Source organism: Labeo rohita, chromosome 3 (assembly GCF_022985175.1).
Source record: "Labeo rohita strain BAU-BD-2019 chromosome 3, IGBB_LRoh.1.0, whole genome shotgun sequence".
Taxonomy (NCBI): Eukaryota; Metazoa; Chordata; class Actinopteri; order Cypriniformes; family Cyprinidae; genus Labeo; species Labeo rohita.
The window spans coordinates 37080047-37144254 of record NC_066871.1 but is presented as its reverse complement, the minus strand read 5'-3'; the positions used below and the strand labels follow the sequence as shown (position 1 = coordinate 37144254).

The window sequence follows — 64208 nt, the reverse complement described above, 5'->3', positions numbered from 1 at the left end:
CTGGTATATTTAAAGTCTGCTAAATTAGAACAACTAATTTTGTACGCAATTTAATTGTGCAGAAGTAGTGTCAAATGTACCTAAATATATTTTATTGTGCCAAAGTGGAACTATTGCAATTATACTTTAGGTACACTTTAAATATTTTGCATTTAAAGACCGAAATTATTCCAAGATCATACAATCTTCAACAATAATGACATTAAAACATATTTATGGCTTAATACTAAGAAATGTGCAATGTGCACAAGCAATACTTCACATAAAGTTCATTTTTTTCACTTTTTTATAGTTTTTATATCAGTAAGTCTTAAGCGATATATTAGTAAATATGTTAATAAACTTGAACTATACTTAGTATAAAATAAATGCAATTTAAATCTATTACTTTTTTACTTGGGTGACCTAGATTACATTACTAAAAGTTTTCATCGTGTAATCTGTAATCAGTAACAAACTACAATTTGTAAGTAATCTACCTAGCTCTGTATACACTACCATTCAAACGTTGGTAAGATTTTGATCCAATTATGACCTTAAATGAATTTATAACCCAGTCTTCCCTAGTAAAAAAGTAACAGATTTCAAATGCATTTATTTTATACTAAGTATAGTTCAATGTGCACGGTGTACATTTCTTAATATTAAGCCTAAAATGTGTTTTAATGTCATTATTGATGAACATTGAATGATCTTTAAATAATATCAGTCTTTAAATGCAAAATATTTAAAGTGTACCTAAAGTATAATTGCAATAGTTTCACTTTAGCACAATCGAATATAAAAAACTGTATCTTTAGTTGGACTTCAGCACTACTTCCGCACAATTAAAGTGCATTAACTAGCTGTTCAAATTTAGCAGACTTTAAGTATAGCAGTTTAGTATACTAAAAGTACAATTGTGTTACCAACTCTTTTATCTCTAAAGATCAATGATGTAATTCCCTATAAAATGAGAATTCAATGATAACAAAAATGACTTGAGTTGGCTAATAAATTCAGTTTGAAATGTATATGAAATTCAATATACGTGGTTGAATGGCAAAGCTCTTGTTGCCACTTCAGAACCTCAATGTATGGGGAACGTGATGAAAGGCGGCTGATGTCTTTCAAAGCTGACTGCATCTCAAAGGGCTTAACGCCTCAGCAGTGACCAATCAGAGAAGGTTATCTGCTCCTCACCCTGAGCTGAGCATGTTATTCTTTCTCAGGGGTCACGGGTCGCACTTTCTGTTTGCACCTTCACGATGCTCATATCCTCTCGCTGTCTCTGTCTCTCATTCTCTCGATCTTCTCTTTCCATGCACAGCTGCACAAACAGGAAGGGACTGAGTCAAACAATCAGCTCAGGGATTAAAAGTGCGCTTATTAACCTTTGACCTTTCGTGTGGCTATTTCTAATCTAAGCATGCAGATGTTCAATGTTTACGTGAAATGGAAAATGCAACCACTGTAGTGGGAGACCAAATTGTTTTTTAACACAGTGGTTCTCAACTGGTAGCTACATAGGACATCATTGGACACACTGTTTATCATGAAAAAGTAAACAAAAATGTCCTTACAAATGAATACTGAAACATTTTCTTACTAATATTAACGCTATCATTAAAATTATTGAAATTAAACTCAACATTTACTGCACAAAACACACTGTGACACAAACCATGATTATTCTCACGCCATTTTTTGTATAGAAATATTAATATAAATATAGCTGCAAGCAGCGATTACCGGGGTTCAAGTGATTTAAGGCATTTAAGCACATATGAAAAAAGAAAAAAGATTATTTAGCAAGCTTGTAACCACCTAAATCAATTATTTAAAAAACTTTTAACATTTATGACTGTTATAGCATCAGCTGCGGTCCAATCCCCTTAAAACTTTGCATGCTTGTTTAGAATCACCTGTCACATGTGTATAGCATGTTTCTTGAAGTTTTGAGTTTTCTTTTAGGCTTTAAAGGATTTTAGATCAATTTGGACAGGCCCCTTTTCTAAATGATGTCATTATAGCTTCCCAAAGGGTGAATTTCAATATTTGTTTGATAATTATTGGCCTAGAAAGTCCAGGGAATTATATTGCAGTGTTTTACAAGTTAGCAAAAGTATTTTTTTTTTTTTTTATATATATAATTTAACAAATGATTTGATTGACAGCTGTGGTTCTAAAGGCAAAGTTGTCTGGAATGAGGAGTTCTATTGTATCATACGAATATCGTGCGTATGTCAGAAAAACCAACCTACAATCGTTTACACCCTTGAAAAATCTGATATTGCCTCCCAGTGGCCGATTTCTTTTAAATTTCTCTCAGACCTTTGGGGCCGCAAGTCGAACAGGCCCACCGATTTTTGTTCCAGTCTGCCTCTGTTAACCTTGTCTGACAGGTGCTCAAATTTCGTCGACCACTGGTGGCCAAGTTTTTTGAGATACGCAAATGATACACTTGTGGCACTTCTGACCAAGAAGACAGATTTTCATGTTGATAAGACAAAACCTTGTGCAGTTATAGCCATTTTATGTTTTCCCTCTTATAGTGCCACCAAGTGGCCAAGCGCCACGATTTTTCCCCGGTGATCTCAGATTGAGCTCTTACATAAGTGACATTAATTTGGCGGAGATATCTCATTCCATTCAGGAGTTATAGGCATTTTACTAAAAGTGGTCCTGCCTCTTTCAATTGCTTTGCCCCTTTGAGATGGTGAGTTGAAAGTTAAACTTTTTTTTTTTTTTTTTGATAATTACTGATATTCACTCTACAGAGAACCTTTCTGCACTGGTTGATAAAAGTAGTTTTTTCAAAAAACGTAAAATACCCCAAAATTTTGCAGGCCCACAATCAAATCCGAGGATTCCAATGACATAAGACACTTGAGTGACTGACCATTTTGGAGTTATGAGCAGTTTCGTACTATTGATCGCTGTAGTGCCCCCCATCAGGCCGATTAGGTTGAGGCTTGGTCACGTTGTAGGCGGTGTGAGTACTATCATCCCTCCAAGTTTCAAGTCTCTGCGACTTACGGTTTGGTCTGCATGATCAGTTTTACGTGGAGATCTCTGAATAGTGCCCATTCTAATAATTACAACAGGATTTCAGTGCTGTGTGCTTGAATTACTCTACCAAGAAAAATAAGCTTTATATTTCAGCTTGTAGCTTGTACCCTTGGCCTCCACTCTAAGTGCAATACTTTAAACATTATTTTTTATTTTCACAAACTGAAGGACAAGTCAACATTATTTTCTGTGGTGACTGGAATCACGTCACAGATGCTTTTGTGACAGATGATGGAATTTGACTTCTATTGAACCTGGAACGTTTCTTTAACTCAAAACTAGGAGTCGGTGGATTTTGTCCCCTGACTGAGCCCCTACTTGAATGCAATCAAAGACAGCTGGAATCATCTGTTAAATGGCTTTTATTGGAAAGATGATGGATCCCTAGAGCACATAAATTAGAATTACACTGGCTCTGGGAGAATGAAGCATATTCTGGTCGAGGCACATGCCAAACCATTGTGCCCAGCTGCCAGAAGGAAAGCTTGCCAAACACGTTTGTAAACCTCCAAGAGACAGACAGCCATAAAGCGAGACATGAGAGCAGAATCAGCCATGGCGGTTTCCAGAACAAATGTACACTATATTGACAAAAAGCACTTTCCTAACTTTCCTCTCCATCTCCAACTGAATGGAGTCCCAAATGAAAAAGCACTGTATATTTAAAAAGAATAGTTCACTATTGCATTAAAAGCCGGGGAGTGAAAACTTTTGGAATTTGACGATGAGGGTAAATTTAACTTATTTTGTCTTCTGGGAACCTTGTCCTGCAAACCTGGGATCTTCTGTAGCCTCTAAAAGGCAGTACTAAATGAAAAAATATGATATTTAGGCAAAATTAGAAAAATGTATACATCTCCATTCTGTTCAAAAGTTTTCACCCCCGACTCTTAATGCATGGTTTTTCCTTCTGGAGCGTCAGTGAGCGTTTGAACCATCTGTAATAGTTACATATGAGTCCCTCAGTTGTCCGTAGTATGAAAAAATGGATCTCAGAATCATACATTCATTGTTAGAAAGGGTTCAAATACACAAAAATCTGGAAAACCAAAGAACCAAAGAACGTTGTCCAATTGAAGTTCTTATCAATGCATATACTAATCAAAAATTAAGTTTTGATATATTTACAGCAGGAAATTTACAAAATATCTTCTTGGAATATGATCTTTACTTAATATCCTAATGATTTTTTTGGCATAAAAGAAAAATCTATAATTTTGACCCATAAAATGTATTTTTGGCTATTGCTACAAATATACCCATGCTACTTAAGAGTAGTTGTTTTGTGGTCCAGAAAGCCTAAACATCTCTGTGTTTCAAGTACAAATTGTCATGAGGGTAAATGATAACAAAATGTTTACTTTTGAGTGAACTATCCCTTTAAGAGTCTATAAAGAGATGTAGGCCTAACAGTAGCAATCATAGTACAGAACAAACACAATAAAGAATCCTTCTTTCCTGGATGTTTACTGGTGTGTGACACCTTTTTAACATTTATCCTTCCTTATTCACTTCACTTGCACACATTAATTTTACTTGATGGCACTCGTTCAGGAACACTGGCCATGCGTTTGTCAGCAATTTCCTTCGGGTGCCCATCGTAGCTCTGATCCTGGTCTCCATCTCCATGGTGGATAAAATTGCCCACAGTGTGACTTGCCTGCCGTATTTATCATCAAGTGTGTAAATCAATCGTTTTTTACCGCCTCTGTGTGTGGGAACGCAGTAAAAGTCGTCACAGAGAGAAACACATCCGGTGCGGCCGGGTGGAATTTATAGTGCCTCGTTGGATTGTGGGAAGGATCCTGGACACCCGACTCCTGCAGAGACCTTGAGAAGGGGGTCAGGATGAAAGTATCTTTTCTCTCTGTCTGCCTCCCACCTCTCTGTATCCCTTTCTACTTTTTCTCTATAATGAAACTCATTAACAATTTTTTTGTTTGATTATTTATACAGATGAAATTTCATTGTTTTAAAACTGAAATTTACACTGAAATATTACTATATTTTGTAAAACTATTATACAATCAAATAAAGAAGTGAAATAAACAATTTCAATAGTTATTGTGTAAAATCATTAATACATTTTTACATTAATTACAAGCATAATGGTTTCAGTCAAAGCAATGGTTTCAGTAAAGAGCATGGCTAAGATTAAAAATGAGACAGTTGATACATGAAACTAAAGAAAAACACTGAAATGAAATGTCACTAGTGTGAACAGAATATTTTTTATTTTCTGCCGCTTTCAATTAAGATTTAATTTTGTCAAATTATGCAAGTATGAAAATTAGTGTAGTCAAATCGATTAATCGCAGTTGTGTCCAAAATAAAGGTTTGTTTACAGAAATATATGTGTGTACTTATTTATTTATGGTTTATATGTGTGAGTGTATATAGAATCACAGTCAGAATCAGAAAGAGCTTTATTGCCAAGTATGCTTGCGCATACAAGAGATTTGTTGTAGTGTCATTAGCTTCCAGTACACAAAGACAGCAACAACATAGAGACAATAAATCTTTAAATTATATTTATATTTATATTTATAACTTATAATTATATCTTATCTTATATATTTCTTAAGTGTAAACATGTATGTGTGTATGTTTATATATACATATAAATAAAGTATGCACATATATTTCTGTATAGTCTAATCAATTAATCATATTTAATCACATCCAAAAAAAAGTTTGTGTTTACAGAAATATATGCCTACTTTATTTATTTATTTATGATTTATATGACACATAAATATATATGATGTATATTTCTTAAATATAAATATATATGTGTGTATATTTATATATACATATAAATATATAAATATACAAAGTACACACATATTTCAACTGTAATGCAGTGCCCGCTGTTGGACATAGTTAGTAGACAAATGAAACCACTGAGAGTGTGAAAAGATTTTTTTAAAAGAGTCTAAAGGCACCATGGACAAAAGCTAATAGTTGGACAAACACCAAACAGGAAAGGGGAAATTGGAACGGGCTGTGTATGTGACATTATAGTTGTGGTGAGCTTTGAACAGGTGACATTTATAGTGGCTTGTTCTAATGACTGCTGTGACTTTGTTTGCCAGAAGCACCTATTAGAACACGTGAAGCGTGACACAGTACAACCAGACTACAGCAGTGTGTGTGTGTGTACTTGTTTTTTCTACATTGTGGGGACCATATGTCCCCACAAGGATAGTAAAACCTGAAATTAAAAAATTATTAAAAATAGTAAATGGTGTTTATCTGAAAGTGTAACGATACGAACATGTTTTCTGTGAGGGCTAGGTTTAGGGTTGGGTTAGGGGATAGACAATATCATTTGGTCAGTATAAATACAATAGAAGTCTATGGAAAGTCCCCACAATTCACAAAAACAAACATGTGTGTGTGTGTGTGTGTGTGTGTGTAGAGTCACAGCACACTTATACTGGATGTGGATTTCTGCAGATTTATGATGAAGTAAGTGTTGATGGCCCACTATGCATGCTGGGTAATATAAGCGCTCTAAGTGAGGCAGGAGGCACAGCTTCACAACTGGATCTACCTTCTATTTCACACATATTATTTAGGGCAGGGGTCTCCAACCGTGCTTCTGGAGAGCTCCAGTCAAACACACTTAAACCGGCAAGTCAAGGTGTTCAGGACTAATTAATAATTACAGGTATATTGGAGCAGGGTTAGTACTGAAATCTGCAGGACAGTAGCTCTCCAGGAGCAGGGCTGGAGATCCCTGAATTAGGGTGTAGGCATTATTTGAAAAGCTGTGGTGTTGTTAGACCCTATGAGCTGTTATATGTGGACAACTGGCTTGTTAATGTAATCACTGAAGTATCCACCTTATTTTTCCCGTAAGAGCAATGTGCAGCCATTTGTAAATTTTATGGGTCTGGCTTCTGGAATCATCTGCATCCAGCTATTTTAAGCAGGACAAAACAGCTTGTTTTGCTGCAGGATATGGCAAATTGGTGTCTTACCATATTATTTTAATGTATTACCTTAATTACGAACACTGGTTTGTAGTGCAAACAGTTTTACAACTTACTGCACCGAGCACCAGCGGTGCAAGAACCCTATTGGAATTTCTCAGTTTCTTCTTTTTCTTCTTCTCTTCTTCTTCAAAATGAATAGCATTTTTGAGGGCCTAAACATGCTCGGAAAATTTTGCAAACGCACCAGAAGTGGTGAAAATTTGCATCTAATATGGTTTCAGAAGTGGGTGTGGCAAAATGGCTCGATAGCTCCACCTATAATATTTTAATGAAGTACCTCTCAAGCTATGTTTCACATACATGTACAAAAATTTAGTAGACACATGAAACACACCAGTACTCACAAAAAAAGTCCCAAGGTACTCAATAAAAGTTTTTTTTTTTTTTTTTTTCCTCTGCAAGTTTTGCGCTGTTTTTGCCAAGTTCAAACTCCTCTTAGAGACTTAAACAGATCAACACCAAATTTGGTAAATGTTTTCTATAAAAAGCAACATCTCTGAGACGTCTATTTGACATCTGCATTTACATCTGCAAGATGTAGTTTGCTCATCTGCAATATGTCTATTGGACGTTTCCTATCAGATGTCAAATAGACATCTATTAGATGTCTTTAAGATGTTCATGTATGTAAAACTGACATCTTACGGACGTCTGCCAGATGTTTGTACACAGCAGATGCTTTCCAGATCAAGAGATCTTTAACAGACATCTTGCAGACGTAAGTGTGCTATCTGGGAAGCCTCTCCTCCATTGACATCCATTAAAAAACCTTCAAGACAAAAAAACTTGCAAGAAATCACAAGGATTACTGATGTAATGTTGTAAAATAAAACATTAATACATGATCCTGGACCACAAAACCAGTCTTAAGTAGCACGAGTATATTCGTAGCAATAGCCAAAAATACATTCTATGGGTCATGATTTTTCTTTTAAGACAAAAATCCTTAAGATATTAAGTAACAATCATGTTCCATGAATATATTTTCTAAATTTCCCACCGTAAATATATCAAAACTTAATTTTTGATTAGTAATATGCATTGCTAAGAACTTCATTTGGACAACTTTTAAAACGATTTTCATAATATTCTGAATTTCAAAAAATTTACCCTTTATGATAGGTTTTGTGATCCAGGGTCACATATATTGAGAAAATGTAAATGAAAATGTAAATGTAAAAAAAAAAACCTGTTGACTTCAGGACAATGGAACCAGAAGTGCTAAAATGCAACTCGTGTTGTATTTTGGCCTACAAAAACACGTTATCCCTTCAGCACTCTATTACAATAAAACTCTGGTAACAATATCACAACTGTGAAATTAAATAAGTACAACAAAATCCTTCTTACACTATTTAAATGAGGTTCTGTATATTTACTTATGATTTTACTGTAATAACAATAACTGAAGCACACATCTTCTTTGCTCTTAACTCATCTGCCACCAGATCCACCCCAAAAAGATATGTATAAATTTAAATCTATCATTATTTACATTGCCTGAAGTCACAGCAGCATCATTTTTAAAAATGTTCTGTACAACATTTACCATGACCACATCTATCAAGCTCCAAAAAAAGAATCAGAAATAATAAATGTAGTCCACACATGCTATATTCCACTTTTGAAGAAATTTCCACCGGCCTTAACATTTCATAATGTATAATAAACATATACATTAATGTGTTTGAGTCTGATCTATAGCAGAGGTGTACACTGGCCCTTTAAATGAGGCTTGCTGTGAGTTTGGCAGCCTAATGGATGCAAGTCCGTGGTGCTAATGGATGGCAACCTGAAAAATGGCCTTATCTGAAAGGTCCACGACAGCTATAAATGAAACAGCTGTGTTATGCACATTTATCTGTGTCCTGGTCAAAGCAAGAACCTTAAAGAACCTATTCACTCACTAGAGTTCTCTTTCACACAACAGTGTCTGTTTGTGTTTATGTGTCTCGCTGTGAGCCTTGAATATATGTAGGCCTATTCCGAATCCTTTGTTATGTGATTAATCTTACTGTATATCAATATAATAGCAAACAGATATAAAAAGGATCCCTCACATGATTGTGACTTTTAACGCCTGAGTAAACAAATAAAAGTGTCATTTAATAAAATTTCATCTGCCAGTGACATTTATTAGCATTGCTACAGAAAGGGCTTGTAACACGGCAGTAACTCAAAGCATGTGTCCCGACGCAGGAGGCTGTTTTTCCCGTCAGCAGTTTGTCTGGATGTCTTGATTAAGAGTCATTCATAAAGAGAAGAAGAGGTCATAATGGAATCAGAGTGGAAGTCCTGTTTCCTTGATGCAATCAAAGATTTAACAAAATAATGATTGTTTTGGGTGGACGGTCTTATTCACGTATGCACTCAGCTATACCATGTGATTCTTGTCAAATGCTTTACACCATAGTTGAAATTCATTTTAGGGCTTCCTGTGCTAAATATCTCACTATCAACATTAAATCCAGCTATATGTTATCTTTATAAAACTATTTCTTTTACATTATTAGTATTTTTATCTTATTAGTTTTCAGTTATCCAATGCATATTGCTAAATAAAATCCCAAGTGTGACAAAGTCTGCTGTTGAAGGTTTTGCAGGCTGCACTGCCCCCATCTGGTCATTAAAATACCAAAATACTCAAACGTACCATAACACTGCCATCTACTGGCCATTTACAGTTTAGATACTGTCCAGTGAAGTCAAAATGAAGAACATCTGTAAAACTACTGTCAGATCAAAACACAACAGAACCCTCAGTCTGTGTTGATGAACCTTATACAGTACAGTTACATTTTTTCATACTGTCATCTTTTACTAAAACAAACAAGCAAGTAAACAACCTACTTGCATTGCTGAAACAGTGCAGCCTCTAAAGAAATCAGTAATGTGTCATTTTAAGCCACATGACATTTAACCTTCTCTCTAAGACTTCAAACTTCATTTGGTTTTTTCAGGGGTGACCATTTTATAGGGTATACATGCTGAAGTGCTTCTCATATTGCACTATTGAATACATTTCTGTTTATTTCTTAGATTTTGCTCTTCTCTGATCAAATTTATCTAAAAGTTTTACAAAAAAAAAAAAAAAAGTTACGATGGAATTGCTGTAATGCATTTTCTCATTGGATAGTATGATGTCAGTTACTATTAAAACATTTATTGATAAGTGTTAATAGTAATATACACTGACCAAAATTATAAACGCAACACTTTTGTTTTTGCCCCATTTTTCATGAGCTGAACTTTTTTTATGTACACAATAGGCCTATTTCTCTCAAATATTCTCCTTTGCCGAGATAATCCATCAACCTCACAGGTGTGGCATATCAAGATTAGTCAGCATGATTATTGCACAGATGTACTTTAGGCTGGCCACAATAAAAGACCACTCAAAAATGTGCAGTTTTACTGTATTGAAGGGGTCCAAAAGCCAGTCAGTATCTGGTGAGACCACCATTTGCCTCACGCAGTGCAACACGTCTCCATAGAGTTGATCAGGTTGTTGATTGTGGCCTGTGGGATGTTGGTCCACTCCTCTTCAATGGATGTGCGAAGTTGCTGGATATTGGCAGGAACTGGAACACGCTGTCGTATACGCTGATCCAGAGCATCCCAAACATGCTCAGTGGGTGGTATGTCCGGTGAGTATGTTGGCCATGCAAGAAATGGGGTGTTTTCAGCTTCCAGGAATTGTGTACAGATCCTTTCAACATGGGGCCATTCATTATCATGCATTATCATGCTGCAACATGAGGTGATGGTCGTGGATGAATGGCACAACAATGGGCCTCAGGATCTCGTCAAATAAATAAGGTATCAATAAAATGCACCTGTTCATTGTCCATAACATACGCCTACTCATACCATAACCCCACCGCCACCATGGGCCACTCGATCCACAACGTTGACATCAGCAAACCGCTAACCCGCACGCCACCATACACGCAGTCTGCCATCTGCCCTGTACTGTGAAAAACAGGGCACGGGATTCATCCATGAAGAGAACACCTCTTTAAAGTGCCAGACGCCCTCGAATGTGAACATTTGCCCACTCAAGACAATTACAATGATGAACTGCAGTCAGGTCAAGACCCCGATGAGGATGACGAGCATGCAGATGAGCTTCCCTGAGACGGTTTCTGACAGTGTGTGCAGAAATTCTTTGGTTATGCAAACCGACAGCTGTCCGGGTGGCTGGTCTCAGACAATCTTGGAGGTGAAGATGTTGGATGTGGAGGTCCTGGGCTGGTGTGGTTACACGTGATCTGCGGTTGTGAGGCCGGTTGGATGTACTGCCAAATTCTCTGAATTCCTTTGGAGACGGTTTATGGTAGAGAAATGAACATTCAATTCACGGGCAACAGCTCTAGTGGACATTCCTGCAGTCAGCATGCCAATTGCACGCTCCCTCAAAACTTACGACATGTGTGGCATTGTGCTGTGTGATAAAACTACACATTTTAGAGTGGCCTTTTATTGTGGCCAACCTAAGGCACACCTGTGCAATAATCATGCTGTCTAATCGGCATCTTGATATGCCACACCTGTGAGGTGGATGGATTATCTCAGCAAAGGGGAACTGCTCACAAACGCAGATTTAGACGGATCTGTGAACAATATTTGAGAGAAACAGGCCTTTTGTGTACATAGAAAAAGTCTTTGAGTTCAGCTAATGAAAATGGGAGCAAAAACAAAAGTGTTGCATTTATAATTTTGGTCAGTGTAAGTAACATTATGCATTGGTATTTATGTTTCATGTGCTCTGAAGAAGTGTGTAGTGAGAGCGAGCTTGACTTTTTGACTTTTAAGAACAATATTCTAGGATAAATTATACAGATTTACTCAATTTGAGGACTTCTAACCTATTATGCTCAAATGTACACTAACCTGTTTAAACTCCTCAATCTAAGGCAGTTAAAACTTGCTAGATAGATTTTTGGTGGTGGAATGAACAATAAACAAGCAGTAATTAATGAATATATGACTTCTACTTCAACTTGTTCCTCTTTTTTCTTTCTTTTTTTATAATTCACTTTACACAAATTTCTGTAAACAAATATGCATGTGTACACACCCCTTTCAGAACAGTCTCATGGACAGGACAACTTGAGGTGAAAAGTTGAAAACATTCTTTATTCCAAAGAATGAAGGTACATTTGGATTACAAAACTGATGAAGGTGACATGCAAATACAAAAAGCACAAGACACTTAAGGAAGAAAGTAAGGAGGTGTGTTCAGGTTGACTCAAAATCAAGTTTTGACACCTGATGCAAGAGTAGGTTTCAAAACGAAGACAGGCATGTGTCCTGCTAGTTCTCAGTGTGGAGCTGTGAGAAGGTCCATTTTTACAAGCATTTACAGTCAACAACAGAAGGTCCAGACTCATCATATTCAAGCTTGCAGATTCACATGTGCTAAAAGGTGGACAACGAGGCCAGAATATATTTGCTAATTCACATGGATTATTTCCCCTTGAGCAGAACAGAGGAAAATGTTAAACTCCTTAAAATCCTTAAACAATGTGGTACAATGTGACCCTTACAAAAGGATCTGAAGTTCATAGACCGGGGTGTTCAGTCCTGCTGCTGGAAGGCTGCATCTTTACAGACAACATATGGAGGTAGAAAGGCAACAATGAATGTCTGAATCTTTTGATTGTATCACATCCTGTCTACTGAGGTAAGGCAGAATACATGTAGATGCAACCTTTGCTTCCTATGATATCCCACAATTCTGCTCAATTGTGTGACGAAAAAAGCACTAAAAAAAATTAAGATGGTGTTGGTGATAAAGTTGCAGTTGGTGATCAGTTTGTGTGTAAATGTAAATTTTTGACCAACCTTTTTTACTAATTCGATTTTTTTAGCTAGACATTAGGATTGTAGAAATTGTGTTTCATATTCGCTTAATTGTCACTAAAGCTCTCTCTATCTTGTAGATCATGAAACCTTTATGCTGCCTCAGAAGTCAATCAGAAATCAGTTTGGAGAAATGCCTTCTTGTGCAAATGCTACAGTAATTTCCACAGTGAGGTGCAAATCAGCTGCCTGATGGTTGATAAAACAAAAAACGACAGATTTTTTTCCCTTTGCATTTTTCTTTCGTTGCAAATAGAGATGATCTGTCCATCAGGAAGTTCAGAGCTCAGAGCACAGTGAGGAGCACAGCACCTCAATATCTCGCACTAATGATCACTATGATTTTTACTAAATCATATGTATTTCATGAATTCCCCATTTTGTAAGAATTCATATGAACGACCTATACCCATCACTGGGGTCTAGACAAATCGTACAAAATCGTATGAGTGAGGTCGAACAAATGAAAAATATGCACAAATTGGTTGTAAGATAGCAATGGACTCATCAGAAGCATCAAACAATATATATATTTACTTTTATTAAGCTACTCACAGCTTAACCACCACACTGGTAACCCACAAAAACAAAAAAATATATTTTTTTTTAAACACAAATACTTTTAAATGTCAAACAAAACTGAACAATAAACAGAAAACAATAAAAAAAGACACACAAAACCGCACTTAATTTCATTCCATGCTGGGAATGAAATATCCACTGTCCAGTTTCAGCCAATGCAACAAAAATGATTCAAGTAGTCCCAACACAAATGGAGTAAGTTAACATATTACAAATTGAATTTCATAAAAAAAAAAAATCTGTTAAAAAATCAAGTGCAAATTGACAACCGAGTTAAAAATTGAAGATTTGTTTCACTTTAGCTCAGGTAATTCACACATTCACAATATTTCTCCTTTTTTTTATCCAAGTTTGACCATCTGAGGTGGACAAACTACATTTTCTAATGGTGAAACACATCCTTCCCTGTCTGTTTTGGACTCCATTCATGGTCATTTGCAGTCATTTGTTTTCCATAATCTAATCCTTGGGATTACAAAGAAATAATTTGAATACCCAATTGAAGAGTTTTAGGCATAATGCCACAGGCGCTTTTCTGTATTTTCATATAACTCATCTAATAATCTCTCAGTACTGAGCTTTGATTTGCCTTCCCCACACGAGTCCAAAGTGAATTGAGGCCACAGACTGTCTTGAATTCGTCAACAGAATTTGATAGATGTGGCTACTATTAACCACTATTGTATAGAGTATAGTGATGCTTGAAGATTCTTCTTCCGTAAAGAAAAAAGCACGGAATGATGACATGATGATGAGTAAATAATGACAGAATTTTAGGGTGAACTCCTCCTCCAATATTAGTCTGAGGTGGGTAAATTCAGAGAGAGAACAGAAACAACAAATTTTCAAGCCAGTTCTGGATTTCCATGAAGTTTTGACCAGAATGCTCTGTCATGCAAGGCATGCAAATGTGGAATTTGTACAATCATAACAGCTTGGCAGAAGTGCATGAAAATAGCCTTTTGCACTTTGTACATGCGCGCTTTTGGAAGTTGCGCATTTTAGCAAAAGTGGAAAAGTAATTTTGTAATATTGTTTGTATCTTTTTTTTTTCTTTTTGCACATCATATTTTACACACATTCAGTATGTTTACATAGACAACAATATTCAGATTTTAACATGATTAAGACAATACTCTGATTAACAATCTAGCATGTAAACAGAGATTTTTGATTGCCTTAATCCACCTAAAGTCATATTCAAAGCAAACACAAATTATATTAAGATGTGTGAACTAAAATCATTAACCTTAATCACACTATTTCCATCGTGTAGGACTTTTCGCCACATTTTGCGATAGGATACACCATTTGACGGAAAACAAAACAGAATGGCTTCAACAACCTGGTAGTCTGTTTGCACATATGGTATGACACATATTTAACTGCACTTTTGAAGCTTTCATAAAATTAAAAATAAAACACCCAAAACTGTATATGGCACCATAACGAAGATTAACTATATTTTGATATGTGAAATTCTGGAGGGAACGTCAGATGGAGCTGCGTGGGGACATAATGACATGCCATTAATCGATCTATGTACTATAACATGTAAAACAGGAACATTAAAGGAATATTCTAAAAGCAACTCATGTAAACATCTTAATTATACCATTTTCTTATTTAGAATAAGGTAAATAGATAGATTACTGATGTGGCAGATGTGTTCAAGCAGGGTTGGGACTGAAGTCTGCAGAACGGTAGCTTTCCAGGAGCATGGATTGAAGATCCCTTAGCTAGAAGCTAAATTACTTCCATCTACATGTTTGAAAGTGCTTATCTAGATATGTCATGGGATATCATTTTGAATTTTCTTTATGATCTTTTTGAGCTTCTCCTAGCCAGTTTGTCTTTTATAGAGAATGTGAAGCTACGTCACGCCACGTTGCATGCCGGGACGCCACCACCATTTTGGGAGGATCGCCCTCTGACGTCTTCCAAATGTAAATGTAGATGTCAAATAGACGTCTCCAGGATGTACGAGTGCTTTTAGGGTTGAAGTTAAATATTCACATTATGCCTCATTTGCGGGGAAAAAAGGGAAATTTGATCTCTTTGTATGATCATATGATTAGAATTTAGTTTACAATGTTGATCTGATTAGCGTGAAAACAGTGTCGCCTGCTGGACGCTCATTCCTGCTTTAGCCATCATATGGTAGAATATCAAAAAAAAAGTGTGTGTTCAACAAGCTGACAGACATCCATACATTTCTTTGTTGGAAATATTTAAATAAAGAAGTATAATTGTTGTCATTGTAAATATATTAATTTTTCCATTTTCACGGAGGAGAAAAAGAGATTGTGCGTCACAATCAATGGACAGACACGAACACACTGTATTTTTTTTATATTTACAGTGGCTAAAATAGCTATTGAACACTTCACCATTTTTCTCAGTAAATATATATTTCTAAAGGTGCTGTTGACTAGAATATTTTCACCAGATGTCAGTAACAAGCCAAGTAATCCATACATACAAAACAAACAAATTCAGAAATTAAGTTATGTGTAATAAATTAGAATGACTTGGGGAAAAAGTATTGAACACATGAAGAAAGGGAGGTGCAAAAAGGCATGAAAGCAATCCTGCCCCTCGTCAGTGGAAGTTATTAGTATCTGGTTCAGTCCCAACACCTACAGTACCAGGATGATGAAGATGAAACAAGGGTGGGCATTTCAGCAAGAAGATGATGCCAAACACAGCCAAGAAAAGTCTCAATTGGTATTAGAAAAAGAAAATAAAGCTGCTAGAGCAGCCCAGCCAATCACCTGACTTGAATCCAATACAAAATAAGAATTAAAGATCAGAGTTCACAGAAGAGGCTCACAGAACCTTCAAGATTTGAAGACTCTGTGGAAAATGGGCCAAAGTCACACCTGAGCAATGCATGCCACTAGTTTCTCCATACAGGAGGTGTCTTGAAGCTGTTATTACCAACAACGGCTTTTGTACAAGGTGTTAAATACATTTCAGTAGTTCAATATTTTTCCCCTGTGTCATTCCATTTACTTACACATAACTTAATCTCTGAAATTATTTGTTTTGTTTTATTTGTATGCATGGATTGCTTGGGTTTTTGTCTACATCTGGTACATTCATGTCAACAGCACCTTCAGAAATATATTTACCATGAATAATGGTGATGTGTTCAATACTTACTTTAACCCACTGTATTTCAATAAATGACAACCCAAATCTAATTCCTGGGAGCTTGTGAACAGTTTTACAATACTGGACATTTTAAAATGCTGGCTTAATGTACTAAGATGGTGATATTAAAAGACATGCAGATGAGCCCAGAATATTATACCTTCAGAATACCATAATAAAGAAAATGTTTAATGTGGCTTATGCATTAGAGCAGTTATATTTAATATTCATATTTCGTTTTTCTGCACATAGTATGCTTGATTAGTAAGGTGTGTCCAGAATGTGGTCTTTAAATAGCACTGTCTCAGTGCATTAAGTATTTTCCTCATTTAACATGTAAATAAACGTGCTGCATTCAAATTTTGGGCTCATATGCGGATCTACACATAGTATGCTTTATAATTTGGTCTTTATCACTGTCTAGGTCCATTAAGCCACATTTGGTGTTATTCGCGGGAGCATTTAGAAAGTCCCTGTTCAACAAAATTAGAACTTTCAAAAAACACACAGCAATGTGATTGTGATAGATAGTGGGTTTAATCAGTGGCATTATTAATAGATTTACAATCCGCAACCTCCTTCCCTTGGTGTTTTTACATGTAGAAAAGGAAAAATGACTATTGCAATTCTCGATGCAGCATGAATGACATACAATGGTGACATTTTTTGCAATCGCAACAGAAAGTGAAAATTCTGCCCTAAACTCAATAGCGGAAAGACAGCAGTTTCCCAGAACTCAATGTGATGTGACATCAGCTACAAGAGGCCTTTATTGACTGCCCCGGAGCCGTGTAAGGCACTTTTTATTATGGATGGATGCACTTTATTGACTTGTTTTGGACTGATGAAGAGAAACACCTGTCTATGCCATTCTAAAGCTTGGGAGTGCCAGGATAATTTGTAATATAACTCCGATTACATTCGTCTGAAAGAAGTAATATACATCTAGGATGCATGGAGGGTGAGTAAATAATACGCTACAGAAGTGTTGGGTCCTATCCTTAGCCTCCGAGATCGCCAATACATGATATTATCGTGCTAATTTATTTAATTATTTTACATACTTAAAATAATTAAGCCCCCCTTCCCTACCAGATATCTAGATATAGCCTTGTTTTTAGTAAATTTCTAACTGCATCTGGCAGTGGCAGATCCTGACATGTGTAATATAGGCAGCTGCCTAGACCTAGACCACCTTTTTTCTCTTCTTTAAACTTAATTTTAGGTGGTTTCTATAGTGTAATCTTAACGACAAATGTTGAGAGCGCAGTAATGTAACACGATAGTGCATCCATAGAATCCACAAACACGAATCCACTCGCAAGTGGATTTCCTTTCTTCCTCACACAAAACTGGATGTGTGCTTTTAAATATACATTGTTCTTTTATGAATTGGCTCTGCTCTACATTTCTACATTTTAAATGCATAATTGCCAAGAAAGCTCGCAAAGAGCGCTCCCATTAAAATCACTAACAAGCTGTCACTATTTGTTCATTGCAACCTCACAAAGTGCTGTTATGACAAATGATTCTCTCTACACTGCGCGATCTACTATTTACATACACTCTTTATGTTATAATGAAAGGATATAACTCAGCACAGAACAAAAACTGGTGTAGGTTGCAGCTGGTAGGTACAAAACCAGCATGTACATTCATGAGGATGATGAAAGTGTTTTCATTTGAGTAAAGCCTCAGTGTGTACACTTTCTCATGTGGTAACATATAATTTATTTGATTATATTCAACCCAAAAAATATTAACTTAATTAACCTATACATTGGGTTACAGTGATAAAATGAAACTTAAGGGCTAAAACAGGTAGAAATAACTCACTAAGAACCCCCCTTCCCCCACTCCACTGCTCATTTTGTAGCCACCCTCTTTGGAGGCTGTGCCCCAGCCTGGCTCCCCCATTTAAAATGCTCTAGACATGCCCCTGCAAAGATACACACCACACATCGACTAAAATTCAAAAAGTGAAAAAGCATAATAGGACCCATATAATGTAATATACAATCCCTGGTATACACGAAAATAAAAATGGGCTTCAATGTCAAAGTAAGTTTCTTATGTATTAAATTTCTCTGAAAACAAGTCATGTGTCATTTTATGTTTCAAGTATACATATATTTTGTTTTAAGGATATCTCAATTTTGCTGTCATTCTTTATTGCAGTGCTTCCCAAACCTGTCCTGGGGACCCCCAGCCATTGCACATTTTATGTGTCTCCTTTATAGACTCCACCCAGATCAAGCCATGAAGTCTGATGACCTGATGAGTTAAATCAGGTGTGTTATATGAGGTACACATGCAAAATATGCATTAGTTGGGGGTCCCTAGCACAGGTTTGAAAAACACTGCTTCAGGGGAGCTGGTGATGAAAAGGAAAAAGTGGTTAAAGTGCCAGCAAGGTGAGAATGTTTATGCAAATGAAATGCAAACAATCTGGACAGCCGGCAATTGGTTTGAGGTGCAGGCAGTATGGTTTGTCATGAGTATTTTAAAAATTTTGGTGGATATAGTGCTTAAATCACAGCTACATATTATTATATTTAAACTAATTTTCAAATGCAATTCGCACATTTTTATTTTGGTTGGGTTAACAAACGTGTATATGAAACGTTTATTATATGAAGTTTATTAATGATAACAACAAAAGGTAATCCAAACAGCAAGCCAAGCTTCGAAACAATACTGGACAACTGGTAAGTGAACACAGAGGAACTTAACTACAGTAATACAAAGTAACAAATGAAAGGTGTGGTGATTGATAAGTGTCCATTGTGATTGATGGCTAGTGGGAAAACTAGAACAAAGGAAGCAAGAAAGTGATAAATACAAACTAGGAAAAGTCTAGAAAAGGAAAATTAGTCTATAAGAACATGACGTGACATGAAGTTATTTATAAATAAAGTTTTCACAGTTCTCAAATGAATGATTATAATATTAGATGACTGAGTCGAATCGAACCAGATTTTCTATACAATTGTTCAATAGAACACCACAACATTATTAATTAATTTATTTATTTTTTAACCTCTAAACGGTAAGCCTCTTATTCCCAAATAAACGGCTCATATTGGTCAGACAGTCTATTCCTGTATAAGTGGGCAGTTTTTGTCCAGAATATGCAGCAATGTGAACTGGACCTTTTTGTTGTTGTTGTTCAGCTCACGAGAAACTAGTTTGCTACCTAATGTTGGTTTGTAGTTACGCAAATTATTTGCTTGTTCCCTTTTCTTTCAATAATACTAGGTGTCACAACACCCAGTAGAAAGTTACATTCTTTTGTAAGGTATTTGGCAGTGAAATTATGAAATCATGTAATAAAACAGGTCTGGCAAAAATAATAGGACACCAATTTATAGCATATTTGAAACTTTGTAGTTTAAGGTCAGTAATACCCTTATAAGGACACAGATCAGCAGGTGCTGTGCGAGAGGTCATACGTCATGATCATTTGTACCTGAACTACAGGCTAAAGAATACATATTTGACTGGGAAATAAGGAAGGTCAAATAAGCAGTGTTTAAAAAAAAAAGAGAATGTAACACTTCCATATAAAGGAAGAAGTACAGAACAAGTGTCCAAAAACATCAAACTATATATTGTATTAGTTGTCACTGGAACAGAAATATATTTCATGCAGAAGGGCTACTCCAAGAGAACTATCCAGTTAAGAAATAGAAAGGGAGAGTGAGATAAAACCGGGGAAAGGTGGTAGTTGGTAGCTGGGTTGGGACTGAGAGAGAGAGAGAGAGAGAGAGATTTGCCAAAGGACAAAAGGGAGGAGTCAGGGACGTGGTGTGTATGATGTCAGCAGCTTGTTGGATTGAGGTGCTGCGTCCTGCTGAGTTTAATCCAGGCTGATTAGGAAGCAGCAAGCAGTCACCTGTGTGAATGCAAAGAAGTAGCTTAAGGTAACCTAGTATAGCCTGGGACTGCTGCTGTAACAATAAAGAATCCAACACAAGGAAACTCAAAGGGACAACCGCCTTGAGTCTGAGCTGACACAGGAAGAAACGGGCAACAAACTCAAAGAGCTTGAAATTACCTTCTAATAGCATCTGAGGAGAGTCAAGGGCATATTGTCATTTTGTCCAGCATTTTTAATCTGCAATACAAAACTTTTAAAACGCTCCTTTGAGAACCGGCTGGTCAGAATGTCAACGAATGGAATTAGTATGGCTCTGAAGCTCCAGTTCGGACTTATTAATTATGAAAATCGTTACCTCACGGCAGAGGCATTTGGGTTCAAGGTGAATGCATCTGGAACCAGCCTGAAGAAGAAACAGATTTGGACCCTGGAGCAAGACCAGGACAGTCAGGTGGTTTTCTTGCGCAGTCACCTCGGACGTTATCTGGCCACAGATAAAGATGGCAAGGTGAGTTGTGAGGAGGAAGTGCCAAACACATCCTGCCGTTTTTTGCTTGTGACGCAGTCAGATGGACGCTGGGCACTGCAGTCTGAACCATATTCACGTTATTTTGGAGGCTCTGCAGAATATCTGTCCTGTTTTGCCCAGACCATTGGAGAATCTGAACAGTGGGCCATGCATCTTGCCCTTCACCCACAGGCCAACCTGCTAAGTGTATCCCGCAAGCGCTACGCACGCTTGTCCACCGCAGATGGCGAGGTCTGCATGGACAGCGACATCCCCTGGGGTGTGGACTCCCTGATCACTTTGGTCTATCTGGATGGGAAGTACAGTCTGAAGACCTGTGACAACCGCTTTCTCAGCAATGATGGTAAGCTGGTAAAGGAGCATGGGCCTAACACTAGTTTCACCCTGGAACTCAAGTCTGGCAAGCTGGCCTTTAAGGACTGTGAGGGCAAGTTTCTCTCACCAACGGGCCCCACGGGCACCCTGAAGTCTGGCCGCTGTTCAAGGCCAGGGAAAGATGAGCTGTTTGATCTGGAAGAGAGCCACCCACAAGTTGTTTTCCAGGCAGCCAACAAAAGATATGTGTCTATTCGTCAAGGTAACCAATGTTTGTGCATTTGTTTGCATGTGGTGACATGTCATGATCATTATTATTGGTCTAAATGGAGGTCCCCCAACACTGCACATTGTCTCCTTTGTCTGGCAGACCCATTTCAGGTCTCTGAGTCTCTACAAACAAGCTAATGACCTAAATCAGGTGTGTTCGATTAAGACGACATTCAAAATATGCAATGCTGGGGGGTCTCCAGGAACGCGGCCAGGGACCACTGTTTTAGACCAGTGGTTCACAACCATGTTATACCATGATATGATGATATACCTACCTGCAGAGTTCAGTTTCAACCCTGCTCCAACACTATCAAGTTTTATCAGGTATTACCAAGCGCTTTCGAAGATCTTACTTAGCTGATTGAGTTGTGTTTGACTAGGGTTATGGGTTGTAGGAGTTTGTAGGAAAATAGATCTCCAGGAACAGGATTGGACACCCCTGGTCTAAAATAATGTATAGGTATTCAGGAACTCAGAGAATTGTGAAGATTTGCATACATATATTGGTCTGCCTATAGCATGGTCATCCATCAACACCATTATTTGTAATTTACTGATATTGTTCACCTCCAGTGGGATGTTAATCAACTGGATCACGTAAGAGCTGATCTACAGAAATAGATAAGTGAAATGTGTGACCAAATCATTCAGGGGTGCATTCCCCAAAAGCAACTACGGTCACAAGCTCTGTTGTTATCAATAGAGTTCTTTGGAATTTACAACCATAGTAAGCTAAGGATGCTTTTGGAAAATGCACCCCAGACCGGTTTCATCAAATGGATCAACTGATTGATTGAGAAGATCAGAATCAAATGAATGTTCAGTTCACAGATTGGAAAGTGAGAACTAGAAGACATCCATATTCTTGGAATATACTGTGGCACAGGGGTTTCCAATCCTTTGTCTGGAAATGTGCATTCCTGCAAAGTTTAGCTCCAACCTTGATCAAACACAATCTTAACCAGGTAATTAGGATCTTCTGGAGCAGGGGTTCTCAACTCTGGCCCTCGAGGTATATATTTCTGCAGAATTTAGGTCCAACCTTGATCAAACTCACCCGCCAGCAACTTTCTGGTAATCCTGAAGACCTTGATTAGCTTGTTCAGGTGTGTTTGATTATGGTTGGAGTTAAACTCTGCAGGAAAGTGGACCTCGAGGGCACATTTGTGATAGACCTACTTCTCTGGTGTTGTTATGGTTCTTTAATCATTGTAACTGCATGGAAAAAAGCAACAAGTACTATTCTTCAAAGCTGTATACCAGGAGTGTCCAGTCCTGCTTCTGGAGGACTGTAGGCTCTCTGCAGAGAGCTCAGTTAAATACACTTGAACAAACTGATGAAGATCTTTAGGATGACTAGAAACCTCTAGGCAAGTGTGTGGCAGCAAGATGGAGCTGAATGCTGCAGCACGTTGGCTCTCCAGGATCAGGATCGAACACCCCTTTCATAGAAGAAGGTCAAACAGCTTCACAACACAATATAATAATAACTGAAAATGTTTGAGTGAACTATCCTACTCCTATCAATGAATGAAACTTTGTTTGCCAAACTTTGGGTTCTGCAGAATTCTAGGTAGTATGACAAAACAACCTTTAGCTAATATAGTGTTGTTTGGATTCCTAGAATAGGATAAAACAGATCTATTGAGTCCATTACCACTTTTCAGATGGTTTCAGAATCAAGAGCAAGAGCATCTGTCTCTAAGAGGCTTTGTGGACAAATAGTGGGCTGACATTTGATACAGAACTTACTTATCATCAACTATGAGCCATTATGATCAATGCTTTTCAATCTAGCCAAATATTTGCAAGCTCTTAGCTGCTTTATCATATAGTAGAATACATCATTAAATTGCTAACAGTAGTGAATAGATAACAATGCAAATGGATTTCCACTGCTTGACTATAGAACCTTTACATAGTGCATTAGCTATGTAAACATCACAGGTTACCACTGCAGTTCTTAAAGGCTGAGTCTGTTTGGCTGAGGCTGAATGTTTCTTGCACCACTTGCTTATTAGGCCCCTTTATGCATTTGCCTTTTACCACTGTAGGAATTATAGCATCAGGCTGCTGGGATGAGTGTTAGGGATTACTCCAGTAAAAGGCTTAAGAGACAGTCAAGGGATATTTCTGAAGCATCCAATTTGAATCTCAACCCACACAATCTGGCCACTTCGACTAGTTGGAACAGATGTAAGTTTACTGGTAATGTTATTTAAACTATAGGTACAGTGAGAGAGTGACGAGATAAACTGGGTGATTACTGGTTTAGTGAGACTCAGACAGGCACATTGTAAAACACAGCCCTACAGCACTGCGATGAAATTTACAGTGAAAGCTGCTGTTATATTGGCAAAAACCCTTTACTCAGTTTTCCGGCTGACAGGCATTCAAAAGTATTTGTGTCTTCTGATGAAATAACGTTGAGGTAGTAAATAAGATGCAGATTTGTAATTTGAATATGACAAGTAATTCAGCCGCTCATTTGTATGTAAGGAAAACAAACTAACAATGAATTGAACATTCATGCCACCTATAAAAATTTTAGTTTAGTATATATATATATATATATATATATATATATATATATAGTTATATATTGTTATATATTATAGTTTGAAGTGGATTTTTTAGAAGAGGTTTGAGCTAAAGACAACCCAATCTTATGGCAATTCGTACATATTTTACGAGGTGGCTGATTCGTACAAATTCTTACGATCTCATTCATACGAATTTTGCTAAGTCATACATATTCCCCAATTTGTATGAATTCGTACCAATGGCCTACCCCTAGCCCCACCCCTTTTCAGTTCATCTGAATGGATGCACAGCGTATCTGTATTTGATGAACCGTAAACTCTAGTGTGAAGCCGTCTGTTTGTCTCACACACACACAAAGAAAGATACAGAGCAAGAGAGTCTTATATACCATGCAGACATTTAAACAATTATAACAATCTTATATGACATGCTACATGTAAACAATATTCTTTGCTGCATTTTCCTGTCAAAATAAAAGTTCCTTTTTAATTCTTAAGCTTTTAAGAACTGGTTTCTCTGGTAGTAGGCGGAACAATCTCATTGGCTATTATCGTCCCTGTTTTGATTTCAGCAAATCAGTTAGAGCGAACACAGACCACGTAATTAATATTTATGAACCCCGTAGTTTATTAATCCTTGGTGTGTTTTATATTGTTATTAGTTGTAGAATTCATAGGTTTTTTTATAGAAGCACTAAATTACAAATAATATCTTAAGCACCACCAGTCCTAAGTTCAATCAGCATGACAAATACGCATTCATACATGGTTATTCTAATTACTAAAGTTCTAATTACTAAAGTATATTGTTAAATTATCATAATACAATATGCTGGTTTTTTTTTCAACAGCAACACCATTCAACAACCCAACACATTGTGTTTGCACAAATACTGCTTGCATAGTAATTTTGTAAAGGAAAGAGGCATCAGCCACTGAGAAGTCATGAAAATGTGTTTGTTTCCAGGTGTTAGTGTCTCAGCTAATCAGGATGATGAGACAGACATGGAGACGTTTCAGATGGAGATTGATAAAGACGCTAAGAAGTGCATGTTCAGAACCAATGGTGGAAATTACTGGACACTCGTTACTCACGGAGGGATTCTCTCCACGGCCACAGAAGTGTATGTGTTTCTATTATTGTCACAAATTACAGTCATATTGATGCATTTCATAAATGAATGTTAATGAAAACAGGGAACACTTTATTGTGTTTTATTGTGTGTTTGTGTAACTGACAGAGAAGAAAGCACCATGTTTGACATTGAATGGCTGGGCAGGCGAGTTGCTTTGAAAGCAAACAACGGAAAATATGTCTGCACAAAGAAAAATGGACAGCTCGCAGCTGTGAGTGATTCTTTGGGTGAGTGCAAACTAGTTATTTTTTGGACTCTTAACATGTTATTACTGACCTGTCACTACTGAATACTCACTTAACATGAGTCACATACTGTAAATCCTTGCATGTGTTCGGCAGGGGAGGATGAGCAGTTTGTGCTAAAGCTGATTAATCGTCCAATCCTGGTCTTGCGTGGAGAGAACGGCTTTGTGTGTCACCACAAATCCTCCAATACACTGGACTGCAGCCGCTCTGTTTATGACATCTTCTCGCTGCTTTTTAGCGATGGTGCATACCACATAAAAAGTGAGTTGTATTGCTATTATGTAAGCTGTAAATGACCAGGGTTTCATCGAGCAGCACACACTCTTACAAACACCTGATGAATGTACAGTACCTATGTAAATGTTTTTTTGTTCTACCACAGGTGGAAATGAAAAGTTCTGGTATGTCTCCAGCAGTGGTCTGGTGTGCACAGATGGAGACAAACCTGAGGATTTCTTCTTTGAGTTTGCAGAGTATGGACGGGTTGGCATCAAGGGTCAAAATGACAAGTACCTGCGTGGAGACCAGGGAGGCACGCTAATGGGTGATGGGCTCAGTGTGGATGCCTCGTCCCTGTGGGAGCACTGAATGCTTTACCAGAAACCACAGAGGCACAAATACAGACCTCTGACAACTGTTCAACTAATGACTTTTCAGCAATATGTTCTTCATTGACTTTCCTTTTTTAATCTTTGTTGTTTTTGTGAGTATGTGAAATATCTGTGGTTTTATTTGTTTCTAATACTGTAGATATTATTATCATCCTTTGCTTTATAGGATACAATACAACCTTACTTTACTTAGACAGTTTTTAAAACAGTTATAAGAACAGTTGGTTATTGAGGCTGTTATACTGTTCTATTGAAAGGTGCACTACTTGATGTAAAGATCTTAGCATCTTATGAAATGAATGGTACTTTTGATAAATATGCCTACAGCAGCAAGCGTCCCTGGACTCAACAAGTTGGAAACATTGGTTTAACGGTCCTGCCCTATCATCAAACACCTTCTTTTGTCAAATAGCAATAACTTTTGGTCATGTCAGGCACTGACACTTTTAAATCCCTAAACTTATGACAGGCCTAGGTTCTCAAATATTTAGCAAAATGTCTACTATGGTGAATGTTTTGAGGTGTGTTTCTCTGAGTTTACTTTTGCATCTGTCCAAAAGTTATTAAACTGATGATTACACAAATCCTTTGTCTTAATGTAGTGCCTAATTATTTATTTTAACAATAACAATTACATAAATGGTCCCACTTTATATTAAGTGGCCTTAACTCTTATATCAAAAAATAAGTATAATGTACTTATTGTGCTTATATTGTGTTGCAAAACACTTTTGCTGCTATTGAGGTGAGGTTAGGAACAGGTTTTGTGGTATGGGTACATTAAAGGGTGGGTTAAGGTGTAAGGGATGGAAAAGTAATTACAGAAATTAATTATAGATGTAATTGTATTTTTTCTTTAAACATAACTATAATAAATATAATGTAAAAACATGTACACAATAAGTGCATTGAATCAAATGATTATTTTATATATAAGTATATATTAGTATTCAGCCATTTAATATATAAGTATATATAAGTGGGACCACATAAATAAATCAGATTTCCCAGTTAATTACTTCCTGTAATCATTAAAAAAAATGTCAGATGGTCAAGGTATTACTAAGAGGTTGGCCTTTAAAAGGTCTGCACACTAAAGAGCAGTAGAGTGTGTTTTCAGACCAGTGCTGCATTGTCATTTCATGGTTTTCCAGGAGGTGATTGTTGTGCAGTGGAAGCACTGTTAATTCACAATCAGACATCCATTCATCCATCCATCCATCCATCCATCCATCCATTAATTCATTCATTCTCCAAACCACTTTGTATGGGGATGCTGGAGCCTTTCTCAGCATCTCAGCATTTCTCGGTCGCAGGGCAGGAAATCACTCGGGACACAATCACTGTAAAAGTTTGTCCTGTAAGTGAATAATAAATGAGCCTGTTGGCAGTAGTTTACTGGTAATTTACAGTTGTCCTATTTCTACTATAATCTATTTAACAGTATTGTACTGTAAAAAGACGCACATTAACTCTATAATGAAGTTGCGATTTGTTCATATTCAGTAAAATTTGGCCATGTCCAGGAAAAGTATACAATGATATTAAATCCCTTAACCCATGATATAAGATTTTGCCCATATCACCCACTTCTAAGGTGTTCATTAATTAAATTGCACTATTCAAAGGCAGACTATCAAAGAATATCTATACCGGAAGTTCTTTTTCACAGTAGCACCCCCTGGAAACTGGTGGATAGTTTTGTTTTTTTTTTCTCTCCAAGGCCTGCATGCAAGGCATGCTCAGTTTAAGCCAAGAAAGAAGTTTGAACAGAGGTGTAAAATAAACAAACAAAATTGCATTCAATGAAACATTTTATTATTCAATATATGTGGGAGGAGGGCCCTGCTAAAAAAAAAACAAACAAACAAAAAAAAAAACAGCCTAGGCTGGTTGGCTGGTCTTAGCTGGTTTGTTCCAGCTGGTCTCCCAGCCTGACCAGCTACGGAAGTGGCCAAAACCTCTCTAAAACCAGCCTGCTGACCAGCTAGGACCAGGCTGGGTGACTAGCTTAGGCTGGTTCTGGCTGCTTTTTTTCAGCAGGGGTAGTTTTTTTTTTCTTAAATGGACAGTCTTCACAAAACACAATCAACCTCCTACAAGGGAGAGCAAGATGTCCAAAAGAAGGCCAGGAAAAGAAAGTCACATTCTTGGTGGTAAGTCTGTTGTAATATTACTAAGCTTCCCAATAGATTTTTAAGGCAGGGTTTGGTTTCAAAACATTTTTTGTTATGCTGGTTGAAAACCCCTTCATCCCGATAGCAATTACTAAAAGTTGTTTATATTGTATTTATATCATCTGTGGAAGGCGTAGGACTATAAAATGTTTGTCCAATCACATCCCTCGTTCCGAGGGCTACGATAGGCTGTCCTACCTGCCTGTCAGGGTATGTTACATGTTGCATCCTGTTCACGCAGACATCATACGTCATTAATGCGTTCCCGCTGTGCAGATTGAGTGAGAATGGAAGACAAACAGGCGCTCGCCAAAAAAATAAAAGAAGAACAGCGGTGTCCTAACGATCCTTCTGAACCTACAAGAAATGGCACAATCAAACACACGAGAAGAAAGACAGTCTTTGAAAAAGCTATGACGAAAAAACGTCTGGAACAGCAAAGAGCTAAAACCCGAGTTAACATCGGTGCTGCTTTTCCACGCTGGAGGCAACTGCGTGAATCAAAGTGTCTGAAAACCGATGCCATGGTTGCAGTTTTTCTTCTGGACAGGTAATCACACGGTTTATTTGCTTTTGATGTGTTTTGCTAGTAATTTATTATTTAGCTTATGCCGTTTGTGTGTCTTTACGAATTAACAGCACCTAGGATCTAAAAGGCAACTATTTTTATGCTTTCAAAGTTACGAAAAGAGTATAACATCCGCACCTTTGGTGCATGGATTCATAAAGCCGCCACCACCAGAAGGTTCGACCGTTTTTTCCTACGATCAGTGAGTGCAGTGTCATCTTTCTTCACTTAATGAAAATACTCTTAGCATTGTGTGTTACGTTCTTAGAAATGTATGTGTATATACTGTATATAACGCATAACTGTAACAAAAACTGTAACATAAATGGCTAAAAAGTTACAATTTTCAGTAATCTTTAACTTTTTTATTAAAAAAAAAACACTTAAACCATTTAATATTTAATTTCATATCCAGTGACTGTTTAGTTACTCAGTTTAACTCGGAAAATAAAGTAGCCTACATGACAGGATAATTGCATAAGACACTTAAAATATCCACAATAATTGTAACGAGCCTGATGTGTTTTAAAATGTGGGATACAGTACCTACATTCCCTTTATTCAGATTAGAGCAATAATTTCTAAACCTGCTTCTGGAGAGCTACTTTCCTGCTTCAACAGACCTTTAAGTATCTCTGAAGACCTTGATTAGAGTGTGTATTAGGTCATAAGAGCTTGGTTTCAGGTGTGTTTGATGAGGGTTGGAGCTGAAATCTGCAGGACAGTAGCTCTCCAGGAGCAGGATTGGAGACCCCTGATTTGGAGTAACTGGAGAACTATTTATGTTGAGTTAAAGTGGAATAAATAATAAAATGGAAATTAAAATAAACGTGTCTTTTTTTTTTTTTTTTTAAACTAATTAACATAGGTTTTTTTTTTTGTGTGTACTGTGTGTGTTCTCTTTTGCAACATACAGGCCTGAAATCAAGTTTTCCATTGAGGAAGAGGAGGAGAAACCTGCCTGTGAAATGAGTTTGGATGAGGAGAGCGAGGAGGAGAAACCTGTCTGTAAAATTGAGTGTTTATGATGAGAGACAGTAGGATGATTCTGTTGACACGTAGAGAGCATCATCTCTAGGAATCAGCTGTTGGTTCTGTGAAGAGCAACAGATCCATGAATGAAATTCCCCCTGATGTCAGTGATGGACCTGCTGTGACTTCAGACTCTGTGAGTATCATGTAGTTCAGGGCCCAGACAAATAATTAAAAAAATAAATAATTTATTTGACCAGTACATTAATAAAAAACAAATAAATACATTTGACCAACAATAAAATTTACTCAAATAAGGATGCGCACACACACACACACACATTCACTGTAAAACCTGATGGGATCAGGATACTCAACTTTTGTGAAAACAGATTACCTCAAAACCAGTTACCTTAATGGTTTACATTTGATTTGATGTGCACTTAAACGACATACCATTCATAATATTTTTCACTTCTCAATTATTTTATTTCAGTAGTACTTTATTGAATACAAATACTAACTCAAAAAATGTGCATAACTCATAGGCTAGTCATGCTGAAGCAAAACAAAGTATAACTGCAGCTGTACAATTAAAGATTTTTTTTATTCAGTCTTATTTTAAAAACACTGTGACTGCATAAACAAGTGTTTCTGAGCATGTCAAATACTCTTGAAAGATCATTTTCCACCACAGCTGTTTTGCTTGCGAGATTTGTATTGCTTTTATTGTCCACAAGTAGCTCATCCGACGACTCCGCCTAGAATAAACACAGAGGGTCCAACTGTAAGTTTAACTCATTAGACTAAAATGACAAAGTTGCATTTACTGATACTAGGAGTTCTGTTAATGCACTGAATACTTACACACGAAGACAATAAACAAGCAAGATATCTGATTCAGAAATGAGAAAGATGAGTCTGTGTCTTGATGTCTGAGGAGACATCACACAACTTGCATTTCAACTCAATAGACCTTTATCACAGCCCGTGTGTCGTCACACCCGGCTTTGATTAGTAGCGTAAAAGAATTTCTGTTTGTATTATTGTCAATGGACGTTGCCAGTTTTAACTCAAACTTGACAATAACATAAACTTGTATTTCACACTTTTTTTTTTTTTTGGCTCTACATGATGATAAGCCTTACCCTACCAAGTATACAATCGTCCATTTTAATGTGAAACGTTATATGAACGAAACGATTGTCAGAGCTCAAATAATGTTTCATTGCACTCAAACCAGGAGGATGTGACTCATTTAAAATGACCAAACCAGTTACTCTCAAATAATTGACTCTGAACAGGAAATATTCCTTTATTTGAACCATTTCAATATAATCTGCTTGATTAATCTATCAGAAAGTAAGAAGATGCATTAAAAATCAATGCTAACGTTTAATTTATAGTCTTTACTTGTCTTTACTGTTTTATGAGATGTACAGCCTTTTCTAATTATGTGGTTCTTTAATATGTTGTTTGTATTCTATTCTTACATTTCTTTAATAAAAAAGATTGTGAGACTCTGAAGTGCTGCACATACACTTAGAGTTTTCTTCTGCATGCCCTGTTAAATCATGAAATATGGATCAGAATAGCATGGCACCATATTTCTTTGTTTTATTATACCCGATTATTGATTGTATCTGTAATGAACTGCACATCAGTAAATCACAACAATCCCATGCTGTGGCCACTGCCATTGATCAGCTACAGCGCAAGTTATTTTACACTACTATTCAAAGCTTCCGTTTCTCGAACACAGAAGTGTGATAAAGGTCTAATAGTATTTATCTTAATTTTTCTTCTTTTATTTTTTTCAGCGCATGTCCAGTTCTGCCTGGAAATAAACTTTGTAGAGATTTACTACAAGCTTGCAGGTTTCATTAGTTAACTTAATAACTGCACATAGATTCTCTGCCAGTAGGCGACACTGAAATATTATTTCCTTTTTCAAAGCAGCTGTGCTCATAAACACTACTTGATCAGGCATTATAGGTAAGATGAAATGAAAATGCTATCGAAACGTTTCTGAAGACAGTTTCATTTAGAGATACATTGATATAAAATGTAATTGTTGTATTTCCATTTTATTACATTTTAAAAGATTTCAACAGTTGTTCAAGTTTTATAAATTCCTTTCAGTAGCGACAATTTTTGATGATAAATGTGTATTAAATCAATTATTTAAATCATTGAATGGAAAACTGAATTTAGGGAAAAAATAAAATGCATTTCATGGGGTCCTAAATTAAAAGGTATCTTACTCTGTGGAGCTTAATTGTGACCAAACAAGTTATAGTTACATTCAGGACAGGTTTGGGAAGTAGTTTTAAAAGTTTAGTTCATCCAGAAATTAAAGTGAAGTCATCAGTCGCTCACTCTGGTGTTGTTTTAATGCATTATGACCAACTTTCTTTTTTGGATCATAAAGGAGAAATTAAGAGAAAAATATGTCCTACTCATGCTTGTCCATGTAATGGCAGTGGATAATAACCAACATTAAGCTGTTTACAAAAACATTAAGGGATAAATTATTTATTTATTTATTTTCGCTAAAACAGCATAATATGAATGCAGATTAAACAATTTGTTATAATTCAACACTATTTGTTATCTTTGACTATTATTGTTCTAATGAATTTACAACATTTACAGAGTATATCGATAGATGCAGATACTTCCTATAATTCTTAGGACTCAATACATTTAGTCTTTAGTCCAGAAAATTGAGTCATTTTTATGTCAAGTCATGCATAGACTTTCATATCTTAATAAAGTTCACCCAAAAATGAAACTTCAGTTACTCATCTTCATGTCACTAAACCCACAAAACTTTCATTCATTTTCAGCATACAAATGAAGATGTTTTTAGTATTTTCTTATCATCCATCCATTGGAATATTCCACCTCAAAAAATGTATGAGGATGTTGTAAAGGTAATCCATATGATTTACTGGAGCTTTTATTTATGAATTGAAATACCCTTTAAAAGATGTTGCAAATGGCCTAATGAACTATATTTCTTTTATGTAAAGGTTCATGGTGTGGATCAGTTCAGACAACAGCAAGTGCTCCTCAAAGGTCCAGATCAGCAAAAGAAGTTGGAAGATGGGGAAAGGAAGAACTGTGCCCTGAACTCTTGTGTTGCCTCCTTTATTAAAGAGTTTGTGGATTTCAAATGTCAAAATTACTAATCTGTCAAATAAATTCTGCTCAGGAGAGTTTTTCAGTCTGTACGTTTTAATACTGTGCTTATGGTTGTTCATGTATTCCATCAATTCTTTTTTTTTTTTTTTTTTTTTTGCTACAGTATGAAATTTTTATGTGCAAATGTTACTGCAGGTTGTGGGGTAAGTTTCTCCTTACATAGTGATAGTGGATAGTTTTACAACAATAGTCCAGTTGTGTGTAACAAAAAGGGCGTGGGCTGTTTTTGATGCTTTTGTGTTCATGAAGAGAGTATGTTGTGCTTACAATGTTTTCTAAATGTAATAGTTAAATGTAACAGTTTATTCATGAGTCTTCTGTCCGCATACACAATGGGAGAACACATAAATCATTCAAATGCTATCTTATTTTAAGACATATAACACAAGGATGCACGACAAGTAAATATCAATAAATGCAAGAAACTGCTAAATTTAAGCCAAGAAAGAAGTTGCAAAATAAGACAGTCAACTACATTCATCAAAACATTTTAAGATATAATATATCCTCACCAAGATGCGTTCTTCCGTTTGAGAAGAAGCACTCAGTGACAGCAAAAAACATTGCCAGTAACAGTAAAAACGCCTCAATGTAAAAGACCTGCATTTTGAACAGCAAAAGTTCAAAATACACGTTAGTTTGAAGGGCTCCGTAGACTGTATCCAACGTCATCATGTCCAATCCAATTTGGGGAGGAGCTGGTAGTTTTTAGCAAACGTTTCATAGATGTAATATTATTATTAAGTTGTATTTGCGATTGAACAGATTTTAGGTCGAACTCAAATCGCATCACAGTTAATCAATTCTTTTGATATACGGAAACTAACACATAATATGTGATAACATATTATGGCTGAAAATGGTCAAACTCTCCAGCCATTTTTTACCATTTTGAAAGTATTGTCTGGTTTACATCGATCCAGACTGAGTTAAACCATTCAATATTTTTATTCAATACCATTCAGTAGTTTAATTGTGCAGTTTGATTTTGAAAATAAAGTACACTTTGTCACAGGATAAACATGTAAAATGTCCACAATATACGAGCCTAATGTGTTTTCAAATTTGGGCGACGTTTCGTATGTAGTACTTACATCCCCATTAGAGCAGGGATCTCCATTCCTGCTTCTGGAGAACTACCTTCCTGCTTCAACAGACCTTCAAGTAACTTTGAAGACCTAGATTAGCTGGTTCAGGATTGTTATATTAGAGTTGATGCCGACCTTTGCAGGACAGTAGATATCTAGAAAAAAGACTGGAGGAGACCCCTGAGTTAGAGTGACTATTTATGTTGAGTTAAAGTGGAATAAATAAAAATAGCAAAACAGGAAGGAAAACGCAACAATTTCTTTTTTATCTAACTCAAATAGTCAAAGTTGTGTACTAAGTGTTCTCTTCTTCTACATACAGGCCTGAAATCAAGTTTCTCATCAAGGGGGAAGAGAATGAGAAACCTACATGTGAAATGAGTGTGTATGAGGATAGAGAGGATGAGGCTTCTGTTGACACCCAGACAGCAGCATCTCCAGGATTCAGCTGTGTGTCTATGAAGAGTAACAGATCCATTCATATTCCCCCTGGACTCAATGATGCACCTGCTTTGAACTCTGACTCTGTGTGAGTATCATGTGTAGTTCAGTGCCCAAACTCTGTTGGTGCCCTAGACATAATATTATATAGGTGTACTACCCCTAAAAACGGAATCACACAGCTTTTTTTTTTTTTTTTGCATTGTACAAAAACTTTTTAATCAATCAATATAACAATCAATCATACAACATTAATCAATCATACACACACACACACACAGACACACACACACACAGATGCTGCCTAACTCTCACAGAAACCTTTTTTGTTTTTTTTTCCAACAAAACATTGTTTAGTATATTTATTTATCCTCATAATGTAGGTGAGGCCAGGTGCTCCTTACCATGTAATCGGTATATTTCAGAGATAGAATGTAAGTGTTTAACAGCAGAAAGTTTGCTCTGAGAGCTGTTTCGAACCACTAAAACAAACTTTATTTTGACAACATTTTGTTTGAAATATTGTCAAACCTGGCTTTGATTGCTCTTGAAGTATATCAGGCCATTAATGTACTGCACTAAACTCATATATTAATTGATAAAACAGCTGTCTTTTAAAGGGGTCATCAGTTGCAAAGTTCACTTTTTAATGTTGTTTGAACATTAATGTGTGTTAGCAGTGTATGTACAAATCTACCCTATAATGATAAAAATCCATGCAGTGGTTTTTAATTAATCTGTAAAAATATTATCCGCTTTTTCAAATCGAGCCATTCTCAAGATGCCAGATCACACCGACAGAGGCCGATCCCACAATAGTTGATTGATGTGAGCGTCTTACCTCTGACAGCTGTCACAGTCCAACATCTATTGTTTTAATGCCAGAGCAGGGATGTAAGTTAGACAAGAATATCTCAGATTGAGTGATTTGAGGTGTTGTGTTGCTGGATGTAATAATGAACATAGTGGTCGTCATTTACTACCGACATCTGAGCCACTGAAGATGCAGTGGATTACGTTTGTTTGTGATGGGAATGTGACTCCCGATCTACATATATCCGTATATGTTCGTGCGAATCATTCATGATCCAGCTTCACCTACAGCAGAAGTGAGTATAAGGGTTTTTTAATCTTTGCAATCACCTTTCCTAATTATGTGCTAGTTAGCAAGTTTAGCGGCTAAATGTGGCTAAAGTAATCAGGCTCGTCACTCCATAGAGAGTATTTCATTTGCATTTAAAGGAACAATCCCTCAGAATGGGATGATTATTGCAGAGCTCATTTTGACAAGGTAAAAAGAGTGTTGTTTTACACAACCATTGATAATTTTTAACCAAAGTATATTATAGACTTTTCATTAAGACGCTAAAGAATCATATCAACTTGTGGAAAATGAGCATCCGGTGACCCCTTAAAGTTTGAGCTTGATTGCACAAACAAGCGCTGTGCACTAGGTTTTTAGCACATTCTAGATGCAGCACTCAAAATGGCCACTAGGTGACATCCAAACTCCAAAACTGTGTCATTTACTTCCCTCAGGTTATTTCAAACCCATATGACTGTCTTCCTTCTAAGGGCACAAAAGAAAAAAATTTGAAGAATGTTCAAAAGAATAATACTAAAATAATAATAATAATAATATGGAATACAAAGGAAGTCAGGGGGAACCGAAAGTGTCTGGTTACCAACATAAAATATATTCTTTTGTGTTCAGCAGAAAAAAAAGAGAAAGTCATTATTATAATTATGCACACCACAATAATATTTAAGAATTTGGAGCAATATAGTATATTTTAAATTTCTCCTGTCTGGTTTGATGTGTTTGAGTTGCTGTGTCTGGTTATATTGTTGATGAGATACTGAAAGCTGAGTTCTGAATTCATGTGTTTATGGGTCTGTAGAGGAATGACAGTTAAAACCCATTGAGAGAGGAATATACTCAGTGAAGACCAAGAGTCAAATCTGAAGTTCAGTCAGTTGACAGAGAGTTTACTGAAGCCAGGGTTCTCCACACTTCCAAAGGCCACAGTAAATAAGTTAGAGGAGCCAGCCTCAAACTAACTTAGACTATAGAAATGCTGTGACTACTTATAGTCATATGGATGTCTGTTGATGTTATTTGTATAAGTTCTGATACAGATAATTCTAGCAACATCCAAACATCTTTTCTTGAAGACAGTATCTAGGAGACACTAAGGTCAATTCATAAGCCACTATTGTACAACTATCTTTGTAGGTGAGTCATAAATCTGTTAAGGGCACTTCTCATCTGGGCAGCTGCTGATTCTCCTGGCGACTGTTCCTTTGACATAGTCACATGTCTATGATATTCTTAAACAACCCCTGCAACTATGCCATTAGATAAAACATAGGCAATATCTTTTTTTCCTTTAAAGTTAAGCTGCAGCACATCGGTGGAACAGAACGTCTCCGGTTACGTATGTAACCTCGGTTCCCTGAAAGGAGGGAACGAGACACTGCGTTAGCATACGCTTGGGGTTATCCCCCTCCTCCCAAATACTGAAGCCTGATTGCATCGCGCCGGTAAACTTTACCGGCTAATGACGCTCGAGCTCTCGACCTAGGGGTGGAGCCACCCACTATATATATGTCGGGCTGAGCGTCATTAACTCAGAATCTTTCGACTGTTCGAACAGGTACAAGACTCTGATAATTACAATACAGCAGCGCGCGCAGTGTCTCGTTCCCTCCTTTCAGGGAACCGAGGTTACATACGTAACCGGAGACGTTCCCTATCAAGTTCGGTCTCTCGACACTGCGTTAGCATACGCTTGGGGAACGCGTACAATCCCGCTGTGTTGTAATCCCATACATAGTGAGAAGAGTCTAATGAGCCAGACCCCATAGAGCCGGGCACGTTAACTGCTTCATAAAACACTCAGAGAAGAACGACGCCCTCCAGCTCTAGCCGAGCGGGATTAAGCACAGTAATACAGCATAATATAACACATGGACTGGCCGCAGTGCTGCTGGAGCCACGTACATATACAGTTTATACCACTCAATGCGGAAGAAAAAACAGCTCGAACACATGTATAGAGCGCCGACCACAATTTTCAATTATAGGCACGCCCTGGACCTACCGGACCTAGTCGAAACCACCCTATAGTCTGGGGGGGCGTTGCCAGGTGCGGGCAACGGCCAATTACCAAGCTGCAGATACATCACTGCACAGATAGAACGAGCGGTGCAAATGACGGAATCTCCAGGTTGTAAAATCTGGCAAATGTGTCTTGTGAAGACCATCCTGCTGCCAGACAAATATCCTGAACCGACATACCTTTTGCCCAGGCCCACGACGAAGCCATTTTTCTCGTTGAGTGGGCGTGCACTCCCCACGGACAGGCCTCATTTCTAGAAGCATACGCCAACGCGATCGCTTCCACAATCCAATGAGACAGCCGTTGTTTAGACACTGGCAGTCCTTTGGTACGGCCACCGAAACATATAAACAGCTGTTCCGCCTGTCTGAAGTGACTAGTCCTCTCCAGATAAACCCGCAGGGCACGGACTGGGCATAGTGGGTGCGCCGCTGGCTCCGAATCCTGAGGAGCAAACGCCTGAAGCGTAATGACCTGCGCTTTAAACGATGTAGAAAGCACTTTAGGCACATATCCCCGCTTAGGCTGCAGTCTAACCATACAGTCATCCTTACCGAACTCCATACACGCAGTGTTCGTAGACAGTGCATGTAAGTCACCCACCCTCTTGCCACATGCCAAAGCAAGCAAGAGCGCCGTCTTGAATGAGAGCACCTTCAATTCTGCCGAAAGCAGCGGCTCAAAGGGTGGCTCGGCAAGTGCACTAAGCACTAAGGACAGATCCCAAACTGGTACCATACTGGGGCGAAATGGACGCAACCTCCGCGCTCCCCTTAAAAAGCTTGTCACCAGATGATGCCTACCGACCGAACGATCACCGATAGGCACATGGAAAGCTGAAATAGCAGCCACATACACTTTTAGAGCAGATGGCGTGCGCCCAGCATCCAAGCAGTCCTGCAAAAATGATAGAATGACGGACACATCACAGCTGGCTGGGTCCTCATCTTTCGTAACACACCATGAAGAGAAAACTTTCCATTTCAGACTGTACAGACGTCTGATAGATGGAGCTCTCGCTTCTGCAATTGTATCCAAAACTCGTTGAGATATGTTTAGCGTCTGCCCTCTGCACTCACCTGCCAAACATGCAGGTTCCATAACTCCGGCCTGGGGTGCCACACCGAGCCTTTTGCCTGAGATAAGAGATCTCTCCGTAACGGGATCGGCCACGGGGGAGCCGTTAGGAGCTCTATCAACTCCGGAAACCACGGCTGGTTGGGCCAACTCGGCGCTACCAGAAGCACAGTCCCCTTCTCTTCTCTGATTTTCTGCAGCACTAGCGGCATAATCTTCACTGGGGGAAACGCATATTTGCGCTTCTTGGGCCAGCGACTCGAGGGAGCATCCCCTGCAGAGGCGCGTTCGTCAGTGAGAAGAACAGCTGACAATGCGCGTTTTCCTCTGAGGCAAACAAGTTGATCTCCGCCTCTCCGAACAGGCTCCAAATCATCTGAATGGTCTGCGGGTGCAGCCTCCACTCTCCATGAACCGGACCCCCTCTGGACAGCATGTCCGCGCCGCAGTTCTGACTGCCGGGAACATGAACTGCTTGAATTGACAGAAGGTTTCTGTCCGCCCAAAGGAGGAAGCGCTCCGCCAGCCTTTGAAGCGAGCGTGACCGAATACCTTCCTGATGGTTGATGTAGGATACCACCGTCGTGTTGTCTGTCCGAACCAGGACGTGTCGATCCTTTATCAGTGGAAGAAAGCCCTGCAAAGCTAAAAATACTGCCTTCAGCTCTAGGCAGTTTATATGCCACTTCGCTTGCGCCCTCGTCCACGTGCCATAAGCCGGTCTGCCTTCGCAAAGGGCTCCCCAGCCCGTCAAGGAGGCATCCGTAGTAACGGTTTTCCTGCTGACCACCCTGCCCATCGAGACTCCCTGCTCGAACATCCTCGTGTTGAACCAGGGGGCCAGGGTCTGCATGCATTCGCGAGTCACTAAGACACGCAAATGACCGTTCTTCCACGCGTTGCTAGGCACCCGGGATTTTAGCCATAGCTGAAGCGGTCTCATATGCAGAAGCCCGAGCTGACACACCACAGCCGCTGCTGCCATACGCCCTAACAGTCTCTGAAAGCATTTCAGAACCACCACTCTCCCCGGTTTGAACGAGGTGAGAGAGCTGATCAAAGACTGCATTCGCTCTTGAGAGAGACGCGCTCTCATCGATCGCGAATCCAGATCCATTCCTAAGAATGCGATATTCTGCATGGGGCGAAGCTTGCTCTTCTGCACATTGATCGTCAGCCCTAGACGCTTCAGGTGCTCTAGGAGCTGGCATTTGTGGTGTTCCAGTGTATCCCGCGACTGGGCTATAACAAGCCAGTCGTCCAGATAATTCAGGATGCGAATTCCACTCTGTTTGAGAGGGGAAAGTGCTGCATTGATACACTTCGTAAAAGTTCGTGGAGCCAAAGCCAAGCCAAACGGGAGAACTTTGAACTGATAAGCTCTGCCCTCGAACGCAAATCTCAGAAAGCGCCTGTGACGAGGGGCTATTTGGATGTGAAAATATGCGTCCTTTAGGTCCACCGAGATAAACCAGTCCCCGGGCTGAATGTGCGCGAGGATCTGCTTTACTGTTATCATTTTGAACTCGCGCTTCGCCAGCGCGCGGTTCAGCGGTCTCAAATCCAGAATAGGGCGCAAACCCCCGTCCTTTTTGGGGACTGGGAAGTAGCGACTGTAAAGGCCACACTCCATATTCTCCGGGGGAACAACTTCGATCGCCTGTTTTGCAAGGAGAGAACGGATTTCTGCCCGCAAAACCGGTGCATCTCTTTCTTGCACATCTGACACCATCACGCCGCTGAAGCGGGGTGGTCTGCGTGCAAACTGAAGCGTATACCCGCTCGAGACCGTGTTCAGCACCCATTCTGACACACCTGGAAGCGCGTGCCATGCGTCCAAATAGTGCGAGAGGGGTTGAAGCACCCCGTGATTCGTCCGAGACGGCTCGTCGTCTGATGACGGGGAACCGCTCACTACCTGAGGGGCATCGTTGAAGCCTTCTGCACCGACTGGGCCACCGGCATGAGCCGGGGAGACACTCGTGCTTAGACTGAGAGAACGCGCGGGGCTTGCGCCCTGCAGAGCGCCGTCCGAGGATGGGACTCTGCTTATAACGCGCGACTGAGAACCATCGTGAGGGGGAAAAGAGCTCTTTGGCTGAACAGTGTTTGTTTTGTGTTTTAGCGCAAACTTTATTGGAAACAAACATTTCCCGCTGTTGCCCGCAACATGCGAGGGAACAGGCAGGTGAAACGCAGCAAGACGAACTCTCTTGCGAAGCGGCTCGTCGTCCGTCTCTCCGGGCGGCCGCTTCCCCCTCAGACCACCGCAGTCAGGAACGCTGCTGTGGATCTTGTACCACACTGGAAGGGCGTGGTCCCATCTTCTTTGGGTAGCGGAACTGCCTTGCTTTTGGCCTCACGGCTGGCTCCGGGTCCACCCTCGCTCCCGCGGAAGGAGTAGGCGGCGGTCTTTCGCGCCTTTTTGAACGCTGGGAAGAAGAGGATCTGGAACGCGGTGGGGGTGCAGCGGACCGATCTCTCTTCGGAAGGAAATGGCTCATCGCCTTTGACTGTTTCTGGGCCTCCAGAAACTTCTCCGAGAACGAGCCCACAGCATCCCCGAACAGGCCGAGCGGGGAAATGGGCGTGTCCAACAGCTGAGCCTTCTCCGACTCCCTCATGTCAGTCAACGTCAGCCACAGATGCCTCTGCAACGTGATGAGACTGCCCATACAGCGGCAGATTCCCTGGGCCGTCTTCTCCGGCCCCTCCTCGTCCAGCGTCTGCAGCATTTTGGCTTGGAAAGCCTGCAGAACGGCCATAGTGTGGATCGCGGATGCTGCTTGGCCGGCTGCCATGTAAGCCTTATCCGCGATGTGGTGCAGATTTCCACCCACGTGCGGACGGACAAAGGTGTGCTGCAACCGCTTCTTCGACGGGCGGTGGCTTAGTATAACCCCAGCGGTCGGCTCCGTCGACAGATGAGAGCATACGTGATCCCGCGGCTTGGGCTCGGGCCGAATAGGGGGAGCGCCAAGACCGCGAGATCTCCTCATGCACCTCAGGAAAAAGGGAGCGGGTCTCTGGGGGGCGGCAACTTGGCGGCCCGACTGCAGATACCGCATGTCCAACCTGTTCTTGGTTGGCTGCTCAGGGGGCGACCAATCAAGACCCAAATCCTGTACAGCCTCAGACAGGATCTTCACCAGCTCCTCGTCAATCGGGGCCGGGGGGCTCGCGCAGCTCACTGTGGGAAGCCTCCGACTCCAGGCAGGCGGACCAGTCACCTGAACCAGAGGCTGCAGTCGACATGGCGTCGTCGTCATCATCCAGGTCGTCCTCTGCAGCACCAAAGGAGACCAGATCCCGCGCATCATCCGACGGGCGGAGGCTGGTCTTCGTGAATGAAACAGGTGGCTCTTTCGAGTGATGAGCATGCAGGAACTGAGTCGACATGCATTCATCAGAAGGGCCTTCTGCACGTGGCTGCCTTCCCTCCCGCGGCTCGACGGCGACGGGGGGGCGGAGGCAATGGATTGGCCGGTGTGCAGTTTAGGATCACAGAAACCCTGGCCCGGAGGGTTTTGACTGTCATTTCTTCACAGAAAGGACACTCAGGCCCATCCAGCGCGGCCTCTGCGTGGGCTCGGCCCAGACAGAAGACACACGCGTCGTGTGCATCAGGGAGCTCAACAGGGCCCCCGCATGCACAGCACTCCTTAATCGGCATCTCGTCTTCCTCTTGCCGGATCACCAAAGGGGAACTTGAGGCAAACGGCGTCCTCTTAGGGCGTTGTCAACGGCGAGAAGAGTTAACGATGGTGAGTAGAAGTCTTCAATGCTTGCTTCGTGAAGGAGAAAGATTCTGAGTTAATGACGCTCAGCCCGACATATATATAGTGGGTGGCTCCGCCCCTAGGTCGAGAGCTCGAGCGTCATTAGCCGGTAAAGTTTACCGACGCGATGCAATCAGGCTTCAGTATTTGGGAGGAGGGGGATAACCCCAAGCGTATGCTAACGCAGTGTCGAGAGACCGAACTTGATAGGGAACAATGCATTCACACAGAGTATAGAGCATGCGTAATTCAGTGTCAGATTTATACAGCAATTAATGGTGCAATAAACCCAAAAAAGGCTAGAGGATGCAGCGTCTCGTTCCATTTTGGGGAACTATGGTTACTTAACCCGAGATATTAATGCATGTACTGTATGCGTGACTTGACTATGTATCGTATTACAGTAATACTGTTAATAAAATGTCTTTTCTTTTGAACTATACAGTATGCAACACAAATACTACTTTGTAAACCAGTATTTACCAATTTAATGGAGCAGACAGATAAAAAACTGAAATATTTTTGTGTTTTTCTCAGTATCATCAGCAGAAAAAGAAAAAGGTCAGCATCTCCAGTATCCAACTGTGTGTCCATGAAGAGCAACACGTCCAAGATTAGTTCACCTGTGTTCAGTCCTGGAGCAGTGTGCTTTGACCCTGTGTGAGTATATCATGATGTACCAGACATTTAACAGAGGAAGACAGAATGTACAAGACTGTAAATGTTCTTTAGCCAGAAAATATAATCAAATGACATCATAATCTCCTTTTTTATAAGTACACCACTGAAATAAAAATGATGTAAAGCAAGAAATCCTTAAAGAAAGAGGCCTTTGCTAAATGAAGTGATACATAAAAGATAAATCAACAGAAATCAGAAAATTCTGGTTTGGAATAAATAAACTTTTTTAAATTAGTGGTTTGCACCCTGGTTAGTGTGACGACTGGCTGGGACAATGTGGATGAAGAAAAACGTCTAGTTCTAGCACTGTAATTATTTATACTGTAATATTTGATCATTTTAATCCACAATCCTATTACTTAGTTAAGACGACATCACAGTTGTCTACTTTTCAGTCAAAAAAAATTATTTACATAAAGGAAAGGAAAGGACGTGAAAGGATGTGACATGTGGCCAAGAATTTGGAATTTACTCTGCATTTAACCCATCCAAGTGCACACACACAGTAGTGAGAAGTGATCAAACACGCGTACACACACACCTGGAGCAGTGGGCAGCCATATTGCTACGGTGCCCGGGGAGCAGTTGGGGGATCGGTGCCTTGCTCAAGGGACTCACCTCAGTCGTGGTATTGAGGGTGGAGAGAGCTGGTTATTCACTCCCCCCACCCTCAATCCCTGCTGTTACAAGCCCGACTCCCTAACCATTAGGCCACGGCTGCCCCCGTTATCACTCTCAACAAACAGAGATGTATTGTTGGTGTGGTTGTGTCTCTTGTAATGCTTTAAATTCATTCACTGAAATGATGAATATGAAAATTTAGGTTTGAAATAAACTTGATCCTAAATCAGCAGTTCCCCATGTTTTTTTGCATTGATGACTGGCTATTGATACTGCAGAATATCTAATATTTTAGTATTTTAACAACTTATAAGATTGATTGAATAAGCAGGTCTGATCAGCAATTCATGTTTATTGATGTCCATTTCTAAATGACAGATAGCAGGTTCTTTAGCTCTAGTAGGTTCTCTGAGTCTATTTTCTTCACATTTTTTTTTTGTAATATGTTTCATTAAATAGCTTCTGTATAAGCAATAGTAATAAATAAATAAATAAATACATACATTTACTACTGCTCTAAAAAAACAAAGACCACAATAATCTCACCTCTGGTGATGGGGATTTTAATGTTCAACTAAAGCCCTATTCGGACGGGACTAGTTTTACAGGGGGTCGTTAGAGAAGTGTGTATTTCACAGTTACTTTGTGATTTTAATCCCGTCCAAATCTGCCACCTCTGTGTTTTTCTCACTCAACATCTGTAATAATTCCAGAGCAAAATACCTGCTGTTTTTTGGCAAAATTAAAACGAAAACTACTGATGATATTTTTTTCCACAACGCGTTTCCTTGTGTGTATTGGCCAATGTGAACTACCGTAGATGCTCTTACCGTGCACATTTTTTATATGTTTGCCTCACATCAAAGAAATAAAAAATAACAATAGTATAATAAAGAGTCAGATCACGTAAACTGTTAGGACTGGCTACTGTAATATCAGCGTAAGGTAAGATTACTCACGTTCATTTCTGCACTCAGTTACATAATGTTTTAGTAGCCATATTGCTTCAACATGGTATTTGTAGTAAAACTGTTGTTTTACTATGGTAATCAATCTGAATTACTATACACAACGCACGTATACAGAGGGCGTGATCTCTGCAATGTCCAGATGTCCAGAACAGACCCTCCCACCTCTGTCATAAACACGGAGATGTTAGTCTAGTCCTAACTGGCACATGAAAATCACAGACGTCAAGTGATAAGAATCAAAACTCAGATGTAGTTTAGAAAACTAATCCTGTCCGAATAGGGCTTAAGAAATGCAAAAACTAATTGAATCTGTGATTGCTTCTATAGTACTGTATGTCATCTGTCATCTGTTACTGTTTAAATTAAAAACAATTTCACACAAACACTGCTCTTTGTCTATGTCAGTGTTTCTTTATTGGATTCTAAAATAATCTGACAATGTCTTTTCTTGTTTGTTTGTATCTCTGTTCTTTTATAATGATTTTTCAGTGATAAAAAAGCTGTGTCCTCACTGATCTGCACATCCCCCTACAGTCAGAACCACATCAGTCAACATGATACAGAAGCAGACCTGCAGCTCAATTCAGACCAACCAGTGCATGATGATCTGCAGAGAGTTAAAGTCCAGCACAGAACCATCATGAAGAATAAGTATGAAAGCGTATTTGAGGGAGTCAAACTACAAGAGAATCAAACCCTCCTGAACAGGATTTACACACAGCTGTACATCATAGAGGGAGAGAGTGAAGGAGTGAATGAAGAACATGAGGTGCTACAGATGGAGAAAAGTTACAGGACACTCCAAGACACTCCGATCAACTGCAATGACATCTTTAATCCTTTACCTGAACCAGGATTTGAAGAGATGAAAAGAGAGAAGAAAGACAAAATAAAGACTGTTCTTACTAAAGGCATCGCTGGAATTGGAAAAACCGTCTCTGTGCAGAAGTTCATTCTGGACTGGTCCGAGGATAAAGCCAATCAGGATGTAGATTTCATGTTTGTGCTTCCTTATCGAGAGCTTTCATCCTGAACTTCAAGGTCTGGATTCAAAAATGTATGATGGATCTAAAATTGTGTTCATATTTGATGGTCTGGATGAAAGCAGAATTTCACTGATGTTTTCTGACAGTCAGAAAGTTTCTGATGTGACTGAGGTTTCATCAGTGGGTGTGTTGATGTCAAACCTCATGAAAGGAGATCTGCTTCCCTCTGCTCTCATCTGGATCACCACCAGACCAGCAGCAGCCAATCAGATCCCCTCTAACTACATCAACCGTGTGACAGAAATTCAGGGATTCAATGACCCTCAGAAGGAGGAATATTTCAGCAAGAGAATCAGTGATGAGCATCAAGCCAGCAGAATCATCTCACATATTAGGAAAGCAAAAAGCCTTCACATCATGTGCCACATACCCGTCTTCTGCTGGATCTCAGCCACTGTGCTTCAAAACATCTTGAAACAAGATCTCAGTGCAGAAATCCCTCAAACTCTGACTGAAATGTACATCTACTTTCTGCTCATTCAAACAAATATGAGGAACCAAAAGTATGAAGAGAGACATCCAGAGAAACTCCTGCAGTCCAACAGAGAAGTGATTGTGAAACTTGCTGAACTGGCTTTCAATCAGCTGATGAAGGGCAATGTGATGTTCTATGAGGAGGACCTGAGGGAGAGCGGCATAGACGTCACTGATGCCTCAGTGTATTCTGGGATTTGCACTGAGATCTTTAGGGAGGAATCTGTGATTTATCACAGGAAGGTTTACAGCTTTGTACATCTGAGCTTTCAAGAGTTTTTTGCAGCACTGTATGTGTTTTTCTGCTATTTACACAAGAACAGTGAGGTTTTGAGAGTATTCCTGACAGGAAAGTCCAGAACTCAATGTGAAAATGTTACTCTGGATGTGTTTCTAAAGGAAGCAGTGAGTAAAGCCTTGAAGAGTGAAAATGGACACCTGGATCTTTTCCTTCGATTTCTTCATGGCATCTCGCTGGAGTCCAATCAGAGCCTCTTACAGGATGTACTGATACACACAGAGAACAAACCAGAGATCATCAAGAAAATAATCCAAAACCTTAAACGAGGTCAAAAAACCAATGTCAGTCCTGAAAGATGGATGAATCTGTCACATTGCTTGATTGAGATGAAGGATAACTCTGTCGTTGAAGAAGTCCAGACGTTATTAAAATCTAAAGCAAAAAGTAAAAGTCTTTCTCTTGCACAGTGCTCAACTTTGGCAAACATGATCCTGATGTCAGAGGAGGTGCTGGAAGAGTTAGACCTTAAAAAGTACAATATCAAATCAAAAGAGGGTCGACTGAGACTGGTACCTGCTGTGAGAAACTGCAGAAAAGCTCTGTGAGTATGCAAAAATGAACACGTTTTCATTTGTGATTTCTGTGATTATTTTTAATTAATTTATTTTTTTAAGTTTCTTATTATCTAAAGAAATGATCCAAAGTAGTTTCATACAAAGACTCTATGAATAAATGCAGAAAATATTAATACATTAACATATTCAGTAAACCACATCACAAAAATGCATGGTTAAACAATGCAGTTTTTCAGCATTTGCATTTTTTTTTGTATGAACAAAAGAAATTGTTCCAGCCTAGTTTACATTAACATTTAAATTTTAGACTTTAGCAGACAAATTTAGAAGACGATTTTGTCCAAAGTGACTTACAATTGAGGGGCTTACAATTACAATTATTTACTAACATAACATAACATTACTAACATTAGGTTCGATGCACCTGTCCCTTAAAATATGTTTAATTCAAAATGTAAAGGTTTATTAATAATAGTCCACAGGTTAATTATAACTGCCCACATAATTTATTCCCTTCCCATTAACAATTATATGCTTGGGAATGTGAACTACTTAAAGTCAGTTTTCATATACACAATTTTTTTAAAACATTCAATTCAAGAAGGAATTAGCACTATCGTCATTCTCCCTTGATGACACAATTGTCAGCACACTTAAATGCATGCCTTTTCTCAGGATAATTACGAAGTGTCAGATTCATTGAAAATAACCATCGCTTCCTCAGACATAGTCCAGTCAGTACTATCTAAACCAGGGCTATGCAGTCCTGTTCCTGGAGTTTCAGTGTCCTGCTGAGTTTAGCTCCAACTTGTCACAACACAACTGCCTGGACTTTTCTAGTAATTCAATATTCAATAATAATAATAATAATAATAATAATAATAATAATAATAACCTCAATATTTAGTTAACAAGACATGTACAACAAGAAACAAATATGTTCATAAAATATATGTTAATGTTCATAAAATATGATGTTTTTTATTTTAAATGGTCAATCAGCATGATCTTTTCTGGTGAAGGATGTTAGTGAAACCAGCACACCAGAATGTCTTATATCCAAAGCCCTCACTTTTTTCAGATTTTTATGCTGTAATCTCACTGATCAACACTGTGAAATTGTGGCTTCAGCTCTACAATCTTTGAACTCCCCTCTAAGGGAGCTGGATCTGATCTGCGAGATTCAAGAGTGAAGCTGCTCTGTGTTGGATTGGAGAGTCCAAACTGTCAACTCAAAATACTGACGTTTGACTTTCACATTGACTACTTCAGTATGTTAATTATAAATATATGTACTATAAATATATAAATGATCATTTTAATATATTTCATAGCTATTTTTAGCTGATTGATCGATGTGTTTCAACGGATTTAGAATGTATTTGCTGCATTTTTCATTTGTATGTTTATTTTTTACTGGATAGAAACAGTAGATATTTAGTTCAAATGAACAGGTTTAGTGAGTGGTCTTTTGGCATCTCCCTGTTGTCCTGTTTGGCAGGTTCACTTTTTTAAGAAAATGTACTCTGAAGTTGTAAAGAATGTCTGAATTAAAGAATTCAGGTGCTTTAAATCTGTATATGTAAATATATTATTATAAAAAGTTAGAATTGAGCAGATGGTTTTCTTTTACGTTACAAAGTATAGCTTTAATTTAAAGTTTGTTTGAATTTTGAGGGGTTTTCTATAACATGCAGCAGAAAAATAAAAAGACAAAACAGGTATTTTGGTTAATAAAAATGGTTTAAAAATAAACCCCTTTCTCTTTGCTGCAGAAGTACAGTATAAGAGGAAATGTCAGGCATAGGGGGGCTTTGCAAAATTGACCAGAGAAGGAGGGGGCCCCGGAGTAAAACAGGTTGGGAACCCCTGGTGTAGAAGACTTGTCTGATTCTTGTGGTCTTGTGCCGATGGCCATCTAGATGACATAGTCTTCTCAGGGGATCTGGGATCATGGTTTTCATCATGGCATTTTAAAATATAATAACTGTTGTTTTTTTTTAAAAAAATCGCCATGGTTAATGATGTGGATGAGCGAGGAGATGCAGAAACTGTAGTTATTTATTATGATCCACAAGGAACAGAAACGGACAGGAAACAGCAGGGAACCAACGCAAACACAACGCAAACTAACCGAATGATTTACAAGAACTGACGATCAGACGTGGAACACAACCAAACTTAAATACACAGACTAATCAGGGGGAGACAGGTGTAGACAATCAACCAGTGACATAATTAGAAACGGAACGGGAAAGACCAAATAAGGGCATACACGGGGAAAAACACACAAAACAGTCCACAGGGGTGTGACAGCTGTGGACTCGGCCATGACTTCCTGAACCCCCTGACCCGCCATGGCCACGTGGACGGTGTGCTCAGCCATGGCTCCCCGAGCTCCCTGACCCGCCATGGCCACGTGGACTGTGTGCTCGGCCATGGCTCCCTGAACTCCCTTACCCGCCATGGCCGCCTGGATTATGTACTTGGCCATGGCTCCCTGAGCTCCCTGATCCTCCATGGCCCTATGGACTGTATGCTCCACCGTGGCTCCCCGAGCTCCCTGACCCACCATGGTCACGTGGACTGTGTGCTCAGCCATGGCTCCCCGAACTCCCTGACCTGCCATGGCTACGTGGACTGTGTGCCCGACCATGGCTCCCCGAGCTCCCTGACCCGCCATGGTCACGCGGACTGTGTGCTCGGCCATGGCTCCCCCGAACTCCTTGAACTCCCTGACCCGCCATGGCTCCATGAGCTCCCTGATCCTCCCTAGAGGCGTAACCCCTCTACCTCTGGTGTCTGCCCTGCACGAGCCTCCAGGGCGTTTATTCCGCAGTACAGTGAGTTACAGTAGTCTAAACATCCTGAAAGTCTTGAAAAGAGAGTAAAGGCTTGATTTTAGAGAAAAGGTAGAGATGAATGAAACAATATTTAACCACTGAGTTCACTCGGTACTGAATACCAAAACCATTTTGGATGCTGACATATACGCTGCATGTTAGAGAGCTGGAGCTGTCTCAGATACATCTTTACCACAAATATGTACTTTTATATTACATGTACTGTGCCTTATTTTGGAAAATAATATTAATAAGTAATTAACAAATACTCTAATTGGTTGATGCATGATGACGCCCATCCCAAGCCAGTGCTAATCAACATCCCACCTCTCCTGTGACCCATGGTTTGTCTGTATGCTCAACCTTAAAAAAAAAAAAAAAAATATATATATATATATATATATATATATATAATTCTCTAATATAGGGATGCACTGAAATAAAAATTCTGCGCCAAAAACAATGCACTTGGTCAAAAACTGAAACCGAAAATGCTTTGGAAGAATTATTTACCATTTTAAAAACACAAACCAATAACCACACTTTTACTGAAAATAACACAATAAAATTATAGAATATATATATAGAAGAAAATATAATAAGATTCACGGAGCAGATCAGGGTAGTGTTGTTATAATAATATCTATCTATCTATCTATCTATCTATCTGTATGTAAAACGTTTCAAGGTTTTAAAATAATTTAAGTCTAAATATGTTTTCATTAACAGTGAAGCATTAAATCATATTGGGGTGTTTTTCAGACACCCAATTCAGGCCTTGAAGTCTCTACTAATTAAATGAACAGTTAAGGTTCAAAAACCTCTGATTTAGTGAACTAGCTGCTTATGGCACATTAAAGAGAGATGAAGAGAGGTGTGACCTGGGCCCTTATGTGCTTGTTGAAGAACAGTTGTGCTGCTGTATTCTGAATCATTTGTAAAGGTTTGAGTGCACATAATGGAAGTCTAGCCAGAAGAGCATTGCAGTAGTCCAGCCTAGAAATGACAAAGGCCTCAACAGGAAGTTATGCTGTAGAGTCAAAGTGGCAGAGAAGAGTCTTTGCCAGTCCAGACGTTATAACCAGAGTCCTCTTTTTTTCAGATTGGCAGGCTGTAATCTCACTGATCAGCACTGTGAAATTATGTGTTCAGCTCTGCAATCATCAAACTACCTGAGAGAGCTGGATCTGAGTAACAATGACCTACAAGATTCAGGAGTGAAGCTGCTCTGGACTGAAGAGTCCAAACTGTCAACTCAACATACTGAGGTACTTATGGGTCTGTTTAAAATAACAGCATACAAGTACATAGTTGCTATGAATAGTTCCACCATCACTAATGTAAGGCTGTTATTTGCATGTTTGTTTATGCCCTACTTTATTTAAAGGCCTAAATGCAAAATATACTATAAAATATAAATACTAAGCGTGGTGCCTAAGGAGGAACAGCATTTGAAGGACACAATTTAACCAAAATTTGATTATCATTAATATGGGTGCATGTGTGCCATTCAAGACAAAAACACTAGCATGATATTGTGCTTGTTGATCAATCAGCTACACTGCTGAGAGTTCGCTCCGAATGAGCAGTCACGTTAACACATATAAACATCAATCGCAGTATAACGTGAAAACTGCACATTCTATTTATGCATTAGCCTCCAGTAGGCACATGGTGGTATCAATCACATTTTCTTGTTGCAAAAATTGCTGATATATCACAATATTACCATAAGCTGCAAAAAAAAAGTGTTGTTATACTTTAAAAGGTATAACTGTTTTTTTCTTATAACAAAAAAAGTTATGTTAACGTTAGTAAAAAAATACAACTTAACTGTTACAACTTTAGATTTTAATTAGTTATTAAACATTAACTTAGAAATTAATTGAGATTAATAAATATTTTTAGTTGTCAGGTTATGTTAAATAATTAGTAAACTAATAATAACCAGGGGGAGGTTTCTTCATTAGGGCGATGCACCACCAGAGTGTGAAAGTGAGGCATTTTACATTCAACTACCTTTTTAAAGCAGCTGTAAGTAGACTGTTCATTCTGCTTCTGGTACCACTCCACATTAATACATTAATAGACACATATGAGTCCAGTATTATTAGTGTGCAAATAAACAAACCATGTATGTGCGCTCTCTGATAGCTTTTGCATGAGCACATTTCAGTGTGGTTGCATGTCTGGCAAGTGTTTTAAAATGGACACTCACTGAAGAAGCCTGTTTTTATTGGAGTTATTTGGTCATATTCAGGATGTTTTTATTTGTGAATTCTTTTCTGATTTGTGTTTTGCTCTAATATTTCTTAATAGATTCATATATATTTATATATAGTCAGGTTAAAGGGGTCATCGGATGCCCATTTTCCACAAGCTGATATGATTCTTTAGGGTCTTAATGAGAAGTCTATAACATAGCTTGGTTAAACTTTCTCAGTGGTAGTGTAAAAGCACCCTTTTTACTATGTCAACATCTGCCCTGTTCAGAGACATTCTATTGTATATTCCTTTATATGGACACCACCACGCCCCTCTCTTCTGTGGGGATTATTGTGACGAGCCGGTCTGTTTACTTTAGCTGCATTTAGCCGTGTTTAGCCTCGAAACTTGCTAACTAGCACATCAAATCAAACCAAATTACCTTTATTTATATACCACCTTTAACAATACAGAATTGTGACAAGGCGGCTGTACATTATCAAATAGGAAATAGTACATCAACAATGCAAAGGGCAACAGTAAACACTCAATTTTCAGGTAAAGGTAGTTAATCAAATACAACAAAATAAAATACAATATTGTGTGAAGATAAAGTGAAGAAAAAGTGTCCCCAACTAAGCAAGCCAGAGGAGACAGCGGCAAGGAACCAAAACTCCATCGGTGACAAATGGAGAAAAAACCTTGGGAGAAACCAGGCTCAGTCGGGGGGGCCAGTTCTCCTCTGGCCAGACACAGAGGACTCACCAGGTCCCGTGGTCCTGTGCCGACAGCCGTCTAGGTGATGAGGTGTTCACTGGGGATCCGTCTCTGGGGCTCATCTAGTCGATGTGGTCTCCGCTGACATTCAGTGCTGTAGAGGTCGTCTCTAGGTGCTGATCCACCGTCTGGGCTGGGTACAGACTGGATCCGGAGGACTGCAATGACCATCTGATCTGGATACAGACTGGATCTGGTGGTTAAGGAGACCTCGGAATAAAAATTGATTTTGATATTCTAGGTATTATCAAATTGACAGAGTTTTGAGAACGCAGTGGACGTGAGGGACTATAATGCGATAAGAGCTCGCTCACATTATTAAGAAAGGCGATTTGCAAAGATGCATAAAAACCCTTATACTCACTTCTGCTGTAGGTGAAGCTGCATCACGAATGATTTGCACAAACATAGATGCATTTATGTGGGGGGGTTGTAATAATGGTAATTTTAGATGTCCTTTCGGCTGTATTTAGTTATAAAACCCTTAATAACGACAGAAATTAACCTTCCAATTATAAAGCGATGTTTTTCTAACTTGTTTTTCAAATGTATGCCATCTTTTGTGACAATAAAAATTAGATTTAAACAATAAATTAAATTTAAATAATATTATACAATCAGGAAGAACAAGTTACCAGTCAAATGAAATCAGCAACAACAATTCACCTTTGCATGGCACAGAAGAGCACAAATGTGGCATTAAGGAATATTTACAGATTTTTTTAGACAAGATTCAGAGGTGGCATTAATGCGACTGAATCGTTCATTCAGTTGATTCAAAAACGTAGATTCATTCATAAATGAAACAGCTGTGGCTGTGTTTGGAACTATTTTTGCTGACGAAATATAGCACAATCAGACAACAGTGTTCTAAAAGGTAAGTCACTTAATATTAACTTTTGTATAAAAATCAAAAATGCATAAAACTGTTGTATAAATTCAATTTCACTTTTGCAAATTCCCTTTAGGCTATAATCATTAAAAACTGCCCCCCCAACAGAGGGGGAAGAGGGGAGAGAGTCAACTTCAGGTTCAGACAGTTTCATTTCGCTCCCACTGAGTTAATAACACAACTCACAAATGCACAGCCATTTACACTCTGCAGCGAAAACATATATATGAATGCGCTGTTGCACCTCTATTAACTTTTTAAGGCTTATTTTGCGGCGTTTATAATCCTTCTCATGCGTTGCATCAAGGAGTTGTAAAAAAAACGCTATTACACTATATGAATGAATCGTGTGCCGAACTCAAAGCAAACAAAAACAAACGCTCTCCTTCGATCCATGAATGTTTCTCTCAGTTAATATACGCAATCTCACAGTTTGAAGATTGTGGACTTCAGGCATACCCAAGCAATCTGGAGGGTGTGGAATAATTATTTTACTGCTCCTGATCATGTCGTAGCCCCCACAATCCCAAATCATAAATACAAATACCAGTGTGTAGGTACAGAGGATTAAAATGCTAAAAATTGGTTGAAATTGTCATTATGCCTGTGGTCTCCCACTGTTTTAAATTTTTAGTTTTTTTTTGTTTGTTTTTTTGAAAATTGCCTAGTGTGTCCCAGGCCTGGGACAGGAATGTGAGGCAGGAGCTGCTCACCCAGTTATACTCAGCTGTCATTGAGTCTTTTCTGTGTTCTTCTTTCATCATGTGTTCATGGTGAAAAAGGCCGGTAAAATCACTCTGGACCCCTCACATCCAGCCCACTTTCTATTTGATCTTTTGCCCTCTGGTCAGTGCTACAGAGCACTGTGCACCAAAACAGCCAGACACAAGAACAGCCTTTTCCCTCAGGCCATATACACCTGAACAATAAATAACACCTCAGGACTGCACATCTGTACATAACTTACTCAACGCTGGTCATCTCTAAATAGCACATTTACGCAGTCAAATTCATTTTTTTTTTTTGTTCTATATTTTGCTACATTGTTATTATTTTTCTACGTTTATTATCATTTCTCTTTATTATTAATGTTATATTTCTTTCTATTGTATGTTTGTCTATTATATGTATGTCTGTACTTTTTCTTTGTACTGGAAGCTTCTGACACCAAGACAAATTCCTTGTATGTGTAAATAAAGCTTTTTCTGATTCTGACTCAGTACCATACTGTAAAGTAGGTAAAGAGCTGTAAAATTAATTGTAAACTACAGGCAAATATGTTCCAGGTCTATTTAAGCTACACTACAATTTTAAATACATTATACAAACGTAAAAAAAAAAAAAAAAAAAAAAAAAAAAGATAGATAGATACAGAAATATACAGTATGTTGGAGGATTAAACTGCTGCCAGTTAATTACTGAAACGTTACATGAAAAGTTTTACATTGCTCTTTATTTGAACAGAGTGAAACTTAAGGTTTTAGTTTCTGAAAATAATCCTTCTTATATCAGCACCTTATTTTCATTACAATCATAAAGAATTAGGAAGATAAATGACAAGCTAAATTTAGCCCCCCAAAAGACTTGTTATATCTAAAAGTAATATCTTTTGAGCAGGCAAGTCAAGTGTTCTCCACTGTTGTTTTGACTCATTGAAAATATTCATTTATAACAATGGTACCAAAGTTAGTCATCACGGATAATCATTAGACTGATTGCTAGATATCTTACTCATCAAGCAAGAAAAAAAATCTATCTCTAGGTCTGTTTTAAATTTTTTGAATCCTCTGATTCTATGCCCACTTATTGTTGTTGTAGATTATCTTACTGTATGGTGACAGCAGAAGGTTGTGCTGCTCTGGCATCAGCTCTGAGTTCAAACCCCTCAGACCTGAGAGAGCTGGATCTGAGCTACAATCACCCAGGAGATTCAGGAGTGAAGCTGCTCTCTGAAACACTCAAACATCTGGACAAACTCAAGTAAGTTTAATATATATATATATATATATATATATATATATAATCTATGGAGCTAAGAGCCATGTACATTCAACAAAACGCATTATTGGGTCTCATCCAGACGCTGCTTCACTAAGAGTCTATGAGCACCTCAGATGGAAGCTATCCCAGATGGAAGCTCAGCTTTCTTTCATGATTTTGATTTTTTCTCTGTAATGATTTTGATTATGAGATCTCAGATATACAAAAATTTACAACAAAAGGCCAACAGTGATAATTATGACTGATAGTGCTTGATTTTTTTTTAAACCATATGCAGTATGTGCAGGAAAATGCAGATTTTTTTTTTTTTTTTTTTTTTTTGACAATCATAATCATGAAGTAATTTCAGGTGCATCTAAAAAAAAATTGAATATTGTGAAAAAGTTCATTTTTTGTTCGTAACTTATTTCAAAAACTGACACAGAATGTCACAGAAGTCACAAAATGTCATTACTGAAAGGGGTTGCTGTTTACAAAGTGGGGGGTTGATGGATGAAGCAGGGGTGCCTTTTTTTCGGTACTTTACCATTACTGTATAATAACAAAAACATTTATTTCCATAAAAAAAAAAGAGTCCAAAACTCTCAGTTTCAACATTTTGAACAATATGGCCCTACAATCTTTTTCTTTCTTTTTTTTTTTCAGAAATGTTTGCGTTTTAATTTTTCTGATAATCAAATAAAGGCATTAAACATGTATTTATTTTTAATCAAATTAAAATTCCTTAAAAAAAATCCTTTATTTTTTTGGCTGGTTTAACAGGTTTACTGTTAAAATTAATAAATGGAAGAAAATTTGTGTGAATATTCTGTTAAAAAAGTTTTAATAATAATTGTAGATTTTTTTTTCTACAATTAAGTGGTTAATCTGGTTGCAATATTTATTTTTATCATTTGTTTTATTTAAATTGTCCAGAAATGTAAACATATAAAGATTCATCCAAAAAAATTGACAAATTCCGTGGCATTCTGCGCTATAGAGTAAATTCCGTTTTTATGAATGGACTCAGTGATCCCGTCCGCGTTTTCGCGGAGAAATTGTAAACGCGCTGTTAGAATTTGCTGTATTTGGTTGACCAGTGGTTTGGATGGTTCGCCATATGTATTAGATTTCTCTAATACATAAAATAAGTAAGCTTGACCAAAGTTCAGGGGAAAAGAGTTTATTGAAGAAAGTCGTGTAGCATAGCCGTCTTCTAGATCTTAACCCATGTAAGGGTCTGAAGCTTCTTCCTAGTTTCTTCCAAAGTTCTTCATAGCTTCTCCTTAGCTTCTCCATAGCTTCTACATAGCTTCTCCATAGTTCTGTCTTTAAGACAGAACTTTATACCTAAAGACAAATGGCTAGAAGCAATAGATACTGTCAAGACCCCCTGCTGGGGATCCTGTAATCTACAAGAAGTTCCTACAAAATGCTGTTCCTTTGTTATTCTAAATGTATGGACCATTTGGTTCACACCTTTACAGAGACAGTTCCTGTTGATTGCATCTGGGGCACAGTCACAATGTAAATGCATTTGTCTCATAATCTTTCAATCCCCCCATGATCATTTTTGATCACAAAACATACTTTTCAGTAATCATGAATACAGCATACTGTATACAGGCTCCATTACTTAAGATGACAGAATAAGAGTTCATGGTGAAGTTTGCATTCTCTCGAATGCCTAAGTCTTTTTTATTGTGGTATGGCGATCATGTGGAAGTGGCGGATGTTGCTGTGTTCTGTGGATGTTCAGGCATGTTCATCTAGGTGGCCAGTGCAGTGCAGTCTAAGCGTTGGATGTCTTTGCACATCCTCTGGGAACGCTGGAACACCTGCAATCACGCACAAGAGAAAAAGGAAACGTATCTTTCCAAAGAAGAGATTTTAAACAAATCATGCCTAACTGCCAATAAAACTGTCCCTATTTAATATCGGCAGGACACTACAGTGTTTATCAGTGGTAGAATGTTCATGTCTTCATCCTCAGGCGACAAGCTAGAGCCTAAAAACCCTAGTCCGGCCATATCTGGACTCTGAAAAACACTACTGCCATCTATCCCTCATCTCTAGGCAAATTCACATCTATCCACTCGTTGTTTCCCTGCACCTTAACTGCTGCATCAGTTACTAAATGATCCTCAAGTGGTCTTTGCCACCTGGATTCTTGCTGTGACATATGAGTTTTTTGTGTCTTTACCATACCATGGTCCCTCTTTGGAGATGTCAAAACTTGATTCTTGGCACTGTGTACCGCCAGGCTGAGTCTTTCATCATTTTGGACAAGGCTGTCAGATGTTGGATTTTCATTGGACATGGGCTGGCCTTGGACATGTTCAGAAGGGCATAATATCCTTGTAGCTTCCTTGTGGTTTCCCTCACTACCTTGGTTGTCATCTTGCTGTTCAACTCCAATTTCGATCAGTGAGGATACTTCTTTGCACTCTTCATTTTGCATTTGTTTACTGCCCTGCTGTCTGTGTGGTTTAAGTTGTCTTAATGCCACTGTATGTGGACCTCTCTCCTTTACAGCTTGATTAGCAGCACTGCCTTCTAGGACATCATCTTTGGCTTCAGTTGCTGAGGTTTCTGTGTATGCTTTTCCCTTCTCTATGGTGTCTTCTCTTGTCTTGTTCACATACACATGGAGTCCATAAGCTTTTGGATGAGATGTCGCTAGCTGGTGCTGCAGAGAGAGGTTCTTCAGTTTCCCTGCGGCTCCACAGCATTTAGCAGAGTCTGTTTTTGTTTGGCTGTCAACTGCTGAAACCTCTTCAATAGGTTGTCCTCATCATTACTTTGATGTTTTAAGCTCATCTTGCAATCACGAACCCAGTGTCCTTCCTCGTTGCAATTCCTGCACCTTCCTTGAGGTTTGGTTTTTGAGTATGTCTGATATTCACTTTTTTTATACCCCGTTGTCCTGTTGTTGTACAAGGTTTTGGATTGCAAAGCTCTGAGTTTGACGTCTTGTGTTCTTTCAATCTTTGCTGACCATTCAAAAATCTGGATGAATGTTGTTCCAATACTGTCCCAGTCATCATACTTCATTTTAAGAGCTTGAGAAATCTCAGGTTTCAGTCCATTCACAAATGTGGCTTTAAGAGGCATGCTAGTATCTTTACTGAGATCTTCACTGTTGTTGTTCACACCAGCATGTTCCGTCCAAGTTTGCATGAAGCGTTCTTCAAACTCTGCAACACTTTCTCCTGTCTTCTGCATGCAAGAGGTAATTTTACCCCAATTAACCTCTACAGGTTTCAGTTCAAACAAAAAAGTTTGCACCGCTTCCCATCCATCCTCAATGTTTACTTGAGAATCACCAATCTTTCTTTCAGCACTTTCTGTTAGTCTCTTTTGGTCATTGTCTCTCAAGTTCACATTAACAATCATCACACCGTCTAGTGGATGTAAATTGTAGATTTTCTGCAAGCGTTGAAGAAATTGCCAAACTCTTCGTGGTTGCTTGTACACATCTGGCAATTCTTTTGACCATTTGTCAACTTGTTCTGGAGTAGCTGGCTGGTATGTTCTGTATGGAACATATTTCTTTTCAAACTTTTTTACAATGCGAGTTCATCGTTCACCGTTCTCCTCATACTCCTCCTCATTGTCAATTTCAACTTCAGTCCATCTGTTCTTGACAATTACAGGAGCAAGTCTAACCTTTGTGTTCCTCGTAGCCTGAACACGTGTTGATTGAAGATTCATCATCACTGTCAACTGAGCTGCTTGAAGATTTTGATTCCAGTCTTTTGGAGAGCAAAGTCAGCAACTTGTCATTCTCATGTAACAGTCTTTCTTTGTACTCTTTTACAATCTGCAATTGTTCAGCTAGTGCTCGAACCTTGCTTTCTCTGCTTTGGTCTCACGTTGTTGTTTGTCAGTCTCACACTTCTGCAGATGTTGTAGAATTTGTTTGACCAAAACCACAGACAGTCCATCTTTCTTGGTGTTTGTCCATAAGCACTGTGTTTTTCCATAAGCCCTTTTAATGTCCGACAAGGCCCATTGTCCACTTTCTGAGTGCTTAATGCTGTACCTTTGGCACATGTCATCATGACACTTCCTCAGTCCCAGCCTTTTGTCCAAATATACATTCAGATTGTCCAACATCTGATCAATGGTGACATTTGGAGGTTCTGTCCCATGCCTTTCTGTTGTTGGTCTCAGTGCAGAGCCATAACAATTGTTTTGTGGAGACTCAGCCATGGCAAGTACAGGAAAAGTGCCCTCAGAGGTGTGAAAACAGAACAAAAGGTGTTAGAGCTGTTAAAGGTACTTATTCAGATTTCAATTCACAGCAATCTCTTAGACTGACCATTTCAGTTACACAGACAAATCATTAGTTTGCTAACTTAGTTTTCAATACTACATACAAAAAAAAAAAAAACATTCATTATTTTTCTTTGTTTAATTTCTGAAAAATCCTAAGTGATAAGACTTGTTCAATTCTTTCTGAGTCCTAGCTCAGAAGGCTGAATTACTTTGCTTCAAATTTGTCCCTTAGACAATTTACTTTAGATCTTTCTGTATCTTTCAACAGAAGGTAAACAAACTTGTTTCATGGCTTTATACCATCTTCTTTTAACCCAATTACTTTTCAAAACTAAAAAAGTGGCTACTGAATTCCCAAGAATTCAAGTCAAGAATTCCCAATTCTTGCAGCAACATCAGTCCCAATGCTTTTTACGGCTCCTACGGTCTCTGGACGAATGGACCAAATTGTTGGGTTTTTTTTTTTTTACACAATTCCTACAGACAAAAAGAGAAAGGACAAAGCCTCTGATTCTACAATCTCTTTATGAACGGACCAAATTGTTTTTTAAACAATTCCTACAGACAAAAAGAGAAAGGACCAAGCCTTTGCTTCTACAGTCTCTTTCTGAACGGACCAAATTGTTCCTTTAACAATTCCTACAAACTCCAGAGAACAGGACTAAGCCTAGAATTAGATATCTGTGGCTCCTACAGACTCATGAGAAAGGACTAAACCTTTTTCTAAAATGATTCTTACAGACTCAAAAGAACAGGACCAAGCTATAAACACTATTTCTATAGCTCCTACAGTCTCAGGAGAACGAACTAAATCATTTAAAAGGTTCCTACAGACTCAAGAGAAAGGCCCTAGCCAAAAATTCTTGAATAGTGCTACACTGATTCTTATGGCTTTACTACATACATCAAATGATCTGCTTACTTATGAAAGAGTGTTCTTCAAGTGTTCTTTTAGAGAGCTGATAAGTTTCACTCACCAAATTAGAATCTTTGAGACAGGATCCAGTTGATTCAAATAATTGTGTCCACAGATGCAGTCTGTTGTTCTTCAACACAAAAACTGTTGAATCTCCAAGACTTTTCTGTTCACTTCTTGTTGCAGTTGGTGAGTTCTCTTCTTATCTGTCTCTCCTGGCTGGCTCTCGCCAAATTGTTAGATTTTGCTGTATTTGGTTGACCAGTGGTTTGGATGGCTCGCCATATGTATTAGATTTCTCTAATACATAAAATAAGTAAGCTTGACCAAAGTTCAGGGGAAAAGAGTTTATTGAAGAAAGTCGTGTAGCATAGCCGTCTTCTAGATCTTAACCCATGTAAGGGTCTGAAGCTTCTTCCTAGTTTCTTCCAAAGTTCTTCATAGCTTCTCCTTAGCTTCTACATAGCTTCTCCATAGTTCTGTCTTTAAGACAGAACTTTATACCTAAAGACAAATGGCTAGAAACAATAGATACTGTCAAGACCCCCTGCTGGGGATCCTGTAATCTACAAGAAGTTCCTGCGAAATGCTGTTCCTTTGTTATTCTAAATGTATGGACCATTTGGTTCACACCTTTACAGAGACAGTTCCTGTTGATTGCATCTGGTGCACAGTCACAATGTAAATGCATTTGTCTCATAATCTTTCAGCGCCTTTATGTAGAGACAGAATTGACATGCCATTGTGTAAATAGGGCCGGCCTTAGGGCCAATTTTCAGGTCATAGTTCAGACGTGGGCCTGACTTCGGGCCTGTTTTAGGCTTCTCCTTATTTTTATATTTCAAACATCAACCAATTATGCATGCTAGTGCAAACAACACAAGAATTTACTTTCGCTTTTACTTTCGAGACTGGCTCAGAAGGCGTTTAGTGTCTCTGTTAGCATCAAGCTCGCCTTCTGTGCAGCTGGAACAGTTCCGTGTTTAAGTGCATGCAATTGGCTAAAGCTTGCTGCAAAGCACCAGCAAAAGTTATCGTCATGAATGTGTCGTAGACCCTTTACAGTTCCGAATGATGTGTTACTCTTACTTTTATGAATTGTTTCCACTGAAAAAAGCAAGTGGTCGCGCTGACACCTCCATGTCCCACAAAGCCGCTTTAGCTTCAACTCTCAGCACAAATGATTGGATATGCACCTAATAGCACACATTTATCTAAGTTTAACGTCTAAACAAACATTGTTTTATGTCTATAGTTTTTTTTTTTAGTCAAGTTGTGATGATTTGAAAAGGCAAAATTAATCAAACAGACTATGATCAGTCTTCCACTGGCTGCTTGGTCGTTACTTTAAAAAACAAAAACGAACGTATGTTTAACGAACAAAAAAATGCTTCAAACGTTTTTCTAAATTTAACTTAATAAAAAACGAAACTAAATATAATCACTTTGCCATTACATACAAAACTGAGCTATTTTAATAGCTTAAACAGCTGCTTTGGGAGAAGGGGGAAAAAAGACGGGCTTGGGTCGGACTCGGGCCGAGAATTCTGAGAAGCTGTCGGACAAGGGTTGGGCTAGGGCCTATATTGGTGACTGCAAGCTTAAGAATACTATCAAGCAAAGCCGATTAAAACACTTGGGAGAGTTTCACAAGGAGTGAAGTCAGTGCATCAAGAGTCACCACGCTCATACGTCTTCAGGAAAAGGGCTACCAAGCTTCTGAAACAAACAAACAAAAAAAAACGTCAGAAGCATCTTATCTGGGCTAAGGAGAAAAAAAACTGCTCAGTGGTCCAAAGTCCTCTTTTCAGATAAAAGTAAATTTTGCATTTCATGTTGAAATCATGATCCCAGAGTATGAAGGAAGACTGGAGAGGCACAGAATGCAAGCTGCTTTAAAGCCCAGTGTGAAGTTCCTGAAATCAGTGATGATTTGGGGTGCCATGACGTCTGCTGGTGATGGTCCATTGTGTTTTATCAAGTCCAAAGTCAGTACAGCCATCTAACAGGAGATTTTGGAGCACTTTATGCTTCCATCTGCTAAAAAGCTTTATGGAGATGCTGATTTCCATATGAACATACTTTAAAGACCTTGAACTTTTCAGTTTTGCAAATCAGTTTTTTGATTGATCTTAGGGAATATTCTTATATTTTGAGATACTGGATTTTGGACTTTCATGAGCTGTAAGCTCTAATCATCAAAATTAAGACAAAAAAAAAAAAAAAAAAACCTTTAGAAATATTTTACTTTACAAGTAATGAATCTAGAATAAATCAACGTTTCAGTTTTTGAAATAAGTTACAAACAAAAAATGAACTTTTTCCTGATATTCTCATGTATATACCTCTGGATTTATTTCTTTTAAATTGGTTAGTAATAAGCAGTTTTGAGCAGTACTTGGTTACTAGTGATATATTACATTGAAAATTTTCTTTACCTATTAACTAGTAGTGTAACTAATTACTAATAAAATTTAAGTAGTAATATTTAAGTTGTCATCCAAAAGAAGAGCTAGTTACTAGTTACTTTTTTGTTACAATTGCTAATGATTTGAAATTCAAAAATGCAATGATCCCTATCAATTTTCATAACTGTTGTTGTGTGTGTACGCACATGAGATCACCAGTGTTGGCTGGCTGTGTAGCCAGCTCACTTCATCAGAAGATGGAGAAGCCCACATCAAATAAAATTATTTTAATTTAGTAGGGAGAAAGGATGACAAAAACATCAGTGTCAAATTTGAATTGTGTAGTGATACTAAGACTTTGTCTACTGTGAACAACAACTTGTTTGTCATTTCAAGTACCAAGCGTGACCCAAAAATGAAGAGGCTCAGAACTATCAGGAAAAATACTTATAAAAAGCTTATAAAAACTGTAAAATTCTTGCAAAATATCATAAAATCTTCATCATAATCAAAAAATATTATTCAGCAAAAATATATTACATTGATTTTCTCTAAAAACAAAACAACACACACACACACACAAAAAAAAAAACACATTTCCAAGCATGACCCAAAAATGAAGAGGCTCAGAACTTTTATATTACATTGATTTTCCCTTAAATAAATGAATGAATGA

The 64208-nt window shown here is 38.5% G+C and overlaps 1 protein-coding gene and 2 pseudogenes across 1 annotated transcript; 2 read left to right on the top strand and 1 right to left on the bottom strand.

The window, feature by feature from the left end:
* Positions 1 to 20542: 20542 nt before the first annotated feature.
* On the top strand, positions 20543 to 26720 carry fscn2a (fascin actin-bundling protein 2a, retinal). The gene is made up of 5 exons (XM_051106186.1): positions 20543 to 21641; positions 25163 to 25319; positions 25437 to 25558; positions 25673 to 25840; positions 25962 to 26720. Exons 1-5 carry the CDS (start codon positions 20822 to 20824, stop codon positions 26165 to 26167), a joined length of 1473 nt encoding a protein of 490 aa, XP_050962143.1. The 5' UTR covers positions 20543 to 20821; the 3' UTR covers positions 26168 to 26720.
* Positions 26721 to 28633: 1913 nt separating this feature from the next.
* Positions 28634 to 55931, top strand: LOC127162951 (NACHT, LRR and PYD domains-containing protein 12-like; annotated as a pseudogene).
* Positions 55932 to 58633: 2702 nt separating this feature from the next.
* Positions 58634 to 60253, bottom strand: LOC127162950 (uncharacterized; annotated as a pseudogene).
* Positions 60254 to 64208: the final 3955 nt, after the last annotated feature.

Bases quoted from the DNA above. Each gene is read 5' to 3' on its own strand.
- fscn2a (XM_051106186.1), top strand. From the start codon at position 20,822: ATGTCAACGAATGGAATTAGTATGGCTCTGAAGCTCCAGTTCGGACTT. The intron at 21,642-25,162 runs GTAACCAATGTT...GTTTGTTTCCAG, and splicing joins ATATGTGTCTATTCGTCAAG to GTGTTAGTGTCTCAGCTAAT. The intron at 25,559-25,672 runs GTGAGTGCAAAC...TGTGTTCGGCAG, and splicing joins AGCTGTGAGTGATTCTTTGG to GGGAGGATGAGCAGTTTGTG.